Source organism: Pantherophis guttatus, chromosome 1, assembly GCF_059756535.1.
Source record: "Pantherophis guttatus breed Tessera chromosome 1, ASM5975653v1, whole genome shotgun sequence".
NCBI classification, from domain to species: Eukaryota; Metazoa; Chordata; class Lepidosauria; order Squamata; family Colubridae; genus Pantherophis; species Pantherophis guttatus.
The window spans coordinates 102,735,556-102,799,694 of record NC_142063.1 but is presented as its reverse complement, the minus strand read 5'-3'; the positions used below and the strand labels follow the sequence as shown (position 1 = coordinate 102,799,694).

At 39.9% G+C, this 64,139-nt stretch overlaps 1 protein-coding gene and 1 long non-coding RNA gene across 3 annotated transcripts; one reads left to right on the top strand and one right to left on the bottom strand.

Moving 5' to 3' along the window:
• Positions 1-5,979: 5,979 nt before the first annotated feature.
• TMEM86A (transmembrane protein 86A) lies at positions 5,980-56,232 on the bottom strand. 2 transcript variants are annotated; one of them, XM_034416928.3, is made up of 3 exons: positions 56,032-56,232; positions 15,010-15,274; positions 5,980-13,556 (listed from the first exon to the last, which is right to left on the bottom strand). In XM_034416928.3, the coding sequence occupies exons 1-3, from the start codon at positions 56,050-56,052 to the stop codon at positions 13,129-13,131; spliced, it is 714 nt and encodes a 237-aa protein (XP_034272819.1). In that variant the 5' UTR covers positions 56,053-56,232; the 3' UTR covers positions 5,980-13,128. The 2 variants fall into 2 exon arrangements, with proteins under 2 accessions (XP_034272819.1, XP_087735923.1); XM_087879797.1 differs by lacking the exon at positions 56,032-56,232 and adding an exon at positions 55,363-55,515.
• Positions 55,782-62,529, top strand: LOC117665256 (uncharacterized). The gene is made up of 3 exons (XR_004591295.3): positions 55,782-56,075; positions 56,199-56,321; positions 62,163-62,529. It is a non-coding gene; the product is annotated as an uncharacterized LOC117665256 (long non-coding RNA).
• The last annotated feature ends 1,610 nt before the right edge of the window (positions 62,530-64,139 follow it).

The following is a 64,139-nucleotide window of genomic DNA, read 5'->3' as shown; positions in this document are numbered from 1 at the left end:
CAGTAATCCTGATTTGTATGTCCATACATTTATATGCTGCTTGGAAAAGATGAGGCATGTTATCAAAAGAGAGAGAGATAAGACAGCCGTGAGCCAGCTGAGTACCACTACCACAGCTTAAACCCATCATTTGGCAATAGAAGTTTCAAAAGAAGCTGGCAGATACAGGACTTTATTCTCATGCTTCTCCCTATAATATTGGCAAGTTGAGTGTGGAGGTGGTTCAGGGTGCACAAAAGGAACAACAGGCTGTTTGGTTCAACGGTCACAATTGTGTTCATGGAGGAAAGAAGTGAATGTTACCTCTACGTAACTGGGGAAATGTAACAGCCAAACCATAAACCTGTGAGTCAGGCATTAGACCTTTTGTAACAAGCAGAGATAGTTTATAAATGCAGCCTCTCTAATAACTTCCTGTTCTCAACAGTGAGTAAAACCAATTTTTAATCTCATACAGGAAAATAAACATTTTGATTGGCAGGAATCTCTTTATGGTTGTCTCTCTCTCTCTCTCTCTTTTTTGTATCTAAGCAAACTATAAACAAATTGTAGCATAAATAACAAATACTTTGGCTACCTAATGAGAAGGAAGGATTCACTGGAGAAGAGCCTAATGCTGGGAAAGATTGAGGACAAAAGAAGAAAGGGATGACAGAGAACGAGGTGGCTGGATGGAGTCACTGAAGCAGTAGGCGTGAGCTTAAATGGACTTCAGAGGATGTTAAAGGACAGGAAGGCCTGGAGGAATGTTGTCCATGGGGTCGCGATGGGTCGGACATGACTTCGCAACTAACAACAACAAAGCATAAATAAATTACACTTAAGACAATTTCAACATGCTAACGCTTCACAGAAAAATCCGATTTCTGCTTAAAATATTCCAGAGCAGACTATCCCGTCCCAGAGTCCATTCCTATTGTTATGAATTTCTCAGAAATAGATTCACACATTGTGTTATGCCAAAAGGGGTGTGAAAAGGTTGTTTTGGTATAATACAGAAATGTAGTCGTTGTGGTTTGTAAGCCACCATTAAGGGCTTAACCAAAAATATGTCCCCACCCAATTATAGCTTATTCAACAAAATTATAACTTTAAAAAATCCATTACTTAGAGTGTGTGTGTGCATGCGTGCGTGTGTGCATATGAATGACAAGAAAAATGCAAAGGCACAAACAAAAATGAAAAGACAGAAAATCCCTCTCAAAATAAATTTTTACAGAACTAAAAGTTCAGATCTTAAACCTTGGCAATGGAGGATAATGTGATCAGACATTCCATTTTGTCAGTAAAAGACCTGTTCATACCTAGAAACTGAACACATGCCTTCTCTCTGGGGTTTTAAATCATGTGTAATAGTTTTCTCCAGAATAAAACAATAGTTTTAGCTATAGCTCATGCACAGTAAATCAAGCTCTTTGTTTTTTGATAGGTTCAATGTTTTTAGAATATAATTTGACATCACATTCTTTAACCTTTATTTCTTTTACCAATCTTAAGAATGAATCAAATGATGCCACCATAGAACATAAGAGAAAACATTTGACTTAGTGTCCACTCCAAAACATTACACTTCCACCTTAAACCTTGCAACATATCTTATAGTCTGCCCAATAAACAAACAAACTCTTGCATTAATTACATCTTAAAATAATGAGATACTAATGTGATGTTCCCAAAACTCCAACCCACTGGTTTATTGGAACAGGACATTCCAAACCAGTCTCAGTGTTAGGACACCGTATGCTTCCCTTTAATTGTTTATCCATTCATTTCATACATCTCTCTGAAGCAACAGAATGTATACTGTAAATACATTTTCTGCCTGGCTGGCATCCTAATAAATTATGCTGTCATTCCTTAATCTACTCCTCAGCAGGATAAGTATTGTTAGCTTTCCACACTTTCTCACAAAATGTACGTCTATATGAAAGATGGTGTCAGGTTGCAATGTCATCTCAAATAAATTGCACTCCCAATTAATCTTTGCTGAAATATTCCATTTATTGAGTACGACAGATCTGGCCCCGACTTCGTCGTAGCTGATTCTAACCCTCTGACCCCCAAACCCTTCCCTTTCCGTTCCCCAATTCTCATCTTCTCATTGGCCATCTTCCAAGTCAGTCTCCCCAGCTTCTGACCTCACCCCACAGGAATGTTCCCCCCACCATCCCATCTCCTAGGGGATATTATCTACAGAGAAATAACTAGGTGAAAAGTCAAGCCTCGTCTTTTTATGGCAGAATCAGAATGCTGACAGATGGACTTCCCCTGCTTTCTGTTTTACCAAGAATTACCAAATAATGCACCACACGTGGTCCTTTTGTCTAGTTTTCACTTTATTTATATGTTATATACAGTATTTTATACTGAAAATTTTATATATATACATATATATACACCCACATATACATTGTACATGCATAAATGTATACACACAACCAAGCATTCTTGAAACTGAAAATTAAAAGAAATTAAACTAAGGACAAAAGAAAATTTTTCATTGTATTTGCTTCTGAGTTGATCCTAACGTAAGTATCTTTGCAGTTATTATCCACAGATATCCATTTACATGGATTTTTAAAGAAAGAATTGCTAGGAATCTAACAGGATTTATCCTGATTTTGTAAAGTGGTGAAATCATTGTTGATTAGTGAGAAAAAGAATAATTTGTAATGCAGTAGACCAGGGGTGGGTTCTACTTACCTTTACTACCAGTTCGTAACGGAAGCGCCGTGTGCTTGCTTTGCTCACGCATGTGCATATTGTCAATTATGATGTCCGGGTGGGTGGGTGGAGCCTCCTGCCCCTTTTACTACCGGTTCTAAAGAACCGGACAGAACCGGAAACAACCCACCACTGCAGTAGACCTTATCTGAGTCCGACTCATATCACACAATATTAAATGGAAGCCAGCATTCAATTTGGAGAGTTGCTGACTATTAAACGCCATAAATAGACCTCCAATAGATGCAAAAGGAAAAAAAAATGATATGAGCTTGTTTTATGCAAATCTCTTAATTATTTACTAAGTTCTCCCTCATTATTTCATTTTATTCCAGGACTGCTTTTGTATAGTAACTGAGTTCCCTCCATATTCTCCAACCATTGAAACATCTAAAAGAAAAAATCATTATTCTCCCGTAGGACTCGGGGCGGCTCACAGAATAAAAACAACATAACGATAAAAATGCTAAAACAAGCCAATTTAAAATCCCCAGTCAATTAAAACCTTGCGGCAGCTCAGGGAATTTGCTGAAAAAGCCATGTCTTCAGGTCAGCGCGGAAAATGCAGAGGTCGGAGGCCGTCCAGAGCCCGGTGGGTAACCCATTCCAGAGGCTCGGTGCGGCCACAGAGAACGCCCTCATCCTGGGGGCCGCCAGCCGACATTGTCTGGCCGACGGCACCCGGAGGGCAGTCCTATGTGAGCGCACTGGGCGGTGGGAGGCTGGTAGGAGGTGGTCCTGCAAGTACCCCGGGCCCATGCCATGAAGGGATGGCATAAGCATAATTCATTTCAAAATTCCTCCTTTACAGTGGAGGAATACAAATAGCTCCCCCCTTCTCAGAACTTGATTTGAGGAGTTAAATTCAACGGTGTCTAGTTTTTTCTACAATGTACTAGAGTATAAACCAGCTCTTAATTTATAGTCTTTCAGAAACATAGTGGGAAATGTAGATGGAAGTGTTGCAGCAGCTAATACACAACAGGTCCAACTACATGGGAATAGAAATCCCAGATGCATTCTTGTCTTTGGCCATTAAAAGTTGGCTGGTGAATTGTTCTCAGTCCTGCATGTATCATCTTTGCACCCAACTCAGAGAAGTAGCTGTATGTGTTAGAGCAGGGGTGTCAAACCCGTGGCCCATGGGCCAGATGCATCATGTGCTGGCCACGCCCACCCCCAGTTTAGGGAAATGGAAGGAAGTTGCGATACATTGCGATACGTTGCATGACGTGACACCGCGAGTTTGACACCCTTGTGTTAAAGGCATGAAGGCCTTTTGACAGTCATTTCATCGGATCAATTCTATTTGAGAATATCCATTTTCTCAAATGAAAATTTTCACATCTGAGAAAGTGAGCCTGTCTATAGTAGCAGATGCTATAATAAATGTCTTTGATTGTTAATACTTCACTGCTTTTGATTTTCTATGAGACACATGAAAGATGTTCTAAATGTACACCTAAAAGCATAAGATGTGAATAGAAAAAGCACATGCTGGTAAATTTATCTATTCAAACAGACCCACAAATCACAGAAAGGGGATTGAAAGGTATTTGATATACCTTTGCCAGTAACTCTGTTGCTAGGTAACATTTCAAACAGGCCAATGCTTAGCTCTACATCACCATATTTATTGAAAATATTTTATAGCGCTTTTGAAAGCAAAGCCTTTAGTAGTACCACTGTTGTCCTGAATTGTATCTTCTGCGAAGACTGGCATAAAAATAGGATTTGTTTTTCATCTGCCTTGGGAACTTATTACTTATTACTGGTGTTAACACAGTCAAAAGATGCCTTAGGCAAAATGAATAAAGGTTTTCACCTGATTGTGTTTTTCCGTTATGATGGCAATGCAGAGAAAACTGGGCAATTCAGTTAAGTGTTAATTTGATTTATAAAGGGATTTAGCAAGATTGTGATTCTGTTCTGTTCTGTTCTGTTCAGTGACTGCAACAAAACGGGGAGACCAAATTTTAAAGAAGCACAGGATGGCTATTATTGTATATATATATATACACTTTATGCAAAGTTTGACAAAAATGAAATCTTCTCATTTACAAATCAAAATGTCATTTTTACAGCATAAGGTAATTATATGAATTACGTAGCAACATTTGCAAATAATTTGGGATCACTATTTGAATGATAATCCCAAATTAAAATCGCAGAGCCTTTCTTTCCCTTCACTCTGTTACTTTCTGTACAGATAAACAGTACTTAAAAATGCTGGCCATTGCATTCACATTTTTTTCTAAAATGTTGCTTGGAAACAACATGGCATTCTTAAAAACAGTTATGCAAACTCCAGAACATGAATTGAATGCTGTATATATGAATATGCATGTGCTTACACACGACTTCCGTTTTTGAAGAAAAGCAACCACACATTTCATATATACCCCCTGCGAGGTAGATAGGCAAGCGTTATAATTCAGAAAAGCAAAGATGTTATTGCAGAGAGACTGGCTCCTCTAAATGGGGAGAAAAAAAAAACCCTCTGGAAGTGTGGCAGAGTTTGGCAGTTTCTGACATTCAAGGCTCTGACAATCCCTGCACCTTAATGGCCCCATCCAGGGAGAACAGATGTGCAAAAAGAGATGAAGAATGCAAACAAAAGGAGGAAAAACATTTTGATGACTTCCAGAGTTGGTTTACTTATTTACTCTTTGTTGAGGCAAGATGGAAAGGGTATGGTCCCCCTGAAGGGTTTGTGCCCACTCATCTGTCCTACAAGCAACCTGACCTGTCTCAATCTTTCCTGTCTAGTCTCTGATACCATGAAGAAAGCTGGAGGAAGGGATAGGAGAATGGCTTCTACAGGATAGGAAAGAGATGCGAGAATTTCCTTTCTCAGTTCAGGTCCTTTGGAAGGAAAAATCTAACATATCCTGTGGACCTTTAGGATCCATAAAACTGCCGTCTAGGAACTCTTTATTAAAGCCAGTTTGACAAGGATTATTTTCATCTGTGCTGTAAATGCCACTACAATTTACCAACATTGCTATCTTCTCCTCTGCAATGATCAAAGAATGATTCCTTGAACTATCAGTTTCAAGGAACTGGATTCCATGATGTATATTGCAATTTCCACAAGGAGATCTAAAGTCTTCCTGCAAGGATCAAACATTCCAGACTGAAAGATCGTATGTCCTGGAGCCTTATATCTGATATTCAAAGCTCCAGGTTTTTCTCTCCCTCATTGGGGTTTATCATAGTAATCTTAAAAAGTGTTTGTGATCTGCTTTTTTCCCCTTTTGGTTCAGAAGAAATAATGGGAGTTCCACCCCCCGCAAAGAAAATCTTTTAAACATTCAACACGATTTCTTTATCTACCATCAGATGTGCTCCTCCCATTGATTTTATTCACTTTTCTTAATCTTTCAAAACTTTAAAAGATCCCCTTTTAGATCTTCATGTATCCAGAAGCAAGTCTATTTCTCACTGAGCAGACACATTTTTAGATAGTTATGATAATCTAATGAGAAAGGAAGAGGGACGCTGACCTTTCAAAGGTGATGTCTACAGAAGATACTTAACAAGATGTGGCAAAGAATTCATAATTCATTTGCATAAAACACTAACCTTAGTATGAACTTAAGTCAGGCTTTTTGTGGACTATTATGTTGAGAACCCACCCTCTTTATGATTTAATGGAACAGAGCCGAGAAAATTGGTTAATTGGTTAATTAACAAAATAAAAGATATTTGTGTGAATGCAGTGAATTTTTCCTACATTAGATTAATGGCTCTTTTTCTCTCATTCAGTCATTTTCTTTCTCAGACATGTGCATACAGTATATTCTAAGAAGGGGAGCATCTTTCCAATAACTTGGAAAGGAACTCAGGAACTATACAGGTAGTCCTCAACTTACAAAAGTTCCTTTAGTGACTGTTCAAAGTTACAACAGCACTGAATAAAGTGACATGTGACCATTTTTCACACTTATGACCGTTGTAGCATACCCATGGTCACGTTACTCGGCAACTGGTTCATATTTCTGATGGTTGCACAGTGTCCCTGAGATCATGTGATCACCTTTGGTGACCTCCTGACAAGCAAAGTCCAAATGGGCAAGCCAGATTCCCTTAGCAATCATGTTACTAACTTAACAACTGCAATGATACACTTCACAACTCTGGCAAGAAAGGTCATAAAATGGGGCAAATCTCACTTAACAAATGTCTCGCTTAGCAACATAAATCTTGGGCTCCATTGTGGTCATAAATTGAGGACTACCTGTGTAATCATCTGCTTTCTGAGTCCTACAGCTGTGATGGCGAACCTATGGTATGCGTGCCAGAGGTGGCACACAGAGCCCTCTGTGGGCATGCCCGCCGTCGCCAGCTGGTCTTCTGGTTTGCCACGCACATGCGCACCTGCCAGATGGTCTTTGCGTGTGCCGTAGTGCCGGAAACTCGAAGACCATCTGGCCATGTGTATGCATGTGCTGGCCACCTGGTCTTTGGGTTTCCGGTGCTCCGACGTGCACATGCGCATGCACACACACGTGTTCCGGTATGGGCACTCAGTGCCAAAAAGGTTCGCCATCACTGTCCTAGAGCATAGAAAATATGAGTTAACTGTGAAAGAATATTCCACATCCCCCCTTTTGAAATAGTCCCATTCAATTCCTTCAGGTTTTCATCCCCAGAAGAAACACCAATCAAAAGATAGGATCATTTATGTTAAACATATTTTGCAGAATTGGGATAATTTGGGGAAACTTCAGATTTCTGAGATAATCAGAACAGAGTTCATACTGAGAGCGGATGAGTTGAAACAACAGTTTGCTAATTCCTCTTATTCCTCTTTCACCCAGATGAGTCACAATTTCCATCAGGAATGAAATGTTGACTGTATTATCCAATCTGTCATTCAAATCAGGCCTTTCATTTAAGCCCATCAGTCTGCTCTAATTTCTAGGAAATAGCATCCTTCACAACTTTTTCTTGTGGGTCGGGACTGTACTGGACTGTATTGGACGTTAAAAATCTATTGGACGTTTGATTAACCACTTGTGGACATGTGGATTTTTTTCATCCCAGTTCTCGTAGCTGTTCTTCGAAAGCAACCAACCAAACTAATAGAAAAATTTAAAAGTTATCATGAAAAAATAAATCTATTTTTTCTCAACCCAACACTATTACTTAACTGACTGTTAAATATATTTAATAGTTTTTAAATATAAAAAATGTGGGATTTCTTTTAAAATATAATAGAATTACATATTTTATGCCTGTTCAGATTTCTGGCAGATTATCCCAGGGACAACTTTTCCATATCGCAATTGAATTTTATATATTATACCTTAAAGCAGAAGACTCTAACAGCTGCTTATAATTTCCATTTTGAGCCAACAATTCCTTTATGATGAATCTTTGAAGAACAGCAGAACAATCTTAGAGAACATGTTAAGCCAACATGTCCAATGTTAAAAAAAAAATCCCTCTCACTCATATTTACACACACATACCATATTTTATAGGATATGTAGAAGTCTTGGGAAGTACTGCTGGTAAACTATATAAAGTATTTAAAATATATTTAAAATATATATTTAAAATATATTTAAATATATTTTTATATATATTTAATATAGTGTTAATAAATATATTACAAGCACTGTATTACATAAATATTTTCAGATGAAAAAGTGTGGTAAATTGAAATAAAAAAAACCCACCTCATATGGTCACTGCAGAAGTAGCTTTCTCTAAAACAAATGGTACTTATTAAAATCAGTTAATCGTCTCTAGCAACTCCAAAAACTCTAAAAAATTTGCCTGGCGATGATGGCTTGGAAAAAAATAACAGCTGGGTAAGGAAGCTAGGGACAACCAAAAATGTTTTTGTCGTTTTGTCGTTTACTACACATGATCTGAAAAGTTCTCAATTGCATGAGATTAAGCTGAGAAATTTTAATTCACCACGTATTTTTTTAAAAAAAACCTAAATATTTCAACCTTTATTTAAACAGAAGTGCCTTCTTTTCACTCTGCAACTTCAATGCAGTTCTGAAACGAATCCTTGTCTTGAACACTACTAATTAAGTCTGGGTTGTATGATAGCAATCAACGAACTGGATCATGTCCAGAGAAGGATGACAATGATAGTTAAGGGCAGGCAGCCAAACCTGGCAAAGAGAGGTTGAAGAGTGAATATGATAGCTATCTTTAAACATTCAAAAGATTGTCACAGGGTTGATGCAACAAACATGTTCTCTGTTGTTCAGGGGCAAAATACAATGCTTAAATTACAGGGGAAGATGCCTTTAACTCAGTATTAGGAAGAACAATCTGATAGCATGGGGTGTTTGACAATATAAAAGACTATCTGCAAAAGAGATGGTTACTATTATTATGGTTGGTCACAGTCAATCAGATATTTAGACTGGATATGGCATTTTTGTCCTCCTATTGAGTCCTTCCCAAAACCCTGGGGTACGCAGATATTATTGTTTAATCATATTAAAAGTATTGTCACAGGATGTAAGCAATTTCAAGTAAAGCTGCCTTTTGCAATTAACTGGGGGTGCTCCAGATTTTTTGGGGGGGATTGCATCCAAGGCACCCAACACTATTGGTATTATCTTTGCTTTCTTTTGCCACAATAGTTCTTCTTCTATTTACATTATTAATATTATTTGTGGGGAGTATAAATGTTGAAACCAGTTAGCCATTTATCAAGGCTGCAGTGGCAAATGAGACGTTCGGTCCCTACTAACCCTGGAATGGATTTACTGTTACACCCATTAGTTTCTCTTAAAATTCTGGAATTCCATAGATCAAAATAAATAGACTAACAGCTTAACTAAACACAGTGTTAGACTTAAGAGAGTAGATGGGGCTACAGAAGAACATATGGAGAAGACATTGAAAGATTATGAACTACAAGTCACCTATAGATGAGCACGATATAAAATACTTCCACTAAAAAATGTATATCCATGTTTGGCTCATGTATATCCATATTCACTCACATCTTTCCTTCTTCTTCTCTTCTTCTTCTTCCTCCTCTCCTTTTTCACATTAACAAGAGTGTATCTAAATTGTATCAAAGAGATTCAAAGGCAAAGTCACATATGAATCAGTTTGTTTTATGAACAGCTGCCTAAGCAGTCCCAGGTCAAATGTCTTAATTCAGAAGAGATCATAATCAGCCAAACTGCACAGGTACGTAAAAAAAAGTGGCATACAATCAGGGAATTCTTTTAAGGAAAAAACAAAAAACAAATCAGTCATGAAATATAAATACATGATAAGCAGCTTTGTTCCCGTATGGCTGGTTCATTGAACAGCTCTGCAGTGAGAGAGCTCTGTACTTTTAAAGAAGCAATTAGAAAATTTGGATATCACCATGTCCCTTATTGCTATGTTGATTTAAAAATCTGGCCAGATTTCTACCCCAATATAAAATCAGAGACGGTTTTTTCCTCAAAGAGATATCAGCAAGCAATACCCATTGAAAATCACTCAGTGGTTCATTCAAGTCTTACCTAAAGTGTAAACTACCAGTATATGTCACTTTTACTTTTTGTTCCCTCATCTTTGAAAAAGGGATAAAGGAACAAAATGATTTCAGAATGGTTTGACTTTGAATTATTCAAATAATTCCGCAAATTAAACCTATTCTAGCAGCTATCTGCAAAACATGCTGTTATAATGAAACAGTAGTAAAGACATCAGTTTATACCATGGCAAAAATTCCCAGTTTCCTGAACTGACAGTAATGTATTGCTGGAATAATTAGGGAAAGTCTTAAAATGCATTCTTCCATTTTCATGGTTAAAATCTGGGGTATAGTAGCATCTCTGGGAAACATGGGATCATTGAGATTATGGGCTGGAAGGATGTCTAGGATTACTTTTGATTAATAGGACACAGCTGTGTAAAGGTGGATGGACAATATGAGCAAGCTGAAATATTTTTAATACTGATAGTTCTTGGTTAGCAACAACTATTTGGACTAGAATTCCCATCGCTAAGTGAAGCAGTTGTAAAGAGCAATGTCACCTAATTGTGTTGCTTCCTTACAGCAATTCTGGCACTTGTTACTATTAAGCAAATCTCACAATGCCGTTAAAAGAGTGATGTCATGTGGCTGCCATTTGTGACCTCGATCAGCTTCCCCGTTGACTTGTCTTGTCAGAAGCCTGAAGTGAAGATCACAAACGGCAATCAAGGGACTGTGGGATGCTGCGACATATGTCAAGCACTTGCATCGCAATCAGATAACTACGGTGATTGCTGCAAGAGCTGCGGCTTCAAGAACTGATTATACATATATATATATATACCACTCATTCAGCACCATCCTAAATTCAAATACTTGCTGAACAAGTGATTGTTGAATGAGAACCAGCCTTCAGATGTCTATTGTTTAGAATTCCCAACAATATTCACTATGAATGTTTTGCCTAGAAGTTATACAACATGTAACTCCCATGACTACATTTCTACAAGATTAATTTTGCAAGCAGAAAGAGAATCCTCATGAAATAATATGATGGGAGAAATCTAATGAGATGCTCTACATCAACGGTCCCCATCCTTTCCAGCTTTGCGGACTGGTGGCGGTGGCATCAGGGGGGAGGGGATGGTTCCATGCAAATGGAGCTTCGCGCACAAGCGAATATGCCTGCCACTCATGCAAGCGGAGGTGTGCAGGTGGGCACGCTTGCCCGCTGCTTGCGCAGCCTGGTTCTGAATGGGCTGCAGCCCGAGGGTTGGGGCCCCCTGCTCTACATTCTACATTCTGGTGTCTTTCCAGGGAGTATTACAGCTCCTATGGTCCTATAACTGTTAATGCTGACAACGAATTCTGAGTGTTGCAGCAAATCTGAATGGCATTGAGTAACCAAAATGTTAAGAAATAAACAGTGACATGATCATATATAACAGATTGTGAAGAAAAAAAATATATAATAAGAAAAATACATAGGGGAAATGATGCCCCCCAAAATACCACTAAGCAAAACCAGAAGGGGGGAGGACCCAAGGAATTTCATACTGATTGTTGCAGTGCGAGTCAACAAAACCTATTTTGTATGCTGGATGCCATAAAACAAGAAAAAGTGCCAGCATGCAACTGGACTTCCCACCCAGGCTGACGGGCGGTAGTTCATTGTTGCCAGAGGAAAATGAGCAAATGAGTGGCTCTGGAGCATGACAAAGCGATAGTTTCTCAGCACTTTGGTGATTGGCTGTGCCCGTCAGCATGATCCATGCTGCAGCTGTAGGCATGAAGGCACCTGCAAAGTCTACAGCTCTTGCTGGACGTGACGGAGAAATATTGATGTGTACATCTACAGAAAGAAGAGAGCAAATGCCTGGAAGCCACTGGCTTCACTTTAAATAGTCCACAGGTGAAGGGTGAATTGCAAATGTACCTTAGAAATCCATGTCACAGTCATTCTTCACAACATCACGCTCAGATGCTTGCGTGTGCATTCTCTTCCAAGACATACTGGCACTGATTGTGGAGAGGAAAAAAGGTTGAGAATCTTGTACAAGAAGGTGATTTTCTTGGCCAATCGATTATGTCTACAAAGCAGCTGGTGTCTTAAAAACGCCCAAGTGTCCTTCTTAGTGTTTCAGTACTAATAACATTGAACATTTTCCCTTGGAAGCGCTGATTCACTGAACAGCATGACTTGATTTATGGTTAAAACCCTTTTTTCCACGTTTTTCCCTGCCTCCAACCTCTACCAGCCTGAAAATGTTCATTGCATTTTGTTGTTGCTTTTAAAATCTGCAGAAAAACAGATGCTCTGCAGGATTCACATTCACCAAAATAAAAATTAAAAAAAGGCTATGCATGGCCTATAAATACAGGATTTCACGAATCTGGAATTTAAACTGATTTCTCCCAAGGACAGCATAAATTACATTACGCATAGTGATTGATATGAGTGCTCCTACATCCTGTGATTATTTTTCAGGTCCCAAAGATTTCTTGTGTAGACTCACAATGGCTAACAGTTCTAATGCAATGTATGCAATACAGGGACTTAGGCAGCATGGAGACTCTTTTTTGTGTGATTTTTGCACATTCCGCGTTGAAGGCAAAGCTCTTAAATTCCAGTGTATTGCCTACCTTATTTAATAGTAATATTGTCCTGAAATGAGCTTTGTCCCACTGGAATGTTCAGCACCAGTTTCTGTATTATACAAATACACTAATGTGTTAAGAGAGGTTTCCAAGGGTCAAGAAGTAAATACTCTAAACCTCCACTGTGAGTTCCATACGCCAATCAACAGGACTAGACAAGACCATCCAAATACTATAAAGAAAAGCTTCAAAGAAGCAAGATTTGCAGTCACAGATTCTGAAACATCCTCCAGGATGAGTGCAGCTGTAGCATCCCCAACAGAGCTGATGGATGTGCGGGCATCAGTCTCTTATTTTCTCTTTTTGAAAACTTCTTCATCCTTGCTCTCCACCGCAGAAAGTGCAATGAGCATTTGAGCCGCGTAGTAAGTGGCCATGATGATGACCCTTGAGTAGGGGACAGGAAAGCAGAATTTGTTGACCGCAATAGTCAGGTCAGATACCATGAAAAGCACAGAACCGATGCAAGCAGAAAGCTTGGTCCAAGTCCACAGGTCGTTGCAGAGCTGCACACCAGCCATAGCCCGCCAGCCCATGAAGCCAATTAAGGCAACGTAGACAGCTACCAAATAGGTAAATGGGCCTGACAGGTAGAAATACAGGAAGGTGTAGCAGAAACTGGACACCAAGCCAATCCCAAAACCAACTTTCAGGTCCCAAGGTTTAATTCCAAATGCTGAAGAATACAGTATGTGTGTAATACCGAACATCAACAAGCCTGGGGAAGGAGAACAAATGCTCTGAATTAGTAGAGAACAAAGTACTTAGCATAGATCACAATGGTAATTTTAGAACAATGCTCAGCAAAAATTACAAGTGAAAAATCATGTATGCTGTGTCCAATCATTTCTACAAATGCCACCATTTACCTCACAAAAACTGTGACAATAAAGATGTTTTCTGTTGTCTGTTCCTTTTATTTTTTTTGGTCCCAGGATGAAATTCATAGTTTCATTATAGTCTTTGTCATCCTTTTGTATCCTGAACTAATTTTTATAAATCACTCCTGCCCAGATGTTGAATTAATAAACCAAGAAACAAATTCATATTCACACTAGGTGCCAGAAATCTGTAGTATTTTTAGTTTGTCATTCATACATCCCAATTACCCTTGAAGAAACTCAGATGTGACCTGAGACTAAATCACTCGTAGCCCTTTGCATCATGTGAGTAGGAAAAAGAGGTACAAGAATTTCACTTGAAACAGAGCTTATGTTTAATACCCAGCAGTTGGCATGAATTGTATGTCTTCACAACTTTTCTACAATAAATCTTCCAGTTTGAGAGTTTGTATCTTTGGAAAACTGTTCCGCCTGGCTTGCCAAGGAGAGCCTGACACAGACTGAGCTGTCTTCATCTATACAACCACTAATGCACAATGGTAAAACCCACTCTTTGGAGATGTGATGACTGGCTTAATTCTGATACTGAAAGGATACCTTGGATTACAACAAAAATCTGCAAAATTTACTGTAAGGGGAAAACTTGTGAATGTATAATATAGGAAATGTATATTGTACCTGTAATTCTTAGAAAAACAGTTGATGCCTCCTGCCAGAGATGTCGTCACAAAAAGTCACATCTTCATTTCTTCAAGGGTAATTGGGATGTATGAATGACAAACTAAAAATACTACAGATCTCTGGCACCTATTGTAATTATGAATTTGTTTCTTGGTTTATTAATTCAACATCCGGGCAGGAGTGATTTAGAAAAATTAGTTCAGGATGCAAAGGAATGACCAAGACTATAATGAAACTATGATTTCCATCCTGGGACCAAAATATAAAAGGAACCGATAACAGAAAAGATTTCAGGGGAAAGATCCCTCACTATCCAATAAATCTATTCCTGTATAAGCCACATGGTATCCAGGCTTAATCTACTTTCTCCACATTCTGCAACTCAAATCAGGGTAATTGGACTGAAGGTAAAGAGGTTAGGGCAGGCAGTGACATCCCTCCATGTAGCAACATGACATTTTCTCATCCCAGCCTCTTGTTACTGCTCCCCACATCTCTAGTTATATACTAACACTTCACCCGGGAACAGACCGGTTCCAGTTCCAGTACCAAAGCTGGGTGTTGATTCCACTCATTTATCCTTGCAAGCAACTTGGCATTTTCCCCCAAAGGTTCTATGTTCCCTTCAAAACAGACAAACCCACTAACCATGAATAAAGTAGCCTTGCTCTTGCCAGATGAGGAAAGCATCTCCCAAGGCAGAGAATATCAAACCAGCAAAGATCCTACAGGCATTGTGATGGGCTGTCAGGAAATTGATCCCATGTGCCAGCAGGAAGACCCATAAGCAGAAGATTGGCAAACACTTGATCAGGGCACTGAACCAGGAAGGGCTGGACGTTGGCAACCAGAGGACAAAGTAGACACAGGTGGCTTTGAAAAAGGGCACGAGTTTAGGACCTTCACTCTTCACCTAGAAGAAACAAGAAGTGGATATTAAGGTCTATTTCAATAGCTATTGAGCCCCAAAGAGTAGCGGTAAACAACAGGGCCAAATCCTTCCTCAGAGTCTAGACAGCCTACTTCCCCTTTTGTTCAAAAATCTTGCTGATCAGCAGCATTTTCAAAAACAAAAGTATCTTGAACTTTACCATACTTTCGCTCTCTCCATATGTCATCAGCTGTTTAGCCTCAGAACTTTTCCATGCCAAGAACAGAAGTTTACTTCCTGTAAAGTATCAGCATCTTGGAAATCTGATTATGATTAGGGTTTTTACCATATACTGTACTAGTGTTTGTATACAGGAGTGAAATGTGTTCTAAATTAGTTCTGAAGTTTAGTTCTGAAGTTTAGTTCTCTCACACAGATATATATTCTACTCTGCATATACTGTACATGCTCAAACAAATATAATTTTCCAAAACCATAGCCCCAGCAAGGCATATGCTGCTTTATAGATAAATCTCCTCCTTTCTAAAGTGTAAATTCTAAATTTTTAATGGATTTTAAAATATGGGTATTTTAAATTGGGTATTAATTCAGCCAAATTTATTTAATTCATTTTATTCGATTTTAAATTTTGTATATCTATGTGTTTTATTTCATGGCTGTGCACCGCCCTGAGTCCTTCGGGAGTAGGGCGGTATAGAAATTCAATAAATAAATAAATAAATAAATAAATATAGTCAGTTCCTGGCATCATTCGTTTATTTATATGCATATATAGGAAGACAGAATCTTGGAAAGTCTTAAAATGTAAGGAGTCCTTCAAGATGTGTGGGCCTTTACCCTTTTAAGTTCTCTGGTCAGCATGAAGGGCACTGGATTAGGGAATATCAGGCTAGATCAAGAGCAGACAATGATTTTTAGCCAAGATCAGAATGACTTTTTAAATTACTTTGGCTTCCAAGGTGAGCAAGAGTGTATGTGCAGTGATGTGGTAATGCCATCGAATGCATGGAGATGAAGTGTATTTCTCCACTTAAGTTTGCTTGAAAATAGGGGGACAAACTAGCAATGGTCAGCTATTTTGCAGCCAAATGTTATGGCACAACATGGGTAGGGAGCAGCATAGAATTTCAGACATGGATTGCCCAGCCTTCCCTAAGAAGTTTACAAAAGGCTTCAACATGTCATTACCGCCCTCAGGATCCTCACACAGCTATAACCACTCATCCACTGTCATTCAATAAACATTTCTCAACATGGTACTAAGTAGAATCAAACTTCCTGATAGTGTGAATTATGTGCATTCCCTTAATTGTTTAAGAGTTTAAGAGTTTATTAGATTTCTATACCGCCCTTCTCCCAAAGGACTCAGGGCGGTGTACAGCCATATTAAAACACATAGATTTATAAAATTTAAAACCAATTAAAATCGAATATAAAATTTGGTCGTGAATTAAAACATACATACATTTTAAAAATTCAGCAGTCCGGCTTGCTGAAACAGAAGGGTCTTAAGGGTGCAGCAAAAAGTACGCAGGTCGGGGATAAGACAAAGCTCTAGGGGCAGCTCATTCCAGAGGGCTGATGCCCCCACAGAGAAAGCTCTCCCCCTGGGTGTCGCCAGTCGGCATTGTTTGGCCGACAGCACCCTGAGGAGTCCCTCTCTGTGGGAGCATATTGGCCGGTGGGAGGTTGTTGCTGGCAGAAGGCGGTCTCGTATATACCCCGGTCCTAAGCCATGGAGCGCTTTAAAGGTGGTAACCAACACCTTGAATCGCACCCGGAAGACCACCAGGAGCCAGTGCAGCTCGCACAGGAGTGGTGTTACGTGGGTGCGCCAAGTTGCATCCATAACCACCCGCGCGGCCGCATTCTGGACCAGTTGGAGCCTCAGAGTGCTTTTCAAGGGGAGCCCCATGTAGAGAGCGTTGCAGTAGTCCAGACGTGACGTGACGAAGGCATGAGTGACCGTGCGCAGGGCATCCCGGTCCAGAAAGGGACACAACTGGTGGATCAGGCGAACCTGATAAAAAGCTCCCCTGGCCACGGCCGTCATGCGATCTTCCAAAGACAGCCGTGCATCCAGGAGAACACCCAAGTTGCGAGCCCTCTCTGAGGGGGCCAAGGTCTCGCCCCCAATAGTCAGCGATGGAACCAGCTGACTATACCGGGACGCCGGAAGCCACAGCCACTCGGTCTTGGAGGGGTTGAGTTTGAGCTTGTTTCTCCCCATCCAGATCCGCACAGCCTCCAGGCACTGGGACATCACATCAAGGGCATCATTGGGGTGGTCCGGGGTGGAGATGTACAGCTGAGTATCACCAGCATACTGGTGGAATCTCACCCCGAAACCACGGATGATCTCGTCCAGCGGCTTCACATAAATGTTGAACAGAAGGGGCAAGAGGACTGACCCTTGCGGCACCCCACATACAAGGCGCCTTGAGGTCGACCTCTGCCCCCCTGCCAACATAAACTGCATGCGGTCGGAGAGGAAGGAGGAGAACCACCGCAGCACGGTGCCCCCCACTCCCAACCCCTCCAATCGTCGCAGCATGATACCATGGTTGATGGTATCAAAAGCCGCTGAGAGATCTAATAGGACCAGGACAGAGGAGCAACCCCTCCCGAGCCCTCCAGAGATCATCAACCAATGCGACCAATGCCGTTTCCGTGCTGTGCCCTGGCCTGAAGCCCGACAGAAATGGATCTAGATAATTGGCTTCATCCAGGGACTGGGGAAGTTGTCGCACCACCACACTCTCAACAACCTTCGCCACAAAGCGAAGGTTGGAGACTGGGCAATAATTCGCTAATATAGCCGGGTCCAGGGAGGGCTTCTTGAGGAGGGGCCTCACCACCGCCTCTTTCAAAGAGGGGGGGATGTAACCCTCGCTCAAAGAAGTGTTAATAATCCCCTGGAGCCAGCCTCGTGTAACCTCCCGGGAGGCCAGCACCAACCAGGAGGGACACGGATCCAATAAACATGTGGCAGCGCTAAGCCTTCCCAGAATCCTGTCCACGTCCTCAGGAGTCACAAGGTCAAACCCCTCCCAGATAACATTCTCAAGACCCCTCTCCATCATCCCATCCAGATCTACCCAATCAGAGTCCCGAATCTGAGTGACTTTGTCATGCAGGAATTGCACAAAATCCTCAGCACTGCCCTACAAGGGGTCGTCCCTCGCTCCCGGATGAAGGAGGGAGCGAGTCACCCTAAACAGGGCTGCTGGGTGGTTCTCTGCAGACCCGATAAGAGCGGAAAAATAATTAAATTTTGCCACTTTTATCGCCACTAGGTAGATCTTAATATGAGACCTCACCAGTGTTCAGTCAGATTCGGAGCGACTGGCCCTCTAATCACTCTCCAGGCGTCTTTTCCAGCGCTTCATCTCTCTCAGCTCCTCGGAAAACCAGGGAGCCAATTGAGATTGGCACCGGGTTAGAGGCCGCAAAGGCACGACACGGTCCAAAGCTTCAGCTGCCACTCTATCCCAGGCGGCCACCAGTTCTTCAGTCGTGCCGTGAGCCAGAGCCTCAGGGAATGGCCAAGCTCCGTCAGGAACCTATCCGGGTCCATCAGGCGCCTGGGACGAAACCACCTAGTCGGTTCCATCTCCCTGCGGCGAGGTGTAGCGGTTCGAAAGTCCATGCGAAGGAGGGAGTGATCAGACCATGACAAGGGCTCAATGACTAAATCCCCTATTTCCAGATCACTCTGCCACTGACCAGAGACAAAAATCAAGTCCAGAGTGTGTCCCCCCATGTGAGTAAGGCCTTGAACTAACTGGGTCAGGTTGAAGGCCGTCATGGAAGCCAAGAACTCCTGAGCCGCCATAGACGTATCGCCGACAGATGGCAGGTTGAAATCCCCCATAACCATAAGCCTGGGGGTATCAACCGCCACCCCGGCTATCACGTCAGGCAGCTCGGGCAGGGCTGCTGCCACGCAGCAGGAAGCCAAGTACGTAATCAGCAGGCCCATCTGTACCCCACGACCCCACTTCACAAGGAGGGACTCACATCCGGCTATCTGAGGTACAGTGGCCTCCCTCGGACATAGACTTTCTTTAATAATAACTGCCACCACCACCCGCCCCTACCCTGAGCCCTCGGCTGATGGAATGCTCAGAAACCTGGTGGCCACATTTCAACAAGGGGCACCCCCCCTTCCGGCCCCAGCCAGGTCTCCATAATACCCGCCACATCCGCTCCCCCCTCCTGAATAAGATCATAAATGAGGGGGGTCTTATTTATCATGGACCTGGCGTTGCACAACATCAGCCAATAGCTCAGGCCCTGAGGATCTGTGCTACCTGGGGAACGAGAAAAGCATTGGGGACCGGAGTGCGCAATCGCTCGAAGATAGTGGGTGCGCACTCCCATAACATGATATGGCCCCCTGCTTCCACCATACCTGCCCCTCCCACCCACAGTACAAATCAAACAGCCCTCATTAGATCAAGCTCTAGCCCCCTCCCTGTGTGTTCAACCCTGCACTCCTAATGCCGCAATCCCCCGCCAGACCTGGCCTTCACCTTGGTGGGCTACCCCCAAACCCCCTTTGGTCACCCCCAAACCCCTTAAAATTTTAATTAAAAACCCATTTAAAAACCCCCTTAATTTCTTCTTTGCAGCATGCATCTCTCAGGGTTCCAAAACCCGTCATCAAGATAGGCCCTCGATAACGTGGAGGGCCAGGTCTGAGAGAGGGGGGAGTCTCGCAGTACAAGAAGCTTAGTCTTTGTATACATCCAGAGCTCTTGGATGATGGTATGATATGGCCTGGGAGTCCACCATGATGATCCAATAAGTCCAGGGAAAGAAGAAGCCAGGTGTAGCTGGCAACGTCTCTACTGACCTCTCACGGCAGTAGGCAGGAGTCATGGCGCTCCGACCACCGGGGGGCAAACCTCCAAACCACCCTTTCACGGTGGTTGGCCTACTGGCCATGGAGAAGCTGGAACAACCCCCCCGGTGATGGACGCGCAATGCAAAACCAGCTCCCTCAGTACACCCCGATGCTGCATCTCTCCAAACAGCAATTGAGCAAAGATGGAAAATAAGGGCAGTCCACGTGGGCTCAAATGGCAGGCGTACCAGGGAAATAAAAGATGGATACGGGCAGGGGCTATTTCCATCCGGTGAATTTACCTTCCCTACAATCTCTTTTTAATTGCTTTAGAAATATGGATAGTCCTAGCACTTTGCTGGTACATGACAGCTAATGTTAATTTGTGATTCAACCTCATTTTTCATCAATTTGTAAGATTAAGGCTGCAAACGATTAGGAATTTAAATTCAGAGTGACCCAAATAAACATTGGTCTTAATTAGGGATATAATACATCCATGATTCCATGACAGGCCCAGCCCATTTCTGAACTGATTCTATGCAAACCCATCACTATGATTTATTTGGCAAATTGCATCCCAAACCTTCTACATTTTCGATGAATAACAATGCATTTTGCATTACCTCATCATATTTTATTTGTTAGCTACCATCCTTAGGACACTTTTAAATTAATACTTGAACACTGAAATTATAGGCATATGGGGTAGAATTTGTTTTTCAGTAAGTGCACAAAAGATCAGCCTTAATAAGTCTGCACAAAAGAACCTGTGGTGTTTTTTTTAACATGAGCTGGATAAATGTGTAAATATTTAGAAATTGTACAAGGTGTTCCTTCAAAAGGCTTTTCCGAAGCAATTCACTTTTATTGGCACTTAAATATATCATTTCACACTGATCTCTACAAGAGCAATAACATGTGCTACAATTGCTGTAGGATAGGATAGCCTACTAGGAAAGAGTTTACTAAGCAGTTGTTTTAGTATTGCTTGGTCTCCCCCCCCCCCAAAAATGCATTACTGAACTGAGAAATCTTTGAGTATTTTATCTAAGACATGATTCACAAATTTAAACTGGCATTGTCCATCACCACACATTCTAATTCAGTGACAATAAATCCTATTCCCATTTATAAAAGTTCTGGAAAACATTCAATATGTTTAAATAATGCATTGACCAACTTGTTTAAAAGAGAGGCATGAGAACACTTTTTTTATGCAAGTTACTCAGAAGAAATTCTACAACCTGGAAATGGTGGTAGCTTCACTGAAAATGGCTATTTTCTATGGATGGGGGCCCTGTGATAGAGAATGATTTATTCTAATAATATCGACATAAACAGTTTAGGAATAGACACATACAGATGGAAGACACAGGATTGACTTGCCATCTTTCCTTCAACCAAATGGAATGCTCCCCTTTTAGGTTAGAGGCAGCCCATCCTGCCCAACAGGTCATTCCATTCTTCCTATACAGGTAGCCCTCGACTTATGACCACAATGGAGCCCAACATTTTATGTTGCTAAGTGAGAAATTTGTTGAATGTTGCCCCATTTTACAACTTTCCTTGCCACATTTGTTAAGTGAATCACTGCAGCTGTTAAATTAGTAACATCATTGTTAAGTGAATCTGGTTTTCCCATTGACTTTGCTTGTAGGAAAGTCGTAGAAGGTGATCACATGACACCAGGACACTGCAACTGTCATAAACGCGAGTCAGTTATCAAGCATCCAAATCAGAGGTGGGTTTCAGTAGGTTCTGACCAGTTCTGGAGAACCGGTAGTGGAAATTTTGAGTAGTTCGGAGAATCGGTAGTAAAAATTCTGACTAGCCCCGCCCCCATCTGTTCTCTGTCTCCTGAGTCCCAGCTGATCGGGAGGGAATGAGGATTTTACAGTGACCTTCCCCTGGATTGGAAAGGGAATGGAGATTTTACACTATTTTTCCCATGCCACACCCACCAAGCCACGCCCACCAAGCCATGCCATACCTACCAAGCCATACCCACAGAACCGGAAGTAAAAAAATTTGAAACCCACCACTGATCTAAATGCAAATCCCATGATCTCGGGGATACTGCAATGGTCATAGTGACCATTCTGAAAGAAAAAGAGTCGTAAATCTCTTTTTCCAGTGCCGTTGTAACTTCGAACAGTCACTAAACAAACTGTTGTAAGTTGAGGACTAGCTGGTATTTCAGTTTAGTTTTCCAATGCTTAATCTACATTTCAAAGTATAAAGCATGAAATGGTAATAACTGGGCTGTGTTGAGTGGATTTTATCTTTCTGAGTGTTTTTAAAATAATTTTTTGGATCTTTCCAAAGCTGGGATCTTTTCCCAAGCATGCTATTCTTCATTTGTTTCTTACTGTTCTCAGTTTAATTTCTGCCCTTTTGGTTGGTCACCACCTTCATTACAGAGCAAGCTTTAATCCAAACTCTGTGATTTACCTCTTCACTTCTGACTCTTTTCTTAGTACAGCATTACAATAAGGCTATTAGATCTGAGCTTTTTTTTTTTTTTTTTTAAATTGGATAGCATACAAGACACAAGTGTCAGGACACAAACTGGAGTGTCCTGCCTTACAAAATCAATGATCCCATCTTTCATGAATACCAAATAAAGGCTAAACCAATTCAATAAAAATTGGGCAGGGGGAGTAGGTTTAGTGTTAGTCACCATCCCTCTTACATTGGAGATGTAATAAATTTGAAGGCACTTTAATATGCATGATTTGACCACGCTCCTTTCTGATTTGACATTAATACTTTGGTGGAGCAGGTGTTTGGAATGAAATAAAACCATTTAATATATATATATTGGTAAATTATATTCAGAACTCTGAAATTTATCTGTGTATGAGAAGCATTGGTTATATTGCATTTGAACAATGCTCCTGCAAAAAAAAAATGTGATTATGCACTACTTCAAGGATATTTGTTCCCCAGAGTCTAAGGGTAATTTAATAAAATTTGTCAACTCTCAGCTTTTGAATTGGCTCTATAGCAACAAGGGAAAAATAAGAAAATATGATTCTGTGTGGCCTAATGTATTATAGAAAATTAGATAAATGTCATTGTTTATGTCTTTCTTTTTAATTCTTCTTCCCTGTATTTATTTCTCTTGTATCTATGCTCTCTTGTAGTTTGTAATATTCAGAGTTTGAGAGAAAGGGAGACTTTACTTTAAACTGGTTAAATGGAATTTGCAGGTTCCGCTTTTTTGCTTCATTTTTATATTTGTTAAGAAATTCATTAAAATCATGCATTACAAAATCTGGGCAGCAAAAATCTAGTTAGCTACTAGAACGCAGCACAGATACAGAAAACTCTAACACTGTATTGCTATACAGTGTATGTTAACCTCAGATTATGCAGCCTATATCTGATAACTGTAACGAGGAACTGCTGCAATTTCTCCACATAATCAATATTATCTGAGGGCACTGGATCCCATGCAAATTGCTATTTTATAAAATTTCCCGGTAACAAGGTCATGAGGTTTTCTTAAATCAAATATATGTCTAGGTTTGTCTCAAAACTGACATTTCTGATTGCCGATTCGCACCAAAAGGAGAATTTGCATCACCTCAGACAGAGCATCTCTCCTCAGCTTAGAGGGAAATTGCAGAGCTGATATATCCAGCAAAGTCTGAGTTTTTGAAAATGCAAATAGAGAACATTTGCCAGAAAAATATAATTAAATCCTTGGCGACAGGCCCTTAAAACCCCTTCATACTGAACCTGTCACTGCTTTAATTTGGCAGTAAAACAAAAAAAAAGGAATCCTGGCACAATAATAAAGGTGCAGAGAATGAATGACTCAATGAAAATTAATCAAGTCAGCATTAAAAAAGAATCGGCCTATTAAAGGAGGTAGAAATTCCTTAGAGTTATATATTAGCATGTACCTTTATCCTCAGAAACTTGAGTCAAAGAATTATATTATTTAAATATCTGGAGTTTTGCAGCCCAGATATGCTACTGAGATAAAATAAATCCTGCTATTAATAGTACGTATAAACTCTTGCCCCTCCCTCCCAAATGTATGCATAGTTTAGACAAACAGATTGTAACTTATTAGGGCTGTGTACCAGAGGTGGGTTTCAGAAAGTTCTGGTCAGTTCTGGAGAACCGGTAGCGGAAATTTTGAGTAGTTCGGAGAACTGGTAATAAAAATTCTGACTGGTCCCGCCCCCATATATTCTCTGCTTCCCAAGTCCCAGCTGATTGGGACGAAATGGGAATTTTGCAGTAACCTTCCCCTGGAGTGGTGTGGGAATGGAGATTTTACAGTATCCTTCCCCTGCCATGCCCACCAAGCCACATTCACAGAACCGGTAGTAAAAAATTTTGAAACCCACCACTGCTGTGTACACTTTGATTTGGGGGAGGGGGGGGTGTAACTACTTTGGATCTTATGCAAGCAGAATATCAATCTGCTACTCATTAAATTAGCCTGACATTTTTCAGACTTCTGCTGTTTCAAGAAGTCCCCTACTGAAGTTAATGAGACTCTTAAAGTACCTCTGTACATGGAAGCCTGAAAAAAAAAAGGCATAGTGAAATGAAAAAATAGTGTTATGGAAAGTATCTACGAAGGGGGAGGTGATGCGATAAGACTGCAATAAGGTGGCAGGTTCCCAGGAAGAAAGGATCACATTGGGAGGAGGGGAGATAAGATACAGCACAGTCTGGAGCTGGATTTGGGAAGAGAAAGAGATTGAGGAGAGTCACTCACTAGAATATTCCAGAGCAATAGTCCCACACGCCTGTCCAGTCTGATGAACTGAGTCAAAAGCTGGATCTCCCCAGTAACAAGGGCAGGACTTAACAGCTATGACAGACTCAGTCCATCAATCTGAACAGATGAGTACAACCCATCCTGGCTGCTGTCTCCACCCACAATGGAGAATTTCTCAGGGTATATACTTAAATCAGAATATTTTACTGCATAATTCCAATGCAGACAGGGATCAGCCAACTCTGAAGATGTTTCAGAGCCAACATAATGACCCAGCGACCCAGCCTCCTAGTTGATGAGGCATATTGTGTTTGGCATGTTGAAATTTCAGAACAATTTTCAAGGCAGCTTCTTGAAAGTAAAATAAGTAGCCTAAATGAGAAATAATGAAAACAAGGATTCCCCCCATGGTCATCTTAAGGAAGATTATGAAAGTGGTCAGAACTATCCAGAAGCAAAATTTGAAACTAGCCAGGAAAGGAAAATGTAGGTAAATTTCCTACCTATGAAATCACCCAGACAAAAAACGGAAGTTACTGCACCAGAGTTGACTTGGAAGAAATATTTCATATGCCATGTGCTGCAGGCACTATTCCTTAAAAATAGTTTAAAGCACAGATTAAGAACAAATTGTGCGTAAAATAATGCTGACAGGAAGTCATTGGCAGTAGGGTAGAGATCAGGAAATGGATACAGTCAACATGGCCATTCAACTCTGCCATACTCCCTTGTAAACAGAATATAGTGATAAGCACGTATCCATCACAAATGCTAGATCCCTGAAGTAGATACAGGCAATAGGAATTCTGATTTAAACAATTGAGGAGTAACTAGCAATACCATGAGCCTCCTGCCTGGAATGTAGTAGGTAGTCAAGGCTAAAATGCTTATTCAGGAAACCATTGGGGATCTAAGAAATTCACCTCAACTTCCATTGTAAGTGGGTCATATTGATCAGAATGAAGTACAAACTGACAACTAATTCCCATTTCTCTTTCCAAATTAATACACTTATGACCAGTGACCTGGCAACCCAGGATTGATGTCACTTATTTTCCAGTTGCAGGATTGTATTCTAAACCTGCAATCTTATCAACAGTAACCTCAGAGCAAGTTTCACTGAAGTGAATAAAGCCTAGTTTATTTGAATAAAGGAGAGTATTTGTAGCTCAGGGTTGAAATGAGGAGTCCTTGGTGCTCTCTGAGCTTGGTTGTTTGTTTGCAGACATTTCATTACCTGATCTAGGCAACATCATCAGTGCTAGATCGCTAGACTGATGACGTTACCTAATTTGGGTAATGAAACATCTTCAAAAAACCAACCAAGTTCAGAGAGCACCATTATTTCAATAAACGTGTTAAGTCCAAAGAACATTCCTTCTGATTGGGGACCCTGCCCTCTAACCCCAAAGTTCTTCATTCAATAGCATCAGCAGTTTTCTAAAGAGACCAGTCATTTCCTGGTCTCTTTAGAAGAGATCACTTACTCATTTATTTATTTATTTATTAAATTTATATGCCGCCCCTCTCCGGAGATTCAGGGCGGCTTATTAAAGCCCCTTATTAAAGCTCTGCTACCCTTGAATGAAAAATGAGAACATTTTTTCTCATGAGAAAGCAAAGACATGAGAGCAAAGAAATGCTGGTTTTGCCTAAGAAGCATACCACTCATTGATTTCCAAGTGAGGGGAGAATAAGTGAGGGCACTTCTTAGCACAATCACGCTTTGTGTTGTTCCCAGATTAGCTAGAGTCCTACTGACCCAGGAGGCCGATTCATTTTAAGGGCTGAGGCTGGCTGGCTGGCTGGCAATTTATCCAAAACTGGAGAAAATATGACCACTTCCTCCTCCTCCTCCTCCATCATCATCATCATCATCATCAGGTTTATGGGTGCTCTGATCTTTCTACTACCTTTGCTTCTACTACTATATCATGCCACCCAGTTCATGGATGCAAGCAAGTTCAGTAGCCCTGAAATTTAATTGTGAAAAGAAAGGCATTTTGGCAAGCCTCCACTTCACGATGTTTCATAAGCCCTGCACAATCAGCACTTGATTTTCCCTGCCTACATAAGCAATCTTTACCAGAAATTTGGATCTCAATTCTTCTACTAACTAGCTGGTTTTGGGCAGTTTCACAGTGCATAGAACTGGTCTCTCTTCCTTCCAGAGATCAAGAAGGCCACAGAAAAGCAGAGGCTCTAAATTACCATCTACAACCATAGTTAAAGCCATTGTGAAGAGTGCCTGCAGCAGACTGCTGCCATCCTGCCCTTCCATTATTGCAGGGGCAGATAGACGTCTTTTTAACAGAAAATGGGGTTCCTTCGTACAGTGCTAAGGGGATGGCTACCAATATATTTTAATCTTGTTTTCTAAGGAGCAAGGGTGAGAAGGTGTTGTGATGTTCAAAAGGCAGGACCAGTGGTGGGTTCCTCCCGGTTCTCCCGAGCCGGTAGCGGTGACAATATGACATCACCGAACCAGTTCTGCCCCCCCCACCCCCTCGCGCCTCCCACCCCCTTGCACCCCCCCAACCCCCGCGTTATTCTTACCTTTTATTTGGCCCCACCCCCAATCTATTGCTGCCTCCTGAGTCCCAGCTGATGGCTAGAGGGAAAAAACCTGTTTAAACTCTTGCCACGGCTTCAAATGTCCACCCTACAGCTGATCAGTGTTAAAAGAAAGCAAATGAATAGACCAGTGCCTGCAAAAATACATGAGTAGATCAGTGCCTGCAAAAATACATGAGTAGATCAGTGCCTGCAAAAATACATGAGTAGATCGGTACAGCTCTGCAAGCAGTTAAAAGCCTGGTAGACCAGTACCTCTGCTAAATCCTAAAGAATTGTCACATGACCATCAAGCCACGCCCACAAAATAAGCCACACCTGCAGAACCGGTAGTAAAAAAATTTAGAACCCACCTCTGGGCAAGACCCCAGTTGGGTTTCATTTTTGAACCCTTTTATCTGTTAAGTGAAGGGCAAGGGATTGGATCCTGGTTTCTCCTGTCCCTTGCCATCATTTTATCATTCATTCATTTGATTAATATGCTGCCCATCTCTCCTAGCAGAAGTGAAGACAATTAAAGATCTGCTTCTCACTGGTTTTAGGGATAGGGAAGGTAGAAATGGAGAAAAAGCTGTGTCTTAGAAAAAGGCCCCCAACAGTAAATTCTATGCATGAGATGGCTTTATGAACATACTTTGATAATAATGGAAAGCAACTACAGTATATACAGTATGTGGATAATGTGTATCTATCTACCTTCCTACATTCTTACATGCATACATATTGCCATGGAATGCCACTAGGAGTCAACACCAACTTGAAGGCACAAAATTAATTACAAAATGTTCTTTTCTATTCCATTATCACTGACTTTTGTCTTTCAGATCCAGCTGTACTTAAAGCTTATTTCTAGTAGCAGGACATACGGTAGTTAAAAATTAAAAAATGGTCTTACCACCGGTATTTATTTTATCATCTATATTTTTACAGTATTTGGATTTTCTGCCTCAGGCACCAAAGCATCTGCAAGAGCATGAAGAAGGTTATTGGTGGCAGCCCTGATCAGCCTTGTGGACACCATCTTCATTTTTTAACACCATCCTCCCCCTTTCGCTCCATCACGACATAGCTCTGACACAGTTAGTCAAACAAAGATGGCCCAACATGTCTACAATGAAAAGGCTCTGGGTGAATTTAATGAATCTTTCTATGCTTCAAATCACAGCTTCTCTAGAGGCCACTTAATCATTTATTCTACAATGTTCCAGGGAAAGAACATGGATTGCCCATTATACCAGCGAAAGAAAAAGGTGCTTTTTTTCTCACATTTCATAGCATTTGTATTTTTGCCGGAGAAAGATTAGCAAGATGAAAGAATTGGTAATGAGATACTGAGATGAGAGCTTCTAGGTAACAGCTTTATTGATGATTGAATTATGTGTTGGAGGGGGCAGCAGATGAAGGACAAGGGTGATGTGTCCACCCTTACAGATTACCCATAATCTGCATACAGTAATCAATTTGTGGTTTCCACAAAATTATCCTATAACATGCAGCAAATACTGGCCTCCTGAGAAAATCAGAGTCAGAATTAAATAACACCTGAAGCAAAATTCAAGGGAAATTTGTAGGAAAGATCTTATTTAAGCGAAACTAGAGAGTTAACATGATACATGCAAAGAGCTCTAAGATTTAAGTAAACTGGTAAGTCTCACATATAACAGTAAAGTATAAATGAACTTAAAAGTATGTGTTTTTGTTACAGGTATCCTTAAGCTGAGGTTAAGTCCAATACTTCATTATGAAATGAATGTTGATTTCTTTTTTGGTACAGAAGTAAAAATGTTTTGACCTGATCCATTATTTACATAGCTGCATGCAGTACATCTCCCCAAGTGTAGCCTCCTTCTGAACTTCTGCCTCCCAACAATTCAGGAACATTTTGTATTGTAAGCCTGGGAAACTGAGTTGCAAAACTTATCATTTTGATATCAGAATGTACTGTCAGCATGTGATTACCCTTACAACTTTTTATCAGCTTCTGACAACCTAGTTTCTGGGAATATGAAGGGAATACAACTGCCAGTATTTCTAGGCAGATTTTGAATGCTGGGGTTTTTAATTAAATAATGCTGATTATTGTACAGCAGCAAACATAGAAATGCAGATTTTTATATCCTAATGTATCCAAAATTTCTAGGCTGGGAAAAGCTGCTGAATATTACCAAATCTTTTAGGAAACCAATGACAAAGATATATCCATCCTACTAGTGCGACCCTCTTCTCTAGTGCAGTTCTTTTTAACTTTGTCCACTTTAAGGTATGTGACCTTCAACTCCCAGAATTCCCCAGCCAGCACGCTTCAGCAGCAACCAACTCTGATGCTTCCACTCAGTGCTTTCCTGTGGCTGGTCTATATCTAGATGTTTGTGGTTAACAGCTGTCCCTTCATTTGCAAATGAGCGAAAAAGAAGGAAAGGATAGGATCAAAGTGGCTTTTAATTAATTTTTAAATTAAATACTACTAATTGATGTTTCTCATATATTTACCGAAGTTCTTCCATCCATTAAAAAAATCAATTTAGTAGCATTTGTGGAAGATTGCAAAAGCTGCATCGATCATTCTGGGAATCATGTGCTGTCCTAGAGAAGGAGTCTCATTGATTTATGTATTACAATATTGTGGTTTTATCTCTATGGAGATTCTCAGTTATCTATCCCAAAGGTGCTTTTCCAAGAGGCAACTGGAGTTTCTGGTAAAGGAAGTCCAGTTGCCGCTTGTGATTTTATGTCCTTTTCCAACCATTCCATCCACAAAATTATAACCATTTTAAGAAACAGCTTGATAAGAGGCAAGAAAACCAGCAGCAAAAAAAACAAATGTTGCCTGTTCTTCCTGCAATTACTTCTTTGGCACAGAAACACACATCTGAAATTAAGTTTACCTGCAGCAGAATTATCCATTTATCAATTTCAAAGCTAGGAAAGCAAGTTATGTAAACATGCAACAATATTCATTTTTGTTGAATCGCGTGGCAAGAAATCTTTAAGCCTACAGTTTACTTGCTTGCCAAGATACTAACATTCATATCAAAGTTATCGTTCCTTTCTATTCTGTATTGGTCAGGCTGAAACTAAAATAATGGGGCCAGTTATGGCATTGCATTTCACCAAAGACACTGACAGACTGAAGCATGTCCAGAAGAGAGCAACCAAGGTGACAAGGCACCTGGAAGATAAAATGTTAAAAAATATTGGAAATGTTGGGTTTGTTTAGCTTGGAGAAGAGAAGACTGTGGGGAGACAGGGCAGCCATCTTCAAAAGGGTGAAGGACTGTCATGAGGGCAAAATTGTTCCAAATTGTTCCAAAATAAAATATCAGAAATCTTAGATTAAAAATACAAGTTATACTCACTTAACAACCATTCGTTTAGGGGTTGTTTAAAGTTATGACAGTGCTGAAAAAGTGAATTACAACCAGTACTGTACTTATGATGGTTGCAGTGCATCTGTGGTCATGTGATCACAATTTGGGCACTTAGCAACCATTGCACATTTACAACAGTTGCAGTGTCTCATGATCACGTTTGTGACTTTCTCAGTTGGCTTTCGACAAGTGTAAATGATGGAAAAGCCATAAGGAGGTTGCAAGTTGCAGTCATGTAGCACTTAATGACCATGTGTGATTCATTTAACATCTTAAACCAGGACTGCTGTTGCTAAATGGAGCAGTCACACGATGTCTCACTTAATGACTTCACTTACCAATGGAGTTGCTGATCTCAATAGCATTGTTAAGCAAGGACTACTTGTACAAGGAAATAGTTTTCAGTTGGATATCTGAAAGGAGCTGCTTAACAACAAACAGCCCAGGGAAGTGGTGGAGGGGTCTAAATCAGGGGTGAAATGCTACAGGTTCACACCGGTTTGGGAAAACCGGTAGTGATAAAAGCTACCGGTTCAGGCGAACCGGTAGTAAAAAAAAGCTACCAGTTCATCCAAACTGGTATTTCCAATGATCAGCTATGCCACGCGATTTATATTCACTACAAAGCAGGAAATCCTGCTTTCTAGTTAATATAAATTGCGCAGCGCAGCTGCTTCCCCTCCTCGCTGTTCTACTTACCTTGTTAAGCCTATTTCCGCATGAAGCGCATGTTTGGTGTGCACTGTGCATGCTCACACAGCGTGCGTTTGACGCGCCCTGCACATACATGGGCAGCAAACTGGTAGCAATCCGTGGAGGATTTCACCACTGATCTAAATGGAGATTGGATGGCTATTTGTCAAGGATACTATAGTAGTGGATTCATGGAGTAGATGGCCTCCAAAGTCCCCTGTCCCTTATTTTCCTTATCTAATTCCACATAGGCTTCCACACTCAATATCTGGGCAAAAAAGTTATAGTGGGGAAAGACTATTCTTCTATTGTAAATAGAAGAAAAATGGTAGTTTAGACCTTTACTTCTATCTCAGTGAATGTGGATTTTCAGAGTACAGGAACAACCTTGGTACATTGGAACTTAGAAAGTCACTACCTACAGTGTCCACATCAAGGTGTTTTGTGAAAAATAGGTATGGTCCTTAATAAAACTATGTTGATCTTGACAACAGTAGCCTCACCATACATTACAGCAATTTATTTCACTAGCCCAGAAATTAATTCATTTGGCTTTCTCTTAAGGCATTAGAAAAACGTAGCATATTTTGGCTCATTTAAACTTACCCTGGGGTAAAAATGTATAGGGCCAAGCACTGGATAGAAAACATTATAACTGAAAAATGTAGCTGTGGAAAATATGAAGAAAAATGAAAAATGGTGGAAAATATTTGTAGCTCGGGTGGTAGATGTTGTTGGTGCTTTGTTCTCTGAGCTTGTTGTTTAGGAATGCAAAACAGCGGTATTTTTAAAAAAATATGCTCAAACTTTACTACAGTTTTTATTGATTGGAAGAAAATTGTACTAAACTGTTGGGATAGAAATGGTATAAAAGAAATTAAAACTGAGAGAAACAAAACTTGACCTATACTTGAAAGATACTAAAATTCAACATGGATGGAATAAAATTTACATTACACCTGTAGTAAAATAGATGACCCACATTTTACAATACAATAAATTGTTAATTTGTATTGATTGATTCAAGAATTAATGGCTTAACATAAGGATCCAGAAGAACTTCCTAGATCTGTGATGGCAAACCTACAGAACGCATGCCACAGGTGGCACGTGGAGCCATATTGGTGGGCACACGAGCTCAGTTTGCTGACTTCTGGAAGTCAGGAAACCGGCTGTTTCCAGCCTCTGAAGGGCCAACGGGGGGTGGGGAAAGCCATTTTCATCCTCTCCAGGTTCCTAAAAAGGCTCTGGAGCATGGGAGAGTGAAAAACGGGCCTTCCGATCCCACCAGAAGTCTGCAAACAGGCTATTTCTGGCCTCCGGAGGGCCTCCAGGGGGATGGGGAAGGCCGTTTTCACCCTCCCCAGGCTCCTAGAAAGCCTTTGGAGCCTGGGGAAGGTGAAAAATGGGGCCACCGTGCCATTGTGTGCCAAAAGCGGGGGGAGCACGGGGGGGCACATGCACATGTGCAGGAGGGCGGGGCACATAGAATTATGGATGTGGGCATGTGTGCAACCCCCCCTCCGCTCCCCCTCTTTTGACACGTGATGGCAAAAAGGTTAGCCATCACTGTTCTAGATGAATACCCAGCTGTTTTTGCCAGTCTATTTTTCTATCTCCTTCTGCTAGCTGACATTTTCTGCAGGTAAAATATTCAGAACACAGTAACAATTTAAAAAGAGTAGCTATGTTATACTCTTAATGGGAAATTATGGTTTATTTAAGATTGCAGCAAGCTCCCGTTCCCGTGGAGAGGATAAAAGATTCTTATTTCTTTGATTTGTCTTCAGAAATTCTGTAATACAATTTTAGAGATGCATTAGACTGACTCATACCATTTATGCAGTTAGTTCCCGAGATGAAAATTGTTGGTTTTTAAAGCATTAATAAAAAGACAAAAATAGGCATAGTAAGGACATTTCTATTAAGACTAAATATTGGATCTTGGCTATATTTCAGGCAGACTACCAATTTCATTTCTAAAACAAATGTTCCAAGCATCCCAGAAGCATGTTCTGATTATGATTTGTCTAGTTTAAGTGAAAGGAACATCTCAAGGACACACAGAAAATAGCAGCAAGTTTCTAAATAATAAATGCCATTCATAGTAATTTCTTCCTGAACCAGATTACAAAATATTGACCTGACCTTGTAATGCAACTGAGCAGTAAATCACCATGGCCCTACATTTAGAAAACAAGATGATCAAACCCACCTTAAATTGTGGTCCCAAGTTAAAACAATGTCCAGACATGTAAGCTAAAGTTAGCAGAGGAAATCCAGCAGTTTTACATCAATGGATCTGACTCTCATAATCATGGCATGTGATGTGACCAAGAGTCTCCTCCAAGATTCTGCCCTTCCCCTATTTATTTTTTTAAAAAGCCACTTCTAGATATATATATTTTTTTAAAATCAAGCTTTAAAAATATCTGCATGTAAAATGTAGTAAGGATGTGATACAATTGTCAAGGACAATGTGATAGTGTTGTCCTTTGACATGAATTCAACCACATTCAAAACAAATCATTTGGAATAGTTGGCTTCTCTAATCTCTAGGCCAGGTGGCAACAAGGCCAAATTACTCATTTTCATGTTACACATGGAATGATAAACTCTCCCTTTTCTTAGCTGGGTGCAGGAAGCAGCTGGAGCAAGGAAGAGGCTGCCAATGTCTGATAGATGCAGCAGAGTTTACATTGTCCTCTCTGGTGCAGCCCATAAAATGCATAATAATATGGGGATTTCCAGATGGGAGGCTGATCAGATTATGGACTGTGAGATACAGATAGAAATAAATATATAACCTCCTAATGTTATGGGATGGATTCAACATATCGTTGCCAATTTTCAAAATGCCTTTGTATTTTCAAAATGAGAAGACAATGCAATATTCTATATGGTTTGGCTTAACAATATGTTTAAAGGCAGAATTAATCTTATATTGCATCGTATGTATTTTTTTGTTTTCTTTATTTGCCTAGATTCTGTTTTCTTCCCAAGACATTTAGTTTATTTTAATTGCTGTAATGTATATATATATATATATATATATTTCTTACTGGATTATTGCTGATGCATCACTTTTTTTGATTGTTATGCTTCATCAATACAACTATTAAAAGAAGGAACTGCAATGAGATACCATTGCCACAATCTCCACCATCACCAATCAGATGCTGCCACAACAGGAAGCTTGTAAGAAAGAGGAATTCTGATCATCTTTTGTGCTTCTGTTTCTCAGGAACAGTCATTTCATTTACAGTGAATGATACTGCCCAAATTACAAGATTTTACATCCTTTTTGCCTCCTTTGGAGGACAGCCACAGTTTGACTGCCTTCTTACAGGCTTGAGCAAAACAACCCAAATGCACTATTCCTGGCAGGATATCACTCGCCTTGATGGGCACAGAAGTGTACCATGCATAAAAAGCAAAAGGATGGATGGGTGGCAGACATTTGTCTTCTCCTATTTCACCGAGGAAAGAGGAGAGAGGCGGGCAGGAACTTGAGTTGGTATGAGACAGTGATATTAGTTGCTGGCTCTGTGGGTCAAGCAGAGTTGAATGTAAGCATGCCCTGTCATAGCATCAGGAAGTTAGAGGAAGAATATGACTGGAGAATTGAAGGGGTGGCCAAAGTGAGTAATGTCCCGAGAAAGAAGAACTTACAGAAAAGATAGGCAAAACAGGCAGCATAATGAAAGAAAAAATAATTAAAAGGCAACTAGGTTCTGAGAAGGCTTTTGTATTATTAGTTGGAAGAAACACAACCTATATATTGCATAAATTTTTAGTGGGGACGAAAGTTGGGCCAGAGTGCAGGATGGTAGATGGGGATTGCCTCTCCTATACTGAGTTTAGGCTATGCAGTAAAATCTTCAATCTAAATCCCTTGTGTAGTACAGAATCCAGAACTGTTTCCTTCTCATGGATCACAGGAAAATTTACTCCTAATATTACACTGAATAGCTTAGGGATAGCTTCAATATTTTAGAAACTGCCCAAAGAAAAAGGGGCCAACCTATTCTCCAAAGCACCTGAAGGCAGGCCAAGAAGCAATGGGTGGAAACTAATCAAGGAGAGAACCAACCTAGAACTAAGTGAGAAATTTCCTGACAGTTTGAACAATTAATCAGTGGAATAAGTTGCCTCCAGAAGTTGTGGGTGCTTTAACATTGGAGGACAACCATTTGTCTGAAATGGTATAGGGCAGTGATGGCTAACCTTTTTGCTGTCGCATGCCAAAAGTGGGGATCATGTGGGGGGATTGCGCACGGTGTGCCCATACCCATAATTTAATGTGCCCCACCCCCGCGCATGCGCGTGTGACCGCCTCCCCCCTGCACTACCCCCGCTTTTGGCACATGATGGCACGGTGGGCCCAGTAGGCCCGTTTTTCACCCTCCCCAGGCTCCAGAGGCTTTCTTGGAGCCTGGGGACGGGGAAAACAGCCTTCCCTCCTGCCGCACCGGAGGCCCTCCGGAGGCCGGAAACAGCCCATTTCCCGACTTCAGGTAGGCCCGGAGTAGGGCAACACTAGCGTGCCCACAGATATGGCTCCGCATGCCACCTGTGGCACCCATGCCATAGGTTCACCATTACGGGTATAGGGTCTCTTGCTTGAGCAGGGGGTTAGACTAGAAGGCCTCCTAGGTCCCAACTCCCTTATTCTGTTATCTCCACACTGAATCACCAATGTTGGGTGACTGCTGCCTGCTCTTTATTTCTCAGGATTTTATAGGAGAAAGCTAGCCCACAAGCACCAAAGCAATGGAAAGTAAGCAAGCAAAGGCTGGGTCTTATTTCCCCCCCTTATTTTCCCCTCTTTGTTGGAAAAGGGAGAGGGGTGATTTATTCCTCCAAGTGGCACAAATGGGGCCTGATTTCTTTGCACAATCTGCAAATGTGTTAAGTGCAGGGATGTTTACATAATCTAGAGAGACAAGATTACAGCTATGATGGTGCAATTGAAGCTCTCCCTATGTACAGATTATTGTCTCCTAAGAATATAACCTAATATACCAAAGCTATCATTCCCTGCCATTCTCCCATAAAATGATATGACTGCCTGCTTGGAGTTTTTTTTTTTTTTTTACCATAACCCATGGACACCTCTCTAGCAGTGAACATAGATCAACTTTTGAGGGATTAAGAAGATACAAAAATGCCTTATATACTCACTTTATTACCAAAACGTTGCCTTTCAGCAAGCATCTTTTGGTGGATAAAACGCAGGGTTTGGAGAGAAGAAAGTTTAACAATCCCTTTTGCTTTGTCCCATTGGTGGGTGAGGCTAATGGGTTACAAGTTATATAACGACAGGACAGATATGCTGCTATTGATGTGCTCAACCTGATGGCAACCGATCCATCCATTCAATTCCAAACCTGCTGCAATTATATGAATTGGAGGAAGCAATTCTATGTGCCCGAAAGAGGCACATAGTGGAGGGGAAAAAATATCAACATTTTAAGCAGATCTTGGGTTTTCTGTGAACCTGAAGGGAGATGGGAACACTTTGTTAGGAAATGGTCATTGCCTAATTGGTTGGCCAGGAAATATATAAGCCAACATTGTATGTTTGTATTATGTGAATGTATTATGTAGCTTTAAGAACTGTGCTGAGTCATTGTGCATCCTGATTGGCTGAGCTCTGTAGCCAATGTATTTAAGGAGAACTAAATTATGGTTAGTGTGGACACTACATCATTTTTACCTGCTGCTACGCTGTAACTCATTTTGATCTCTCTATGGTCAATTGTTTGATCATGATTATTTATTTTCTGCTTTCTGATATTTATTGAACTGTTTTTTATATTGTTCCTGATTGTTCCTTGTATTTTCCTACAAACTGGTAAGAAGATTTTATATCCCTGGATTGATCTTATATTGCACTTTATATGGCTAAGACTTGGATTGTTAAAGGACTATGATTTTGCTTTTCCCTAAAAATAAAATGCTATAAAACCCAGTTTGTCTGTATGTTATTCACAATTACTCTCAAAACGTTTCCATGCGTAAAACTCTAATGGTACTCTGCTTTATAAGACACAACTTCGGGTGTAACTCAAAAATATCCTTAACACACTTCACAAGGCCAGTCAGAAGCAACAGGAAGATTAAGGTTTAGTGACGTGGGGAAGGTGCTGACCTAGAAATTAGGAGACAGTGATTCCTAAGCCTGCCTCAGGCATGAAAGCCGGTTGGGTAACTTTGGACCAGTCATTCTCTCTCAGCCCAACTCACCTCATAGTTTTGTTGTTATGGAAAAGGCAGAAGGATATTAGGAATGTTTGCCACCTTGAGTTATTTATAAACACAATCAAGGCAGATATAAATAAATCAATAAATAAAGTATGCTTTACTGATCACAGACCATGAAATGTTCAACCCTCAGCTTCTAAGGAAGACATTATAGCACTGCCTTTTGAACGATAAGCCTGAGCTGTCTTGCAAGATTACTGGAAAGTTGAATAAAATACAGCAATGTTAAGGGTAGGATAAGGTTCTTAAATTGACTAAACAACCTCTTAACTACTTTTGGTTTTTGCTTTGATTTTACACCAGATTTGACTCTGACTCTTCTTCTTCTTTTCTTTTTTTTAATTTGATTTATATGCCGCCCTTCTCCGGAGACTCAGGGCGGCTTACAATGTATTAAGCAACTCTGCATTTTAAACAGCAGAGGGAGATTTATTTATAAAGCATATCAGGCAATACATGTCGCATAATAAGTTTTTTTAAAAAAATCTTGCCCTCAGATTTACAATAAAAAAGTGGAGGAGGATTTGAATCCATGTATCCAAGAGAATACAATTCGAAGGTGACAGGTTTCAAGAACCAATCACCCACAATTATGATTTAAGTGAATGGATTTAGTTTGCCCATGGATGAACCACTGAACCTCTTGGGTGTACAGGCAGTCCTTGACATATGACCAGTTACTTAGCAATCATTTAAAGTTACAACAGACCTACCTGGGGCTACTTACGACCTGGATTCAAAAGTTCTGACTGTCACCATGATTGAACTGTAGGAACTCAGCAACCAGGCCACATTTATAGCCATTTGCTGCTCTCAGGTGACCATGTTTTATAATGGTTTTGCTGAAAACCCACATTTATCGCTGTTTTCCAGCAAAAACGCACATATAACTAACCATTGACTTGCTTAACAACTGCAACGGCCCCTGTACAATTGTAGCATCCATTTAACAATGCCTGCAAAAATGGTCATAAAATTGGGTTGGCCAAAGACTAGCTGTAAACTATTTAAGAAAAGTTCCCTTTGTTTCAACAACTCCCACTGGTTGATGAAAAATATTTATATGATCCGAACAAAGATAGTATGGCTGAAGTGAGGGGGTGGGGGAAGTAAACAAGGAATACCAATGACCACTGCAACATGATAAAATTCCATAATGAGGGTAGAAAGTTGAAAGAGTCTCAACTGAGAAACCAGAAGTAGAATGGAAATCCAAAGCTTGAAATAGTTAAAATTATTGATTTAGAATGAATGAACGAATCGAGATAAATACTGAAATAAAATAGTATAAGAATATTTAGTTGGGGAACTATAATTAGCAAGTGAAAGAAAAAAATCATTTTAGGCAACAAATGAATGTAAGGTTCCCATTGCAATAAATTTGGCAATCGCTATGAATGTACTTTTATGCCCATTTATCTTTACACAATAAAAGCATCAAGTGAAGGCATTCAAGCTTTTTTATTTACAGGTGGTTTTTAAAGGAGATTTCAAATTACCCGGATTTAAAACTGTCCTCTATTTTCCCAAGTTTATTTCCTACACAAAATCCATTTAGGGGAGAAGGAAGAAGAATTCTATAATATATTTGGATTGACAGGATTTAAGATTCATCTATCCAGAAGCACCTTGGTCCTTGGAGGCAAGTCATACTATCACCACTGGGAGGTTTTTTTTAAATTAAACATGAGTGTTCCATGTAAAAGAATATGATCCGTCACAACTTTTTATCTACTGATGTCAATGGAACCTTACCATGAAAAGTTCTACTAGGTAAGGGCACTTCAATGTAGATATGCAAACAGTAAATAATATGGGTGGTCTTTTCATTGTTTGTGACACTAGATTCTAAATTCTTTGCTTCCTTTTCTCATTCAAGCTGTCTCTTTTGGTGATGTCACAGTGTCACCAGACATCCTCGCGCAGCACAGTAAAAGATCAAAAATTGAATTGTAGACCCTGATCCCTCAAACATTACCTTCCCTGTCCTACAACATAAAGAAACTTTTCTTATTCATTGTTTGTGGAAACTGCATATAGTACATGCTCAATTTCTCTTTGCCACACAGGGAGGCACAATGTTATTCCTTTCCTAAACTTAGATTTGCAGTGAGTATCCATCGTCATTCAGATCACATACGGAGGATGGCTTCCACTCCATAAAACAGGAATAGCAAAGTGATTACTCCTTAACAGCAAAATTATCATAACGAATGAATGAGCACATTAAGATTCCAATCCGTCTATTCACTTCTAAGAACGCTATAAAAAGAAGGAGATGCTTTTTGTGACGATAGCATTTGCAAAATAGTCGCATGGGAAATACAGTGCAGAAAAGGGATGGTCTCTTTCAGGAGCACTGGAAAAGGGCGTTTGCTTTTAATTCAAAAGCAAGCTAAGCTCCTAATTGCTACACAAGGCACAGCCCAACTAGATGCCTTTCAGTCTGGAAGCTCCACAATTAATCTACATATCCGAGGACTGATTCCAGATGTTTTGGGAGGAGGAAGAGATGCTACATTTTTAAAACGTAGTTTTATCAGGTGTAAGTGGTGAGATCGAATGCAAAAAAAATTAATAAATAAAGAACAATATATATATTCGTATTATATGTGACATATAAACTGAAATAGTAAGTTTGCCACAGTACTCATATTTATAAACTGTACTTAACAATTCATTTTGTGCAAATATAGAATATGGTTTAATATTGTATATCCACCCAAAATTTTAATATATTAATTATATTTTTATTTCCTATAAAAAAAAAACAGCTTATAGAAGCAGTTTTTCTGTTTAGCTCTGAAACAGCAATATTTGATACCTTAACAGCATAAGATTCAGGACTGAGAATGACTAATCAGAACGGGGAATCTTAGGGTGATAAGTAGAACATTCAGTGAAAGCATTAATGTAATGCATAGCAACTATAGGAAGGGCAAATGTTACTGGGAAAGGGATAACAAAATTCCAAGATGTTTGTAAATACCATGTTTCCCTGAAAATAAGACCCTGTCTTATATTTTTTTGCCACAAAAAAGGCACCAGGTCTTATTTTCGGGGGGGGATGTCATCCACTGACTCACCTCACTTGCACGTGTCGCCCCCGGCCTCCTTTTCGCTGTCAGAGGCCTTCAGGAACGTTTTCTGCAGCCAGCAAGGCTTTCCTGAAGACCTCTGCAGCCAATAACAGATCCAGATTGATTTGGAGCTCTGTTATCAGCTGCAGAGGCCTTCAGGAAAGCCTTGCCGAAGAAAGGGGATGCAGAAGAAATGGGCTGGCAAGGCAGGTGTTTGGGGTGTGCAAGGCCTGGCTGCAACTGGCTGAAGGTAAGTAGTAGGGCAGTTTACCCCCCTCATCCCCATCCTAGCTTAATTTTTACCCATGCACTCTGGAGTGGGTGGGCTCTTAATTAGGGCTTATTTTGGGGGTAGGGCTTACATTGGGTGCATGGGTAAAAATCAAGCTAGGCTTTACTTTCGGGATTGGTCGTATTTTCGGGGAAACATGGTTACTAATGTTTGTTTATTCAACTATTAAAAAAAACGTACATATAAAAAGATGCAATAAAAAACTAGACTTCCCAATGAGAAAATTCTAAAATTTTTAGGATATTTTACAAAACTTAAGAAACAACCACTTAAATGGGAATAGGGTCAACATGTATAATATAATCCTATGGATATTAGCTCATACATAATTAAACAGGTGAACTTGATAGTAAGTATATTTAAGACCATAATCTTCAGGGATGAGAAAAAAGGGAAATAAAATGTTCTCTCTCTGTCCCTCTCGGAATATTGAAAGTTATTCAAGATTATCTAAAATTAAATGAGCACTTGATTCGCAAACAATTAAAAAACACTAATGGAAATTAAAATAGTTGACTTACCTAATCTATCATATTCATTATAAAATGTTACAATAATTATTATATTGAATTGTAACTGAAAATAAAGAATTTAATTCAATAATCAATGGATTGGGGGGGATAAATAAAATGTAAATAATCATTTCCAAGACCTGACAATTAATAGTAACTTGGATAACTTAAAAATGGTATCAGTAAAGTTATGGTCATATCCTCTGGATATGAACAGTTGCAGGAATTGGGTATGGCTAGTCTAGAGAAAAGAAGGGTTAGGGGGTGACATGATAGCAGTATCCCAGTATTTAAGGTGCTGTCACAAAGAAGAGGGGGTCAACTTATTTTCCAAAGCACCAGAGGGCAGGACAAGAAACAATTGATGGAAACTAATCAGGAAAAGAAGCAATCTGGAATTAAGGAGAAACTTCCTAACAGTGAGAAAAATTAACCAATGGAACAGCTTGCCTTCAGAAGTTGTGGGTGCTTCATCACTGGGTTTTTTTAAAGAAGAGTCTGGACAGTCACTTGTCTGAAATGGTATAGGGCCGTGATGGTGAACCTATGGCACGCGTGCCAGACGTGTCAGGCAGAGCCCTCTCTGTGGGCATGCGTGCTGTCGCCAGCTGCTCTTCTGGTTTCCGCCAGCTGGTCTTCGCAGGCACTGGAGCACCTGAAAATGGCAAAAAACGGCCAAAGACCAGACTGTTTTTCAGGCTCTTTTTGGGCCGTTTTTTGAGCCATATTCAGGCCATTTTTCAGGCCAAATGTAAGGCCATTTTTCAGGCCGTTTTTGGGCCTGAAAATGGCCCCCAAAATGGCGAAAAAACAGGCATGTGCGCGTCGGCCAGCTGGTCTTCGGGTTTCCGGTGCTCCGGCGCGCACACATGCACATGCGTTCCAGTTTGGCCACTTGGTGCCAAAAAGGTTCACCATCACTGGTATAGGGTCTCCTGCTTGAGCAGGAGGTTGGACTTGAAGAGCTTCAAGTCCTCTTCCAGCTCTATTCTAATTCAATATGTTGGAGACTACAATATCCAGTATTTCCAGTCCAAACAACCAAACATACTCTCTATCCAGAGCTTATATAACCCTATACTATTGCTGTGGCTAGTCAAGACATTGAGTCCTCTCTGTTGAATACTTTCTACATACATTGAACTATTATTCCTATTATATAATAATTCTATATTCCTAAGCAGCAGGCAGTTGGGCATGATGGGAATTACATTTGATACTGTCCCTCATGGTCTTTTTTTTTTTTTTTTCCCTTTTAAGACGAGGAATTAAGACACTGGGGATTTGATAAACTTGTCCAGGAAAGTAGAAAGAACACTTTTTGCAGCCTTTGTAGACAAAGCACCACTAAGAGGGAAATGGAACACACAGATGTCTTGTAAAACTAAACAAGAGGGATTCTTTTTCCTTTTTTATTCACAAGGAAGTAAACAAGGGCATTTCATTAGGCTGCTTGGTAATATTTTTCCAAGAAAATTTTGTTTCCTGACACTTGGCCATATGGAAGGCTGAATGAAAAGGAAAACACTGTGCTACACAGGATAGTATTTCTCAGACAGGACAGAATATCCTTGTTAATTGCTCCTTACTACCGGTAGGCAGTTATTTAGTCCGTTTTTTTTCTGTTCTGCATCTTTAACAAAGTCAACAAGAACAAGCAGAACATTTCAAATGAAAAGTGACCTCTTTTCCTATGATCTAATAAGGATGTTCCCATTAAAGATTTCCAAGACACTTTCAAGAGAGTCTGAGGATAATTGGCACTTGATGCTTACCCCAAGAAAACAATTGCAGCAGGGGAAAAAAATGGAATTTAAAAGTTATCAATATAACATTTCAATCTACATGCGTGACAGGCCTCTCAACTTCTCCCATCTACTATTGACTTGGTTCATATATCATACTGATCAAAAGGTGGTTTGGTTTTGGCTTGACACGTGATCTCAGACACTGCAGTTTGTAAATCATGATTGATGATAACATAATGTAGCATATAAACCAGGCCAATATTACTTCACCTCCAAAAGCACTATCAGCCATTTACCATTCACCAATAGTGAAGCTTGGCACAAGAAGCAGACAAAAGTATTGATTCACTTGGGATTCTTCTACTGGCAACCTAGTACTGTTAAGATTTTTAAAGTACTTTCTTCTGGTTAACATTTAAAATATGAAATAAGTTTGTTGCTTCCATTAATTATGACAGACTCTTGGACAGAGCTCTACAAATGCTCCCAGAGTATCTCTAATTTATCACATTGGTGAAAAAATTATTCCCCATATCCTTTAGTTAGCCTTTTTCTTACCTTAACCTATCTAGTCAGAATTAGTGAGTTCTTTTATAACGACGCTATAGAGCACTGCACACAGAACTAGACACAAGACAGCTTTTTCCCGAATGCCATCACTCTGCTAAACAATTCCCTCAATACTGTCAAACTAGTTATTAAGTCTGCATTACTATTAATCTTCTCATCGTTCCTATCACCCATCTCCTCCCACTTATGACTGTAGGACTGTAACCTTGTTTTCCTTACGATTTACACTGCTCAAAAAAATAAAGGGAACACAAGCAGAAGACATCCGAGATCTAAATGAATGAAATAGCCTTATTAAATACTTTGTTTGTTACATACAGTAGTTTTGTGTTCCCTTTAGTTGTTTGAGCAGTGTATAAACTACTGTATGTATGAAGTCCTGGATTGTGGGGGCAATAAGCTGACTTTGTATAAAAAAGAACACCGCTTGTGGGGGGCGAAAGCCCTACTAAGCAGGTATATACAAAAGTATGAAGGCTATTGCTTAACGCATTGTAAGCCGCCCTGAGTCTCCGGAGAAGGGCGGCATATAAATCAAACCAATAAATAAATAAATAAATGTAAAGAACAAAGTATTTAATAAGGCTATTTCATTCATTCAGATCTCAGATGTCTTCTGCTTGTGTTCCCTTTATTTTTTTGAGCAGTATATATTGACTGTTTCCTAGTATGATTTTCCACATTTCGCCATAGACTATTATCATTTTTTTCTGGGAAATTCTCTTATCCACAAAGGAATTGCCACTAGGAACAGTTTATGGTTCACCCCATCCATACTAGCTAGCATAATACAACTCTTTAAAAGCACACAGTACAGTACGTATTAGATATTACACAGCAAAATCCTTCCTAGCCTAGCTTATTAATAACTGCTACTGCAGATTTTAAATATTTCCCATGGAAATTAATGGAATTTAACAGTCACTCTCTTTCATATGAGACTAGGGCTAGAATCAATAAAAAACAAAAATGTGTTACCCAAATATTTCTGAGAGCTTGTAGTAGCTCTAATAGCAGAAATTGAAATCTGCAGAAATCTTGTATTAGCATCATTCAAATATATACCTACTGCATTTAGTCTACACGGAATACCCATTATTCTGTCGGTGTAGTACAGTCAACTTTGTGAAACCAGGTAAAACAAGCCACTTCATTTGCAAGTTCAAATAAAACAGAAAAACAAAGAAAACAGGAAAAAATAGAAATAAATGGAAACATCTAGAGATAGAATGATGAAAATGGTTGAATATGTCCATGCTCACTTTATATATATATATATATATATATATTTGTTTTCTCAGGTTTTCGCGGGTGTTTGTATGTAGGTCTTTGGTTATTCGGGTCTTCTCCCACGTAAAATTGGAAGTGTCTTGGCGACATTTCGACGAAGTCTCATTCGTCATCTTCAGGCTGGTGTTCTCGGCTTCGTGCCGAGGAAGCACGAAGCCGAGAACACCAGCCTGAAGATGACGAATGAGACTTCGTCGAAACGTCGCCAAGACACTTCCAATTTTACGTGGTTTTCGCGGGTGTTTGTATGTAGGTCTTTGGTTATTCGGGTCTTCTCCCACGTAAAATTGGAAGTGTCTTGGCGACGTTTCGACGAAGTCTCATTCGTCATCTTCAGGCTGGTGTTCTCGGCATTTGCTCCTGGAAGCACGAAGCCGAGAACACCAGCCTGAAGATGACGAATGAGACTTCGTCGAAACGTCGCCAAGACACTTCCAATTTTACGTGGGAGAAGACCCGAATAACCAAAGACCTACATATATATATATATATATATATATATATATAATTTATTTTTAAAACAAAAACATAAAACACATCTTTTGAAAATGAAGCTTTTGCTCAGGTCACATATTAAAGAAAATCATTAACAAATCTTATTTTTCAATTAACACAACTAAATATTTTAAAACAAGTATTTCCCTCAAATCTATCTATATAACTATGCCATTATCCCCAAAAACCTGTTACTTAAATCTTAAATCCTATCAATCCATTTTCTCTTTCATTTGCTTAGATGGATATATTTTAACAATATAAATCATACAATTATATTAAACATTCCAAAAATTTTCAATTTCAACATACCCATTTTTTTCTATTAAATTCAAAATTTATACTCTTTATTTCTATTATTAAAGCTATCTTATTCATTTTATCTTAACTATCACTCTCAACATACATCCCCTCACTTTAATTATCCCACCTCATTTTATATTTTCCTAAAAAACCAAAACCCAACATTATTATCTTTATCTTTGTTGTTAAACCAATCATTTTTATTTCTTGGTTATTAAACACAGCATAACCATTTATTTTGGCTGTTGAACACAGCATATCCTTTTTTATTTTTTGGCTATTACACAGCATGCCCTTTGTTTGGCTGTTAAACATAGCATATTAATTGTTGTTTTTTGGCCTTTACATGGCATATTCAGTTTGGTTTGGCTGTTACCCAGCATAATCATTTTGTTTGGCTGTTCAACACAGCATATTATAATTTTTTGGCTGTTAAACACAGCATATTCATAGTTGGTTTAACTATCAATCTCTACTTAAACCTTTCTTTGTTGTTTCCATCCATTTATGAATTGCTTTTTCACATAATCTTATTTTTTTTTGTATCCTTTTTCATGATATTCATGACATTTTAACATTGAGACATGGTAATCATATTTATCCTTGTTCTTTTCCTTAGCATTTTGACATTAAAATATAGTTCTTGCATCAAGCATATCTTTACATGTATTAATTAATTTCTTTTAACATTCTTAATTTCTATAAAAACCTCCCTTTTATTATTACAATCCATCTTTACTTTATTTTATTTTTAATCACATTGTCTTCATTTCCTCGCATGCAAACGTATATTTCCTTCCATTTTCCAAATTTTTAATTTTTTTTCTCCATAAATCACATTAAATCTCTTTTATTTTTATTCCGGATATGATGTATCAAGTCTTTTTCTTTTGAGGCTGCGCTTAATCCTTCTTCTATTCCTGCGCCAACATTTAAATTGTTATTATTTCAACTGTAGGAGTTCCATTGTAAATTTCTTTTCTGTTCACCATAATCAACTGCCTGCAAAGCTGACTTTGTATAAATATACAAAAGTATGAAGGCTATTGCTTAACGCATTGTAAGCTGCCCTGAGTCTCCGGAGAAGGGCGGCATATAAATTAAAAGCAAAAAAATTAAAAGCAAATTAAAAGCATGCTGGAAAGAAAAATCCTCCTCCACAGAATTCGGTAATTTTTATCTGTAAAACTCAGTGTTTCCCATAGCAAAGGAAAGTTAGAAAGTTCCTCTTTACGCCAGATGGTGTCTCTCTATAATCCACATTTTCCATTAGTCATGCAAGACTCCATTTTATTCATTATTATATAACCATCCAATTTATTTCTTCTTCTTTTAATTAAAAAAAATATCAAATCTTTTTTAAAATCCAGTTCAAATTCTAAAGGGTTTAGTCTTTTAACCATATCTCCAGATTAATTCTCTTAGTTCTGTTCCAAAATTAGTTGTTTCTCGGGTCTTTGTCTCTTTAAAGTTGTAGTTTTAAACAGTTTTTCCAAAGCCCCTTTGTTGCATAGCCGCTGTTTTAGGCTAGGGGTCTTCTAATTATTAGTGATGTTCCAAACGTTGTTACAAACCTGGGCTGTTGTCACTCACCCGGCTTCAAAGAGCTCCGTTTTTCTCCGCTTTCCTCCAGCACTTTTCTTGCCTGGTTGTCACAGCTTCGTGGCAGCCGCCTTGGCTGCCGCCCCCCACCGCCGACTCACAGAGGGTTTCCTCCGACCTCCGAGGAACTTGCCTGTTCCTTTCAGTCGTCCAAGGCACCCCTCTTCTTCCCCCATCCCTGCAGGATGGGTTCGGTCTGAAGACCATCGGTGGTGGTTCAGCAGCCGGGGTTTTCGCGGGGCTCATTAGAGCCCACTATTTCCCTGTTTCACCGTGATGCCAAACCGGAAGTCCATGCTCACTTTTCAAAGCATTCTCTCACAGTTATGATACCATGTGGTTAGTTTTTTAAAACAATGTTAATAGATGCTGAATTTGGCAGAGTATATTCTACAGCTACAGCTGATATAGTCAGCTGGGTGCCATCGCTGACTATTGGGGGCCAATCATTGGCCCCCACGGAAAGGGCTCGCAACTTGGGCATCCTCCTGGATTCACGGCTGTCTTTAGAAGAGCACTTGACGGTCGTGACCGGGAGGATTTTTCATCAAGTTCGCATGATCCACCAGTTGCGTCCCTTTCTAGATCGGGACTCTACACACAGTCACTCATGCCCTCGTCACCTCTCGTCTGGACTATTGTAATGCTCTCTACATTGGGCTCCCCTTGAGGTTCACTCGGAGGCTCCAACTAGTGCAGAGTGTGGCCGCGCGGGTGGTTATGGGAGCAACGTGGAGCTCCCATGTAACACCTCTCCTGCGCGAGCTGCATTGGCTCCCGGTGGTCTTCCGAGTGCGCTTCAAGGTTCTGGTTATCACCTTTAAAGCGCTCCATGGCTTAGGACCTGATTATCTACGGGACCGCCTACTCCCACCAATAGCCTCCCACCGGCCAGTACGCTCCCATAGAGAGGGGCTCCTCCAGGTGCCGTTGGCCAAACAATGTCAACTGGCGGCCCCAGGGGGAGAGCTTTCTCTATGGGGGCACCTACGATCTGGAACGAGCTCCCCCCGGAGATACAGAGGATCCCGGATCTGCGCACCTTCCGTCGCATGCTTAAGACTTTTTTATTTCATCAAGCTGGCCTGGCCTAAATCTTCTCCCCTTTTTAAATGTAAATTTTAATTTGTTTTTAAATTATGGGGTATTTTAAATTCAGCCAAATTATTTAATTCATTTTTAATTTATTTTAAATTTTTGTATTTATGTGTTTTATCTTGTGGCTGTTCACCGCCCTGAGTCCTTTGGGAGAACGGCGGTATAGAAATTTAATTAATTAAATAAATAAATAAATAAATAAATACACAGCTAAGCATATACAGTAAAGGGAAGGTCAAGTCTACAGGTAGGGTAGGTTTTTTTCCCCAAGCTTTTTAACTTAAAGTAAGAGAAGTTCTGAAATTTTCTTTGGAAATTAAAGTAAAGCAGGATTGCTCATCAATGTTTTGTATTTAAACCATACAGTGACAAAATAACATACAATAGTTATCGTATATTGTATATTACTGTATGTGCTGTACTATTCATCATCAAAAGAAAAAAAAAGCCAAAACCAAGAAGGTTGGAACAATGAGCTTAATCATTCTTCTTCTGTAGTACCAATGAAAATATATTTATATCTCCACATACAATCTCCGGGATTGCCACATTTCTGTGACCAAGATAGAGAAAGATTTCATCTTTTTTTTTTAGTGGTTCTAACAAAAATCCTAGCCCTGAAATGAGGGGTTGAGTCTTAACGAGGTAAATATGATCTTTTATTCCTATACAGCAGTTCAGACCCTCACTTCAGTCTTTTCCACTATAAAAAAGGCAGGAGGGATGACTCACTTATGAAGATCCTAGATTACTCACTTATTGAAGATTGATTGAGGTAGGGCAAAATAATGATTAAGAGAGATGGAAACATCTTGATTTAAAGTGGTTGATTTAAAGTGGCACATAGCCAGTAATCCAATTATCAGTAAGGCAAACTGATGAAATTACTGCCCACCATTTCATCTAACCCTCAACTCCAGGATGCTGTCAATCACCTCAAACCTACGTTTCCTGTTTTCTTTCTGTTCCAGAGCTGAACAGGTGAGCACACTTCCAAAGACCAAGCAACGCTATTTTTAAGAACCTTCCCATTCTGAAAATCAATTAGCATGGGAAGTTTCTATTGTGTTTGCACTATATAAGCTTCTTATGGTGTATTTCTAATTAAAACCATTCATTTTAATGTTATTGCTAAAGTTAATTACTTTGGATTTTATTATTATAATTAAGTGTAGCAAGGAGGTTGGTAAGCAGTAGACTGCCTTCACACTGCAGTCATAAGCATAAGGAGGATGAGAGCTTCTGTAGTTCCATTATTTCTTGGCTTCAACCTCAACCTATTCTATTTGTCTATCTTACAGGACTGTATTACTGCTTGTGAGATATGCCTGGAATACTAAGGAGCAATGTTGTTAAGCACAGTTGTTAAATATAACAGAAATAAATCATCCACAGCATACGGTAGTGAAGTTTAGGAATGAAACTATCCCAATCCCCTGGGATGGCATACTATATATTAGAAGTACTTCAATGTCTCTTCAGTTTTTATCTGAAATCTCAGTTGAGGATATTCTAGCTGTGCCTACAAAACATGATTCCTCATTAACTTCTTTTCATATGAATAAAGAGTGGTATTTGCAATATTTCTAACAGGTTTGTTTGAAATGTGGTTTTTTTGAGTTTCTAAACATTTTTTAAAAATGGCATGTTATAGTAATGTTATCATAATTATGTACCTGTGTGTCATGTCAATCCTGACGTCTTGTGATTACATGGACAGGACAGGACATGGACCTTCATGAAATTTTCTTGGCAACATTTTTGAAACGTGGCTTGTTATTTTTTTAAAAAAAATAAGTTTTATTAAACATTTTCAACGTTAAAAAACAAAACACAAATTTTCACTCATTACAGCATTTCCATATTGGTGTCAATATCATCCATAACATTCAAATTTACATAAGTTCTATTTCAATGGTTCACTATCCTATATTATACAGTCGTTTGAATTGTAGTTGTATTTACACAAAATACGATACAATCCTATTATCATCAATATTATATAGTTCTTATACAATAATTTTATTCCTGTTCTCTAGCCATATATACCATCTACTCCAAACTTGGTAGCATTCCGATTCTTCTCTCTTTCAATTCCATAGTCAACCTATCCATCTCTGCACACTCATATACCTTTCTTATTATCATTGCCTCTGAAGGAATATTAGTCTGTTTCCAATTTTGGGTGAAAATGATTCTGGTTGCCGTTAATATGTGTAATATTATATATTGAAGTTTCTTTGCCATTTTCCCATCTAAAATTCCCAATAAAAATAATTCTGGCTTCAATTCAATCTTTTGTTCAGTAATTTCTTCCAACCATTCCCTTATTTTAGGCCAATACTTTCTGGCTCTGGGGCAGGTCCACGTGATAGAAAGTTCCCTGTTAATAACTATATCTCCAGCATTCGGGTAAACGGTTTGGAAACATTTTGGCCAATCTCGTTGGGGGTAAATGCCAACAATAAAACATCGTGTAGAGGTTTTCCTTATAGGCTGCTGACATTGTTAGTTTATAATTTTTCTCCCATAATTTGTCCCAATGGTCTAATTCAATATTATGCCCAAAATTTCTAGCCCAATTTATCATTGTCTCCTTCACAGTTTCTTCTTCCATTTTGAATCTTAGGAAGAAGTTGTATGCTTTTGTATTCATTTTCCCCCCTGTCCCTAGCAATAGGTTGCATGACTCTCCTGCAAAGCAGATCAGTGTTTCTTATGTAATTTCTTCACATGTTGTCCTTTTTAATAAAAAAAAACTAAATGCACTGTATGGAAGATTTACTGTAGTAGTAATGCCATTAAGGATTTGATGAAATGCCCTAGATAAAAGAATAGTGTTAAGCAAGACCCCAAGTATTCCTTTCTTTTACCTTCTGAATAGAAATCTTCTTTCCTAGAGCAGCCATTGGTAATAAGACAACTTGGCAGGTAGCTACTCAGAATTAGTGTCCGAGTATCTAAAGAATTTTGTTGTGACTTTGTTACCTAGAGAACAGAGCTTAGAGGTGGGTTGCAAGCTGCATTAAGCAGCATTATATAATCGAAGGAAGCCAGGAAAAGTATTTGATTATTTGATGTGGCAGAGACCTTTGTAGACTAAGAGATAGGACGCTGACTAGCTGATAACTGAAAGCAAACAATTGATTCTGCTTCACATAGATTTATAGCTCTCTCCTTTCCATTAAATCCTCAGTCTACCTCTTGAGTAAACAGAACACATCTGTCTAATCGGGATTAAGCATACAGTTACTTTTCCTTCTTTAGTTCTTTAATTTTATTAGGAGAACAAGTTTGGAAAAGTGGCTAAGGTACCAGACTAGAAACTGTGGTACAGTGAGTTCTAGTCCCACCTGTCAGAAAGCCAGCTTGATACCTTTAAGTCAGTCTCTCCCTCTCTCTCTCTGTAAGAAGTGGGCAATGGCAAATCACTTCTGAAAAACCTTGTCAAGAAAATGGCAGGGACTAGTCCAAGCACTCACCAGGTGTCGAAAACTGACTTGAAGGCATACATTGTTTAACAATTTCCTTTGGGCTTCTAACCAAGACATAAAGATTTAATCTAGTTTAGTTTAGTTTACCCATTGGAAAAATCAGAGATAATCTTACTATATAAGTGACTCAAGATCAGACAATGAACCCATTTCCTAATCGGATAGGTTACCAAAACTCTAAAAGTGGCAAAATTCTGATACGATCAAGTATTGGGAAAAAAATTAAATGTGTAATCAGATACAACTGCAATATTTGCAGTTCAGGAACAAATACATAGATAGATCCGGGAACAGTAGTAAAATAATGCTCTTAGTGTAAATAATACAGACATTGTTTTACATTGATGAAAAAGAGATCAATCAGCATTGTGAAAATAAAACAGTGCACAAAATCCTTGCTGCATACATTTATTTCCCCAGTTCCCAATATAAATGGGGAAACATGTTCCATGCAGGTTTCACTATTACTATTGTGTACACTATTGATCATAAATATTTCCCAGATGAAGTAGAGCAGAGGTGTCAAACTCATTGAGGGCCGCATCAGGATTGTGTTTGACCTTGAGGGGCCTGAGGGGGCATGGCCAGAGTGGGCGAGGCCAGCTCAATGTCACTCATGTCGGGGGCACCTGTGGTGGCCCAAGCGCTCTGTCAGCGAAAACGGGCTCCCGAGTTCCATTTTCGGCTGCGTAGGCCTCCTGGAACCCTCTGCTGCCAGTCAGTGTAGACAATAATCAATCAAATAAATCAAGATAAAATAGTACAATTCCTATTCTACACAATGGAACCCTTTCCCTGACAAATAATAGAAGCAAAATGTACAGTAATGTTGTACATTCAGATTGCAATAATGCAGTCCTCAGGAAGAAATTCTCCATGAGAGAAAACTAGCTTTTGTTCTTTTGCAGTTCTTATCAGTACTAAAAAAACAAATAGTTAGAAGTTTGTTTCTTTATGGAAGGCAAAATAATGCATAATTTGCAGGATAGCTCCAAGCACGTTCATCACATCTCATGCCAATAGCCTACTTGTCATCCTAAAGATCAACCTTTTAAACTTATAAAGTAATGTGTTGAAAAGACATCTTTCTTTCTATTTTCTTGTCTTGCAATTAGCAGTTATAATTAGAAAAATGAATGTAGGAATTGAGCTTCAGCTTGTTTTAGATGAAGTTATACTCTCCTTGAAACAGCAGGTTCTCAGTTCTGGAAAGCTAATTCGTCACTGAATTCTCAGGCAGTATCTCTACTGTTGCATAATTTACATTATGTGGTACCTGGGATTGCACTTGAAAAGCAGCCAGAAACTACAGTTGATGCAATACGACGCAGCCTGGTTACTAACAGGCATAAGGACCAATGGTGCCTTTACAATACTGAAAAATCTGTTCTGGCTGCCAATTTTATACCAGGCGTATTTTATTAGCTGATATTAAACTTTAATGTCCTAAATCACTTAGACACTAAGAATTTTTCTCCTGTCCAGCCCTATCCAGCTATCTGGATCTGCAGAAATGTCTCTTCTGAAGATACATCTGCTACCACAGGTCTGTTTTTCTGGCATGAGGGCTTCGCATTTGTTGCTTCCAAACTATGGAATAAAAGGATTTTTGGCTTTTAGATCCTGTATCTCAGCATTCTGTGACAAGGTAAAGGTAAAGGTTCCCCTTGCGCATATATGCTAGTCGTTCCCGACTCTAGGGGGCGGTGCTCATCTCCGTTTCAAAGTCGAAGAGCCAACGCTGTCCGAAGACGTCTCCATGGTCATGTGGCTGGCATGACTAAACGCCAAAGGCACACGGAACGCTGTTACCTTCTCACCAAAGGTGGTCCTTATTTTTCTACTTGCATTTTTTATGTGCTTTCGAACTGCTAAGTTGGCAGAAGCTGGGACAAGTAACGGGAGCTCACCCTGTTATGCAGCACTAGGGATTCAAACTGCTGAACTGCCGACCTTTCGATCGACAAGCTCAGCATCTTAGCCACTGAGCCACCGCGTCCCTACATTCTGTGATAAATTAATTTAGATAAGAACACTTTTCTTTCACCAAGCTTTTAATTATTAAATGGCATCAGTATTAATTACAGTATTAATTTATGTTTTTAACTTTTTAGACTCTAAGTCTTTTTTCCCCCAGTTCTGTTAGCTAACATGAACAATTCCTAGAGCACAAAAACAAGATATATAAGGTAAATAAATTACGGAAATCCAAATCAAAGCATGATACAGGGAACTTTTTAAAAGGCATCAATCACAAATTATCCTATTATTGCTGATAGTTCACAACTTGTATAATGGCAATGTCATTTAGAATTCTCCACCCCATTCAATGATAAAAAAACGAACAAACTGTATTGCATATTCAAATTGACAGAAAATGGCGTGCATTTATTCCTCTACTCCTGCAGAAAGTCTGGAAAAGATTTCTTAAAGAAAGCCTACATTATCCTTCTAATTAGTTCTGCAAAATAGAATCCAAGATGCTTCACAGTTGACCAGAGAACCAAATTCAAGTCACCTTCCCAAACTGCAAAACTGTCATAAATCTGAAATCTCCTCTCTTTCTAAATCCATATTACTTATACCAGCTGGCCAGTATTTTCCTTCAGTACATGCATCTATTACGGGGGTACACATTTATTTATTAGATTTTTATCTTCTCTTTATATTACTTTATAAGTAACTCAAGACGGTGAACATACCTAACACTCCTTCCTCCTCCTATTTTCCCCACAACAACCCTGTGAGGTGGGTTGGACCGAGAGAGTGAGTGACCGGTCCAAAGTCACCTAGCTGGCTTTCATGCCTAGAACTCACAGCCTCCTGGTTCCTGGGCTGGTAGCACCTTAGGCCAAAAGGGGCTCATCCTAAATTGAAATCCTAAATTGAAATCCACTTGATTTCCATTATTCTGCCCACATAAGAGCAATGGTTGACTCCCGTTTTTTGTTTTATTATTGCCAATCTAATGGTTGGTGTTTGGGAGGAGAGGGGGGGACAAAGGAAAGTAAGAAACAGAATTTATGCTGATGCCGATTTTCTCTCACAGGAATTCCCCGATCTTCCTTGGGCAAAGGCAGCATCAACTCGTGATCGAGAATCTACATGCAGACGGCTCACGTTCTACTACAGGCCAGCCTCGAGGCAGACCCAAGCGCTGGCAAGCAAAAGCGCCAAACATCAGTGCACTCCATTCTCTTCCGAAGCCAGACATTAAAGGGAGATTAACTCTCTGGACCCTCTTTCTTCCTCCGTTCCGCCCTTCTCCTTAAAACATCTCCCCTGTTGCTTGCTCCCCCCACCCCCCCATCCCCACCGACGAGATCCAAGGAATGAAATCAACAAAGTCACGCTTTCTTGTCACATGTTTAATGTTTTCATCCAATCGAGCTTTCAGATGCTTTTGGGGGGGGGGAGCTGAGGGGGGGGGGCCGCTAAGAAAAGCAACACTTGGCATACCACATTTTCTTTCTAACAAAGCCGGGTGGGGGCGGGAGGGAGGGAGGAAAGAAAAAAAAAGGGGGCTGAAAACAAGAGCGAGTACGCACTAGGAGGAGAAACCCCGGAGTCTAATTCAACAGCAAACATGCTGGAGGCAGTCTTACTGCCGCATAGCGACTGTTTATTATCTATTGTTATCTATCAAAAGTCTCCTGCGGGGGATCATAAAAGTCGCCTTGCAGATACCGCGTCTCCTTTCCGTCTGAAGATACTATCTGAATATCTTGTCCAGACTTTTTTTTTTTTTTTTTTAAACTCTGGCCAAAAGAAAACAAAAACAACCGACTGAACTCACCACGGTCACCGGGGACACCATGTTTGCCGAGGCGGCTTCTATAGGTAGTTCTTCGCCTTTGCTTATACAGCTGGCTCTAACTGCGGGTCACACAGCTACCGCTTTTAATAAGATCGGAGGGCATCTATTTTTCTCAATGCCGATTGTTTTCTCGGTGCTTTTTAAAGGACGCCGTGACGTCATAATGCTCGGAGCGAATGTGCAGCGAGGGAAGAGAGAAGGGGGGGGGCGGTCCTGCAGCGAATACGTCTCCGCCCCGCTCTCCTCCTACGAAGGGCTGCACTCGCTTGGTGAGTAGACCCGTCCCAATGCGTATTGTAAGGGGAGCAGGGAGTTGTCCGAATGGTAAGAAACTGCTTTCCCCTAAAAAGATGTCGAGCTCTTCTCAACAAACATATATAATTGTGTCGATCGCCAGTTTCTATTATTTATTTATTTTTTCTCCCGGTTCTAAATCTTTTTCATCGCCCTTTCCTTGATCGCTTTTGCCGATTTAAGAACAAGGTTAGCTGTCGCGGTGGCTCACTAGAAACAAAACATAAAACTACGGCTGTCTTTATCAGAGGCAACAGCCCAAAAAAAAAAAAAAAAAGAGTACGCAGGCTGCAGCATTTTTACACTTGAATACATCCTGGAAGTTGTACAATACTGTACTCAGTGGAGACTGCAGACACAACAGTAGCTACCAAGGTTTCAGTCCGATGCCTCGTTATCTCGAAGTAATCCCACTGCAAGACGGCAAGGCAAGGTATACTTGAAATAAGACATGTACAGCAAGGCTGCGTAGGTTTAGGCAGGCTGAGAGACACTGTTGAGTGATGCACCTTTTTTTTTTTTAATTTGATTTATATGCCGCCCTTCTCCGGAGACTCAGGGCGGCTTACAATGTGCTAAGCAATAGCCTTCATACTTTTGTATATTTATACAAAGTCATCTTATTGCCCCCACAAACTGGGTCCTCAATTTACCTACCTTAGAAAGGATGGAAGGCTGAGTCAACCTTGAGCCTGGCAAGATTCGAACCTGCAGTAACTGCAGGCAGCTGATGTTAATAACAGTGCTTTAGTCTGCTGCGCTACAAGGGCTCTCATGAAGCTGTGAGCTCCAGGTACTGAGAAAAGCCAGAAGGTTGCTACTGGCAGAGCCAAATCTTCCATTACATTACTATTATTTATTTATTAGCCTATCCATTCTTTATTAGTCAGCAAAGTCACAGATCTGCTATAAACAGGATCCAATTTGCAATCCAATCAACCAATTAAAAAATGAAGTACCGTAATTTCTGCTATCCAACAGAGAAAAGGACTAGACTCCAGAGTGAACTGCATCTCCCTGGATGATTTTCTCTCTCTGTCTCTGAAATACACATTCTCTGCCCCCTCCCAAGAAACATTTTCAAGATAACTGAAACAAGCTAGAGCGCTCACATAGAAATGGGGGGGGGGAGATACAAGTAATATGAAGATCAGGCCCGATGAAGGGAATGGCTGGAACAGAAAGAAAGAAAATGGGCACAGTTTATGGGATGGGAAATGGGACAGAGAAGCAGGAAGTGCTACTGAAGATAATAGATGGAAAACCACAACTAAATCTGAAACTTGACAGGTGGAGCATTTGCACCAGAGGTGGGTTTCAGCAGGTTCTCACCAGTTCTAGAGAACTGGTAGCGGAAATTTTGAGTAGTTCGGAGAACCGGTAAATACCACCTCTGACTGGTCCCACCCCCCCACCCCCGTCTATTCTCTGCCTCCCGAGTCCCAGCTGATTGGGAGGAAATGGGGATTTTGCAGTAATCTTCCCTGGAGTGGGGAGGGAATGGAGATTTTACAGTATCCTTCCCCTGCCATGCCCACCAAGCTATGCCCACCAAGCCATGGCACACCCACCAAGCCACACCCACAGAACTGGTAGTAAATAATTTTGAAACCCACCACTGATCTGCACAGCCCTGTAGCATCTGAAGTTGGGAGTGGAAGAGTTGGGCATAGGAGGTTTGAGGACAAATTTGAAAATCTCTAAGGCCACATTTGCCCCTTCAGATTGCCCACAAGCACCACCAGTTTGCACCCGTATGATTTATAGAACCAAACTGTAAATGCTAATGTATGGGAGCTCATCTGCATTATTGATTCTGTTTGCACAAAAATCTGAACTGTGTAATCAGGAAGGTATGAACTCCATAATCTAGCTACTCCAGACAATTAACCCTAAGGGAGTTAACCCTGGCCTCAAACAACTCTGAGTTCATTTGAAGCTATATTGAAGCTAGTAACTATTTCTATCAGCTGTGCTATCTAAATATTTAATGGGTGTGTTAACCTCCCTATTAATTATGTATGATTGAGACATCCCAGAGAGATGCTGCTAAAATGGGGCCTCTTACGCAAAGACAACCAATCACTAGCAAAGGAAATCCTATTATAAGCTCAGCGGCATTCAAAAAAAAAAAAAAATAGGTTGGCCCAGTATGTTTACATCTCCATTTATTCAAATATATGCAAGCTTCAGTAGTGGCTTTATTCCTAATTCATAGGCATAGACAAAGGGCCTGATCCCCTTTTATTAAAGCTGGCAGCCAATATAGCAACAGAAAACTATAGTTTGACCTTTGTTCTTATTGTGGATGGAAACAGGAAGAGGCGTATTAGACTACAACTTCTATCTTGCTTAGTGGTAGACTTAATGGGAATGAGAATCTTTTGAAAGATGAAGGGTGAAGTTTATCTTGTGTCAGGCAAAAGCTGACGTGGGCAAGGTAATGATGCAAAGTGAGTGATGCCACATCATAAACATGGGCACACCTGAGATTTTCTCGTTATTATTGAGTTTAGGGAGGTGTTTTAATGTTACCCCACCATTTTGAATGCATGTCCTATCTCCAGATGGCACAAATGTTCAAGAGTTGTTGTCAGGGGAGCTTTTGGGGTTCATGAGGAAGAGCAGTGCTTGGACTTACATATGGGTTTAACCTACCATTGCATGACATGAATAGTAAAGCTCAGCCAGTAAGCCCCAGCAGTGAATGGGAATGGAGTTTTGGGTTGTGAGAGGTGACTGACTTATAACTTATATCAGGAGTGTCAAACTCAAGGCGCTTAGTTGCTTAGGTGCTCAAGGGGCTTAGATCTGGCCCATCAGGCCACCCTGGAAACAGTGAAGGACCAGCCCGTGGTGCCTCTGCCAGTGAAAATGGAGATTGGGAGGACCACAGGCGGCCCTCCCGAGCTCCGTTTTCACTGGCAGAGAGTTGCAGGAGGCTATCGCAGCTGAAAACAGAGCTTGGGAGCCCATTTTCACTGGCAAAGCACTCAGGCCACCACAGGTGCCCCCGACACGAGTGACGTCAAGCTGGCCACACCCACCTTGGCCATGCCCACCCCAGCTCCCCGAGGTCAAACACAACCCTGGTGCGGCCCTCAATGAAATCAAGTTTGACATCCCTGACCTACATAATGCTTGAAAAAACTACTTGTTGCAAGGGTATACTGTACCATCAGGGAGGGAGGGAGGGAAGAAGGTAGGTAGGTTTCAATAGTGATCATTCCTGACTATAGCAATAGCATTTTCAACTTGTATACTGCTTTACAGTGCTTTACTCTCTAAACGGTTTACAGATTCACCATATTGGCCCCACTATTGTCAACCTTGAGCCTGGTGAGATTTGAACTGCCAAATTGCAGGCAGCCGGCAGGCAGCAGAAGTAGCCTGCGGTACTGCACTCTAACCACTATGCCACTGTGGCTCATAGAATAAAAAACAAATGGGTCTTTTGATTATCTCAAACTTGTCTGTATATCAATTTGTGTTTTTATATCCAGGTATATATGAAAAAGCTTCCAGTTATAATTAAATGATGATTACTTTTAAAACTAAATCTAGTTCACTCCAAACCTTTTGGCTTGTCCGTTGACCTTCATTTGTAGCACCATCAGCAATTCTGCAGTGAGCTACTGATATTCCAGTTCGCCTGGTCTTCCTTTTAACTCAGTGGCTATGTTTAAGTCATACAATTCAGTTGTGTGAACATTCAGTAAAATCCTAGCAATTATATTTGTAATTTATATATAAGGTTAAACTTGGTTCCTTTTGAAAGTTTAATGTCTTGCACAAATGCAACTGATTGGATTAGTTTATTGCACAAACCCATAAAATGGATTAAGTTAAGTTTTGGGAACGCAACATTAAGCATGTTTTGGGAACGCAACCACTTTAGCCCAGGAATGCCGTAGGAACCTCCTATAAATGTGCTAACAGTACATGGTGTTTTTTTGCCTGACAGTAACTGATGCAAGAACAAAGAGCATCATTATTAACTAGATTTAGCAACAGGCATATAATCCTTGAGAGCCAGTTCGGCAGAGTGGTTCTGGCATCAGGGAGATGACAAATTTATCTTCATTGCTATCAATAGCTATTGCTGATTGTTTGGCTGTAGTAGGAGCAAAGAAATTTCATCAAGTTTTTTTTTTAATAATGGAGTCTTGGTAGTTTTTTCTCAGTTACACCCAGGAGACATTCCTCTATTTCCATGGGTACTTTACACATAAAGGGCAAGGGAGAGAGATAAAAGTAAGGAAATTCATGCTTGGGGTCCCAGTTTAACATTTTATTTTGTATTCATGTCTTTTCACAGATTAGTCTCCATAGTAACCAAGAACTGTGGCACCATTCTAGAACTTGGCTCCAAACACACTGCACGTTAATACTGTAGACTTGGCCAGTTTAGCTACATCCATTGTGTCAACACATGAAGAGAAATTCTGAATTGTAGAGTGGGAAACAGCTAATTTCCCACTCCTCTGCTGATTAGGAATTATAAAAACCGTAGTTCAATATTCATGGAGGACACCTGTTTGCAAAAGGCTAACAGTTCCACATCCTGCATAATCATATTTCACATGAAATCAGTAAAGAAGACAGTCAAGATCCATCTATCTCAAAAACAGAGTTGAGGCATTAAAGAATCATAACCTAGTTTAGAAACGTAATTCAGAAGAAAATTCTGATGTTACTGAAGATGCAGTAAAGCAATTATCTGGGAGTGGCAAAATGATTACGTATTATTTTCCCCACAGTGACTTGCAAAGGAAGTATCTACAAAGCTATTAACATATTTGCTAGTGTAGTGTTAGAAGCATTGCCTCTTCACTGGTACGCATGAAGTAAAATATAGGATGCATGATTAAAATAGTAAATATCAGGATCAGAACTTAATATTTGTCCTACTTACCTAAACCTGAAAACATCAAGAGAGAGGTGCTAAACAATGTGAGCTGTTGTGAATTCAGTATGTGTTATATTTGCATACAATTCATTTCAATCTATGGATATCATCTCCACACAAAGAAATCCTTCCGTTGATCTAACCTTATATTTTAACAAAAGGCATTTCCACTGGAAGATTCTATACAAATTCAAAAGCCACTTTGGACCTTGGCAATCCCACATAGCTTTGTTGGGCAGGCAACCAAATTTACTTCTGCTTTTCTAAGTTCCATTTTGGGATAGTGCATATATGTGGATTGAGTGTGGGTAGAGAAGTCTGGTTAAGATAAATCATAGCCACCTGAAAATGTGATCAGTTCCTGCATCCTAAAAATAATATATTTTGTGGAGAACTTTCTTCTCCCCCATTTTAGCCTCCGCTGCTGCAGCCAGAGGCTGCAAAAGTCAATGACACAATATCATGTCAACTGTATAGCTCTTGGTGAGATTTTTAATAGAGGAGATGTGGGTGGGTATCCTGGCAGTTTTGTCCTATTGCTGTACAGATGCTCAGATCCTTATTTGCAAATAATCCAGCATACACACCATATACTGAAAATGTGGATGGGAAGCAAGCATTAACATTATTTCCTGTTTGTTTTGGGTAGAGATGAAGGGACTTTTTTTTCTTTCTCCAGGATTAGCAGTAGCGTGAACAAGGGAATGATTTAATGATCTTTTTTTGTACACTCCCATTTGTCAACTTGAGTGGAAATGCTGATTGGCTCATTCTTTTCTCTGTTTTTCAAATTCAGCAGAAATGAACATGGTGGGCAGATAAACCTCAAAATTGCTTTGGTGGACTGGGTAGTGGAGTCAATGCCACGTGCAACTGAATAAGCTTATTTCTTTGCTCTTGTTTTCAGGGGCATCTGACAATCTGGTTTCAGCTTTCTAATAGTCTACTGAAATTGCCCTGGCAAAGAATTTTGTCATGGCACCTGTCCTTTGGAATAACATTTCCCCTCCAGAGATTGGACCACCTGAAACTCTGGACATTTTAAAACAAGTGTGGTATATTTTCCAAGCTTTAGGATAAATTGGTGCTGTGCCTGTCAGTATGTAGTTTGCCTTGGTTATATTTGTTCCACCTATGTTCTGCTCTATGATGTTATTTGCCTGTTTTTAGGCATCATATCAGTTTTAATTGTATGCCACCTAGTCTGTGCTGAGTTGGGCCACCTTTATAAAGCCATATGATAAATAAATAGCTTTTTGCGTCAAATTAAAGTATTTCTATTCTTGAGTGTTCTCTTATTTATAATTGATAATCCTCTCCTGTTTTGGAATTCTGCCGTGGCTTAATATTTCCAAAACCGTTAACTCATTCATAAATGTTCATTTTCTCTATTGTTCCTCAAGGATCTCCTCTATGTTCCCAGCATCTTCCCCTTTCCACAACTTTTTTGGGTGAGCTCTTCAAATCCTGTAATTCTCACTACCCTTATTCTAATGGCATCCATTTTCTTTTTCTTTTTGTGGATCTCATACCTTCATCTGCTTGCTGTACTCATACTGAACACTCACAACCATCTCAAATGATACCTCTCCAATGCCAACCCACTTCTTTTGCCTCCAAGCCTTCCTATCATTGAACTCTGTCCTTATTCATCAACATCACAATATCTTTGAATGGTTCCAAGTCTTCAACATTAAGGTTAATCATCCAAAAGGGGGTTTTCTCCACATATCTTCCTATTACTTGCAGTCTCTGATCCATCAGCATAATATTCTGCCTTGCTTTTAGTCAGCCAAGCAATCCACCTTGACATTATTCCAAAAATAGAAGCAGCCAAGGAGAAAGAAGAATAAATAATTTGCTAGATCATGGTCTTTTATGAAAAACTAAGTTCTTTTGAGATTTCTGGCTTACTCCTTTAATTTCCATCTTTTCTACCAAACTTTCAGCACAAATAGAATTTCTAAAAATCTCTCTACACCCTATTCTTATCTGTTTCTTCCACTGTCTGATCCTGACTGTAAATGCTTCATAATAACAATCTCACTGATTTAGTCTATGGAGACTCTAAGTCATCCAAGTCATGGTTGTCCCAAAGGTGCTTTTTCTGGAGGCTACCGGACTTCGTTTTTTCTTTGAAGACATTTCACTTCTCATCCAAGAAGCTTCTTCAGCTCTGACTGGCATGGAATCTCCCATTCCCCACCATCTAGTCAGAGCTAAAGAAGCTTCTTGGATGAGAAGCGAAATTTAGCCAAATCTACAAATGGCTTTATGTACTTTTCTTATATGACTTAGAGGCTGTCCAATTCCAGACAACTCTGGGCAGCTTAAACTTTAAACAAGGAAGGAATAATGAAGTAAAAAAACAGAATATACATATCTAGAAGCGGGGGGAGTAGAACAAGGAAAAAAGTTTCTAATCACCTTATACCCTCCCCCCCCACCCCCAGGACTAGGAGATGAGCCTGGTTTTGAAAGACCTTTGGAATATTATCAGGATGGGAGCCATGATGTAAACATAAATAAATTATACCAACAACAATAAATACAGGTATTTATTGATTTAAAACATTAAAAGTTGTCAAAGGTAAGCAGAAAAAAGTTTTATCATGTTAAAATCAACATTGTTAAAACTATGCATAATATCCATAGTAGGTGGTAGGTGATAATGTGCATATTCTTGTGTGAGAATCTCTCATTTAAATTCATGTATTTGTAGAATAATTTTAATTGATATTAATTACTTCCATGTAATTCTCCGTTTTACAATAGAAGAGAACGCTTTTTCCTTTTGCCAACTTAAAGCAGATTCAGGCCAAGACTACAGAATGCTTTTCAAAAGAACTTGTTGCATAAATTCTTATTTTACACAAAACTCCTT

What these genes read in the sequence shown, in the direction of transcription:
- TMEM86A (XM_087879797.1), bottom strand. Translation starts at nt 55,449, where the DNA reads ATGTCTGGCTTCGGAAGAGAATGGAGTGCACTGATGTTTGGCGCTTTT. An exon ending in TGCCTCGAGGCTGGCCTGTA is followed by an intron (nt 15,275 to 55,362) that starts GTAGAACGTGAG and finishes TGTTTCTTCTAG; the next exon opens with GTGAAGAGTGAAGGTCCTAA. An exon ending in GCAAGGCTACTTTATTCATG is followed by an intron (nt 13,557 to 15,009) that starts GTTAGTGGGTTT and finishes CTCCTTCCCCAG; the next exon opens with GCTTGTTGATGTTCGGTATT.